The sequence below is a fragment of the Mauremys reevesii genome, linkage group 23, assembly GCF_016161935.1.
Source record: "Mauremys reevesii isolate NIE-2019 linkage group 23, ASM1616193v1, whole genome shotgun sequence".
In the NCBI taxonomy this organism is placed as follows: Eukaryota; Metazoa; Chordata; order Testudines; family Geoemydidae; genus Mauremys; species Mauremys reevesii.
The window spans coordinates 2,238,357-2,308,749 of NC_052645.1; the positions used below are offsets into that span (position 1 = coordinate 2,238,357).

Sequence of the window (70,393 nt, forward strand, 5' to 3'; positions counted from 1 at the left end):
AGACACGCCTGCCAGGAGGGCCCGGGCCCGGTTGCCTGGCCCGCCCCTTGCCCGGAGCTGCAGGTGAGGGACTGAGTGCAGCTCGCTGCAGAGCTCGGAGGCCCAGGCTGGGCCCAGGAGCGCAGGGGACAGGGGAGCTGGGGGTGGCATCAGGGCCGGAGCCGAGACTTGGGTGGAGACGGCTGTTGTGAACTGTCGCCTGGCGGGGAGGGGGAGCCCGGCTTTATTTTTTTTTTTGCCTGCCTCCAGTCTGGGTCCCGATATTTCATCTTTGGAGCATCTGGTCACCCCAGCCTGATGTGAATGAGGATGTTGGACCAAGGGGGCCAGGGACTGGCCTTTGCTAGAGAAACCACTGTCAAGTTTTAAGCCAGTTAGGACAAGTCAGCAAATAAGAACAACCTCAGGTCTCAGTAACTGCTGCAAAGTCCTACAGGGAGCAGTTTCTTGCACTACACCCGTGCAGCTCTGCTCCCCGGCCTTCCGGGCTCCTGCTCTCTCTTAGCTCCGCCCCACTCTGGCCCAGGCAGTTCCAGCCCCCAGGAGGATGGGGACCCCTGGCCTGGTGACTCCCTCACACACTGCCTGGCCTGTCAGTGCGGCTAACTTGGAGCTTTGGCCTCCCATTGCCCCAGGGGACTGGGTTTTTCTCAGTGTCTCAGGTCCTGATTTCCCCATTGGCCCTTCCCCTTCTATTGGGACTGGGAACCAGCCAACCAAACCTCCCACTAAGCTTTAGTAAGGGGCCAACAGTCCCTTACATGAGCCAGCCCTGTGAGGGTCACCACTGTGCAGAGAAAGCAGTACAAGCTGGTCCCATGGTGTAACGGGCAGCACTCCAGACTCTGAATCCTGCAACTGGAGTTCAAATCTCAGTGGACCTTATGTTGGCTTGTGGTAAAGCTCCCCTTAAAGTGCTCAACTCTTGTCTCCAGCTGTCTAAGAGCCAATCTTTCCTCCTGCTGTGTGACTCTGCCCACTGGAGCTAGGTCTTGGGTTGTGATGGCCAAATTGGTTGGGGCTCTAGAACTTGTGACCCTGATTCCTGTGGTTTGACCAGGTGCTGGGATTCTGTTGCTTGCCTACATGAGGCCCACAAGCTTGGCATTTTGCTTGCAGCCATCGTTGCCACTCTTTTGTCCACCTGGCACTCTGAAGGAAGGAGGCCAGGGCCAGGCTTCATAGTCAGGCTAGCAGGAGGGAGGCAGAGTCCCAGGCTGAGCCCAGCACCTCTCCTCCTCTGGGCACCTAGAGCAGAGGCAGCTGGTGCTGACAGCTCCAAGGGAAGGCTTGGGTGCCACAGAGCAAATCGGGAGGGCAGGGGCCAGTGAGGAGGAGAGGACATATGCCTATGTGTGCAAACACAGCAGACGGCCATTGGGCAAAGACACTCGGTCAGCCTGCTCCCTGGCATGGCAAACCTCACTGAAGACGTGTTTAATCCACTTGCTGATCAGGAGGAAAACTCTGTCAAAATCTGTGTAAGCAGGAGAACCCACTTGGCTCCTGAAGGAGCGAGGAAAAGAGCAAGGGGAACAAAATAACTTGGTGACAGAGCAAGCTAAAAGAACGTGAAAGGCAGAGAAAGAAATAAAGGGAGAGAAAAATATTAGAAAAAGAAGGAAAGAAAGGAAGAGCGTGAAAGGCAGAGGGGAAAAAGCAGAAAGCAAGAACATGCAAGCTAGAGAAGGAAAGGAATGAAAAGAACGAATGGAACCACAAGCGTTAGTTGAAGCTGGAATGGAGAGTCAGAGAAAGGACAGACTGACCTGCTAAGCAAGGTTGCACCCCAGATTCTCCATGTTGGGGGAACAGGCCTCCCATCTCAGTCCTGACGCCCTGCTTGGGGGACCATCCATAGGTGCCTATTGGTACCCCCATGCTCTGAGCAGGGGACAAGCCTCCCATACCCTCCTCGGGGACATGGGCCTCCTCATCCCTGACTCTCCTTCCCCGCACGCCTCCTGGGAATGGGGGGAAGGTGGGGGAAGTCAGTGCTGAGCAGCACTGTGGGTGCCTCTCTCTCTGGGGCGAAGGAAGAGATATTTTTTGTACCAGAAGGAAAGAGCAGGGGCGGGGGCGTTAGGAGCCGGGCGCACACCAGAGACAGGAACTGAACACAGCCCAGCGTGAGCCCAGTGCCAGTTGGAGCCGAGACGCCTGCACCTGGAGGACCATCTGCAGAACCTACCTTGATGGTGCTGTCCATCGCCGCTTCTCCCACATGGAGCTTCCCGCCCAGACCTCCCTGGACGAGGTGAGGTGGTGCATTGGCAAAGGGGGCTGTTTGTGCAGGTGTGTGTGTGTGTGTGTGTGTGTGTGTGTGTGTGTGTGTGTGTGTGTGTGTAATATTTTGGGAAGTGAAGGCACAAACTGCTGGGGCTGGTTTCCTGTTGGTGTGAGCTTTATTTTTTCTTTCATCTTCTTGTTTTAGGGCTAGGCTGGGTGGTTTCCCGCGCTGCCGCTGACAAGGGCAGCGCACAAGGGCTCAGGTGCAGAATCGGGAGGGGGAAGGTGCACGGAGGTCACAGGATGAGAATCACATTTAGCCCTTTGCACGGTAATGGTGGTGCACCACGCACTGCCACATCTTTAGTATCACGACTATTTATCTGTACAACAGCAGCACCTTCAGAGACCGGCGAGAATCAAGGCCCCTGTTGGCAGGCGCTGCCCAGACACAGCGAGAGACAGGCCATGCCCCAGAGAGTTTACAGGCTCCACACCCAAAAAGTGGGAGGAGAAACAGAGGCCCAGTATCACACAGCAGCACTGAGAAGAAAACCCAGGAGTCCTGGTTCCTCCCTGCTCTAACTCACTAGACCCCACTCTGCTCCCAGAGTTGGGACAGAACCCAGGAGCCCTGGCTCCCCAAAAAGGGCGGGAGTGGGGTCTAGTGGTTAGAGGAATGGAAGATGGGTGTCAGGACTCCTGGGTTCCAGTCCCAGCGCTGGGTTAGAGGAGTCTCATGTTAGCACAGGTGAGACTGGGAGCCAGGACTCCTGGGTTCTCCCATCCCCAAACCATCTTGCACAGCAGGAGGAGCTGGGCAGGAAGTGGTGATGGGGTTAAAAACTACCAAGAAATGCAAACCCTTGAAGGAGCCTGTGCCAGACAATCCAGCATGAGGGGGGTGAGGATATGTGGCTGGGGGGAGGAAAAGCCTTGGGCTGCACTGGGGGAGCGCAGAGCAGGGGTGACACCCCAGAAACCTGCAGCAAAGGGATGGACAGGTGGGTGGTGGATAGAAGAGGCAGCGAGACTAAAATCTAAAAGGGGAGTGGAGTCTAGTGGTCAGAGCGGGGGCAGGTTTGGTGGTCAGAATTCCTGGTTCTATCTCCAGCCCTGGAGGGGAGGTCCAGTGGTTAGAGGTGTCAGGGGAGAGCCAGGACTCCTGGGTTTCTCCTGGCTCTGACTTCTTGTGCAATCCTCGGCAGTTACCCAACTCACCAGCGTGTGGTAGCGAGGGCTGGGGCCGGTTGTGACACAGCCCAGAGTCCCATACTGCCCTTTGTTACCCAACCCGGGCAGGGTGGGGATGGCCTGGGAGACCCGCTAAGAAAGGCGCTTCTGGTGGGTCTGTGTGGGTCACGCTGCCCCCTGCTGGATAGACCCCCAGGTCAGAACCAGTCTCAGCCCGGATCAGACCCTGGGAGCCCAGCCTCTGTCGCCATGGTCATGTCTATTGGTCTCCTGGAAAGGTCCATTCTCCTGGGTAACTGTCCAGTGGCAGTGAGTTCCACAGGCCTCTGCACACGCTGTGTGGGGCAGGAAGTCCTTGTGTTGGGAGCAGTGGAGTGGAACTGTGTGTGGTTGTGTCTCTGAGCACAGTTGTGAATATTCTGGTGTGTGTGTGATTGTGAGTGTGTCTGGGGTGTGATCGTTTCTCTTTGTGGTTGGGCTAGCATGCCTCTCTGGGTGTGTTGTGTGTGAGTGTTCTTGGATTGTCTGAGTCCCTTTGTGCGCCAATGTGTGTGTGTGTCACTTGCTGCTGGATACAAAATCCTGCAAAGCCACCCCCCCCCCCCCACACACAGAGCAGGGCTCAGCCCCACCAGCAGGGGGCCGCAGGGACACACACGTCTCTCCTGGGCCCGCTTGGACAATTTCCCAACACGACCCGGCACAGTGCTGGTGCTCACACGGGGTGGGCAGTGACCGGCGGGGGCAGATGTGCTGGATTCAGAAGGAAGCACTTTGGGAAAATCAGTCAAGGCCCTTAGCAGAGCTGGGACACAGACCCAGTGACCCTGCACCACCCTGGGAGGGGAGTGGGGTTGAGTGGTCAGAGCAGGGAGGGGGCTGTGCACCAGGACCCCTGGGTTCTATCCCTGGCCCAGGGAGTGGAGGGGGTCTAGAGCAGGGGGACTGGGAGCCAGGACTCCTGGGTTCCATAGGGGAGACTGTTTTTTTCTGTACTTCCCTCCCTAGAGATCCCAGCCCCGCCCCCTAGTGGAGAGTGAGTGGGAGCAGGGAAGTTACTCTCCACATGATTCAACCTCCCTCCACCATGGGCTGTGACATCATGGACCCCTCCTCCCCAAGACAGACAGTAGAGCCCCGCCCCCAGAGAAGGGGGTCCAGTTGCACCCACAACAATCCCACTCATGGTTGCAAAGAAACCCCCACAGCCCCACAAACCACTGCTAGGACAGGATCTGCTGCTTTCTTTTCACCAGGAGCTGCTCCCCGCCAGGCACCACACCCCATTCACACGCCTTGGGTCACTATGCAGCTCAGTAGCAATCACTGCCCCGAAGTGACTCCGGTGCAGGCACCCACAGCACGAACTCCCCACACCGGATTCTGTCCACACGCAGAGAATTCTCTCCGCCGGGCTCCTTCGGTTCCTCTCGCTGCTCCCCGTCCTGCCGCCAGACACTGCTCATCTGCATAGCCCCACCCATGGACACGCGACACCTCCTGTCGTTTCGATCTCGAGTGGATGAGTCGCCTGCAGAGAGTGAACACGTCACCTCACGTCACAGCCCCAGCGCACGTCACAGCCGCCGGGCGGGGATTGTCTGTGAGCCCCGCGCTGGGGGCGGGGCTTCAGGGAGAGACCCAGCCCCATAGACAGCCTGGGGCCGGGAGACATTGGGGGAAGGGATGAGGATGGGGGAGAAGGGGGAGAGAGAGACCCAGCCCCAGACCTGCAGGGACAGGGGATCTTGGGGTCAGGAGGAGAAGGGGATTGGCAGAGACCAGCCCGGGGTGCAGGGGAAATGGGTGAGGGTGGAGGAGACATGTCGGGTGGGTGTGGGGTGTGAAACGTTGGTCCAGGGAAACTGAGTCACCCCAGGACATCATGTGCAGGGGAGCACAGGGGGGAGGAGAGCCCCAGCCCCACAGAGCCCCAGAGGGATATTGGGGGGCAGGGGAGGAGATGGAGGGGGAGAGACCCAGCCCCATAGACCCCTAGAGGCAGCGTGGATATGGGGGTAGGAGAGGGGATGGCAGAGGAGATACCCATCTCCAGACCCCAGAGTCAGGAAATGAGGGAAGAAGGGGGAGGGAGGGATCCAGCCCTATAGACCTGTAGGGCCGGGAGCCATTGGGGCAGGAGGAGAAGGGGGTTACAGAGACCCAGCCCGGGGTGCAGGGGAAATGGGGTGGTTTGGAGGAACTGGGAGGAGAAGAGACACAGGGCAGGACACATGTTGGGACAGGGAAACTGACTCACTCCAAATACATGCGGAGCAGGGCAGGGCGGAGGCAGATCATGCTGGTCCCAGGTAATTTCGGGGTTCTGATTCCCCACTCAGCCGGGGCTCCTCTGGGCTGAGCAGACCTGGAGTGGGACGGTGCAGGGGCTGTGTGTGTGTGTGTGTGTGTGTGTCAGGCTGGGAGCTGCCTGGGCAGAGGGGCTAGAACCAGGGCGGCTCCAGGCACCAACACACCCAGTGCCTGGTTGGGGGCAAGCTGCAGGGGGCTGCTGGTCACCACTAGGGCAGCAGGCATCCCAGCCCCTCCCACTCTACCCCTCGCCCCGCCCCACCTCCCAGAGCCGGGAGAACCCAGGAGTCCTGGCTCCCAGCCCGCACCTCCCCACTCCTCCCAGAGCTGGGGAGAACCCAGGAGTCCTGGCTCTCAGCCCTGCCCCTCCCGTATTTCCATATGGCTCAATCCAACAGCCCCTACCCCTAGTCGGGAGAAAGGAGGCCAAGGGAGAAGCAGGCGGAGGGGGCGCTGGGGCGCGTGGCGCCATGGGGGCGGGGTCTTGGGGGAAGGGGGCGATGCAGGGGCAGGGATTAGAGGAACAAGTGGTGCAGGGGTGGGGTCTTGGGACAATGTGAGGACAGGGCCCCAGGGGAAGGGGCGGGGCAGGGGCGGGGTCCCAGGGAAGGGCGGGCAGGTGCGGGGTCCCAGGGGAAGGCGGTGCTGGGCGGGGTCCCAGGGGAGGGCGGTGCAGGGCGGGGTCCCAGGGGAAGGGGCGGGGCAGGGGCGGGTCCCAGGGAAGGGGCGGTGCAGGGGCGGGGTCCCAGGGGAAGGGGCGGGGTCCCAGGGAAGGGCAGGCGGTCCCAGGGGGAAGGGGCGGGGTGCACAGGCGGGGTCCCAGGGGAAGGGGCGGGGCGGGGTCCCAGGGGAAGGTGGTGCAGGGCGGGGTCCCAGGGAAGGGGCAGGGCGGGGTCCCAGGGGAAGGGGTCCCAGGGGAGGGCGGTGCAGGGGCGGGGTCCCAGGGGAAGGGGGCGGGGCAGGGTCCCAGGGGGAAGGGCGGTGCAGGGCGGGTCCCAGGGGAGGGCGGTGCAGGGCGGGGTCCCAGGGGAAAGGGGGCAGGGGCGGGGTCCCAGGGGAAGGGGGCAGGGCGGGGTCCCAGGGGAAGGGCGGCAGGGGGGTCCCAGGGGAAGGGCGGGTCCCAGGGGAAGGGAGGTGCAGGGCGGGGTCCCAGGGGAAGGGGCAGGGCGGGCGGGGTCCCAGGGGAAGGGGCGTGCAGCGGGGTCCCAGGGGGAAGGGGCAGGGCGGGGTCCCAGGGGGAAGGGTCCCAGGGGAAGGGCGGTGCAGGGGCGGGGTCCCAGGGGAAGGGGGGCAGGGTGGGGTCCCAGGGGAAGGGGGGGCAGGGCGGGGTCCCAGGGGAAGGGGCAGGGGGTCCCAGGGGAAGGGGGCGGCAGGGCGGGGTCCCAGGGGAAGGGAGGCAGGGCGAGGTCCCAGGAAGGGGCGGTGCAGGGGCGGGGTCCCAGGGGAAGGGGCGGTGCAGGGCGGGGTCCCAGGGGAGGGCGGTGCAGGGCGGGGTCCCAGGGGAAGGGGCGGTGCAGGGCGGGGTCCCAGGGGAAGGGGCGGGGCAGGGGCGGGGTCCCAGGGGAGGCGGGGTCTCAGGGGGTGGGGCAGGGGCAGGGTCTGAGGGAGAAAGGGAAGCTCAAGGGTGGGAACTCGGGGAAGGGGCCATGGGGTGGGACCTGGGGAAAGGTGCAGGAGGGGTGTATTGGGGCAATGTGGGAGTGGGGACTGGGGAAGGGGCAGAGCGAGGGTGAGGTATTGGGGAAAAGGGGCAATGCGAGGGTGGTGCCTTGGGAAGGGGTGGGGCGGGGCAGGACTTCAGGAAAGGGGCGGGGATTAGGGGAACAGGCGATGTGAGGGCAGGACCAGCGGGGGGCACAGCGGGGGGGGCTGGGGGGGGCAGGGCTTTGGGGGAAAGGGGTGCAGGGGCAGGGCTTTGGGGCAGGCACAGCGGGGGCAGGGGCGGGGCTTTGGGGCGGGCACAGCGAGGGGCGGGCGGGGCTTTGGGGCAGGCACAGTGGGGAGGGGGCGGGGCTTTGGGGCGGGCAGAGCGGGCTGGGGCGGGGGCTGGGAAGGGACTCATTCCTGGCCAGGGGCGGGTCTGTCAGTGTGACGCTGTCTCTGCAGCGGGTGTTTAGAGCCGGGCCCCGGGGAGGGGCGGGGCCGGGGCAGCGGAGTCGGGGGTGACACGCGGCCGGTGCCTGGCCCGGCGGACCCACCCAGACCCGCTCACACCCAGCCGGGGTTACAAGGGGCCCCGGGAACATCCCGCGGGGCGGACACGTGGATCCAGCCCCCGCACAGAGCCAGACCCGGCCCCGCCCCGCCGGGGGGGGGGAGGCGTTTCGACGGCGGGAACTTCGCCCCCCCTGCGCGCTCCCGCCCCCGCTGCCTTGTGCGGGGGGGTGAAAGGGGCGAAGCGGCGCAGCACGTTCCCGCGCTGGGCAGCATCACACCCTGCACGGGGCGGGGCCGGCTCTCTGGGGCGGGGCGGGATGAGGAGTTGCGTTGCGGGGAGGTGTCAGGTTGACCCAGGACCCGCCTCACCTGGGCTGGGGAGGACGGAGGCGCCCTGGGGCAGGCTGGGAGTTGTAGTTCCTGGCCTGTCTCAGAGCGGAATTGACGGACAGTTGCTCAGACAACGCCCCCTCCCTGTGCACTCTGGGAAGCGTAGTTCTCCCTTTCACACACGCGGCCTCTATTGGAGGAGGGGCCGTAACTCGTCACTTCGCCGCGCCCCTCCCTGATTGGCGGAGAGCACGGGACAGAGACTCGGCGCGTGGGGAGGCCCTGGTTCCCCATGCTTTGCTGCCCTCCGGCGCGCTGCGGCCGTTGGGATTCGAATCCCGTGGGATCCGGGCTGGGGGCACAGGGCAGAGGCAGCAGGAGTGAAAGGCTTCACCCCCAGCTGGGCCTGGGGCAGCAGCGGGGCTCAGCCCCGCCTCCTCCTCCCTCTGTAGGGCCCCAACAGCCCCTTCAAGCCCCCAACCTGCCCCCATGTCCTCCGTCCTCTGTTGTGACCTCACGCCAGCCCCACCCCCATCTGTGGGGATCCTCGGCCCCCAGCATCCCCTCCCACCCTGTCCGATCTGCCCGGCCTTTCCCTTCACCCCTGCCCTCCTCCTCCTCCTCCTCCTCCTCCTCCCCGTCCTCAGTGCCCCGCCCCCAAACTCCTCCTCTAGCCCCACCCCGACATCCTCCTCAGCACCCTGCCCCCTTCCTCCTCCTCCTCCTCCTCCCCCATCCCTGTCCTCAGCGCCTGCCCCTAATTGCATCCAGCCCATTTCCATGGCTGGGCCCCACTTTCCCATCCCCACTGCCCCAGTCCATCCCCAGGGTGTGAGGTTCCTCATCTCCAATCTCTGCTGCCCCAACCTGCCGGGTTCCTCTTTCAGCCACTGTGGAGTCCTCCAACCCGCCCCACCCATCCACTCTGGGCTCTAAATCCCACATTCCCACAATGCCCCTTGGTAACCCCACCCTCCACTATACCTAATCCCCCACGGCCCTTCCCTGGGGTCCTCCTGGACACCCCAACCCACAGTCCGGCCCCCACATACATCCCAGTCCCTCATTCACACGCTGAGCTAGTCCTTCAGGGGCCCCCACGGCCCCCCAAACTCCTCCATCCATGAGCCCCGTGGGCCTGTGGCCGAAGTGGGGAAGCTCCCACTTTGGCTGGGCTGGGTGTGGTGTTAATCATTTCCTGGCTTGTGTGTGCTGAGCTCACAAAGGCTTTTGCGCTCGGGGTGGGGATGGTTTTGGCCGAAGGTGACGTGGTTTGCAGCCCTGTGGATGCTGCGTGGTGTCTGGAATGGGGCGTGTGTTCCCATCATGCCCTTCCTCTGCCTGCAGAGCTGAGGACAGACAGGTCTGAGGAGGTGTCTGCCTCACGTGTCTCCCGCCCCACCCACATGGGTCCTGCCTGCTCAGCACAGCCCATAGCCCCACTGCGCTGCCCTCCAGGCTCCAGGGCTGGAGCAGCCTCCATGTTGCGCTCCCGGCCATGGCCATGGCCCGTGTGCAAACCTGGGAGGGAGGAGGATGCTGCCTGCTTGGGGAAGAGGCAGGCCAGGGCGAGGATTTGGGGTGGGATCCAATGGGGCAGTGAGGGGTGGGGATGGGGGCAGGCCAGGGCGGGATTTGGGGAGGGATCCAATGGGGCAGTGAGGGGTGGGGCTGGGGCAGGGCCAGGGTGAGGATTTGGGAGGGATCCAATGGGGAAGGAGGGGCGGGGCGGGGGTGAGTGTCCCTCCAGGATCTGCCTGTGTGCCAGAGCAGAGGGCAATTATTTGTTTGTCCAGTGTCCCACCAAACATCAGTCGGGCCGTGGGACAAACAAGCAAATATCGGGACAGTCCCGATACAATCAGGACGTCTGGTCACCCTACATCAGGCTCCAAGTTGAGAATCATTTCCCCTTCCCGCTCTGTGGGAGGGGAGACTTTTAAATGCGCTCTCTGTGCGACTGCACATGGCTAAGCAAAGAGAACAAACCCCCAATCCCCCCTGTGCTTTGGGGGCCAGGTTTGTGGTGGGAATTCTGTAGTTAGATAACTTCACACCTGGGCATTGGGATTCTTTACCAGTTTCTCTGGCATTGGAGCAGTTTTAGGCTCAGAGCTGTGATGGCCGAGTGGTTAAGGCGTTGGAGTCGAAATCCAATAGGGTTCCCCTGCGCAGGTTCAAATCCTGCTCACAGCGAGGTCTGTGTTTTAGCCAGTCTCTCACCCAGGCAATACCTCTGTCCAACCCCCTGAGACACTCTCAATTCTCTCCCCACCCCAAGGAAATCCTGTTCTGCTCCTTTCATAGAGATCCCTGGGACACCCCCTCACACTGTGTCCCTGAGGGGTCAGGCAAACTCTCAGCACCTGAATCCTCTGCCACTCACCTGGTGCCCCATAGATTAGCCCAGGTTCTGGCTCCTCTCTCTAGCTTGTGAAAGGAGCTGAGTCAGCAACTCCATGGGAGCTACGGGGCTGCAGAACCAGCAGAGAAAAAATAGGTGCTCAGCGCCCACTGGCAGCCAGCTCCCGCCCCACTACAGGCCTTGCTGACAAGCTCCTCCTCTTCCTTCAGCCCTCCCACCTGCCAGTGATCAGCTGTTCAGTGGGGTGCAGGAGGCACTGGGCAGGAGGGGAGGAGAAGGGACAGTAAGAGGTGGGGAGGGAGAGGAATGGGGCAGGAAGGTGCAGGCCAGGAAGAGATGGGACAGGGTGGGGGCTTGGGGGAAGGGGTGGAGTGAGTGCAGGGCCTGGTACAGAAAGGGGGATTTGTCCTGGGCCCTGCACCCTCTAGGCCGGCCCTGCAGGGAAGCACCAACTCTCACAGTGACAATACAACTGATCAGCATTATGGGGAGGCTGAGGGAGATCTGCACTCACCAGGTCTCTTCTCTCCCCAGGTGAGCCAGACACTGCTCTCCCCTGGCTCTCACTCTAGCAGCTGGACGCCAAGGAGCCATTTCCCCACAGGAAGTGCATTGAGTGACCCTGTGGTGCTGGGGGGCTGGCGCTGCTGCTGCCTGTGGGGCTGGTAGGGGGGCTGATGTCTGCACAGACTCTCAGCTGCCAGGCCGGAGGGGGCACTTGGGACCTTACCAGACTGGCTCAGTGAAGATGGGGAGTTGACAGAGCAATACAGACGCTCTCCAGAGCACGGAGCAGCAGCCGCCCATGCAGCCAGGCAATGAGCATTTCCCACAGCCTGGAGCCGAGGGGGAGGCGGCAGCTGCTGTTCCAGCTCCTCGGGGACAGGCCCTGTCAGCCAACAGCCACTTCTTACTCCCCACAGCTAAGGGCGCCGGGTTCCTCCGGTGGGGGTGTGGAGCAGCCGTTCGTTTTCCTGTCCTTTTTGTGTGCAACTGCCGACAAAAACATCCCAGACAGAGAAGCAACAGGCCAAATGGCTGTCACACAGTTGCTAAAGTAGTTCAGCTGGGAGAGTGTTGGACTGAAGATCTAAAGGTCCCTGGTTCAACCCCAGGCTAAGGTAGGTCCTTTCATCCCCTTTGTGCAGGAGGTGGTTTGTTCTCTGGGAGCACAGCCAGAGGTGGCAGGCTTGTATAACCTTTTGGTGGTGCCTCCCCCCCCCGCTCCCGCCCTGTAAGCTGATATAAAATGAAGCTACAACACGTTGGCACCACAAGATTACAAGGGTCAATTAAAAGTGGAAAGTCAGAAGCAGCACTTGCCTGCTTCAATAGACGGTATTATATTTTGCTGCACAGACTGAGAGGCAAGGAAACAGAGGGGCAGTCAGTGCTCAGGGAGGAGAGAGGTCAGTGATTCACACCCAACAGGGGACACTGTCTTTTTGAGGTGAGTGCAGCTGGCTTGGGACGGTGCTGACGATGGATAGAAAAGAGTCTGGAGTCAATGACAGACGAGACCACAGAAGGGGAAGGGGAATGGCAGCCCCACAGAAGGTCCTGGGTGCTCAGATGCCCCAGTTATTGCACCCTGGCCTGTCACAGAGAGAGAAAAGACCCAGCGGGACCCAGCCCCCCTACAGTGATCCCATGGACAAGAACCTGGCTGGGAGTGGGGTGAAGGTTCCCTCTGGGCAAAGGGGAGCTGAAATCCCTCAGTGTCCTGGAGTTTAAGCAATAGAAGCTTCAAACCCTGCAGGGGTGTGGGCTGAGGTGCATCAGCAGAAGGTTGGGCTGGACGGGGCGGCAGGTTTGTACAATTTTTGGTGGTGCCCAGAATGGGACCAAGTCCTGCCCCCCCACACACACACACCCCTGCCTAAGGCTCTGGGAGGGAGTTTGGGTGTGGGAGGGAGAGGGGCTGGGCTCTGGGAGAGTTTGGGTGCAGGGTCTGGACTCAGTCAGGGGGTTGTGCTGCAGGAGGGTGTGCAGGGGGCAAGCTCTTGGAGGGAGTTTGGGTGCAGGTGTGGGGTCTGGGTTGGGGTTGGGGTGCAGGAGAGGTGAGGGGTGCAGCATTTACCTCGGGCATCTCCCAAAGCAACCTGCACCTCCTCTGGCAGCAGCCCCTGCCGGGAGGGCCAGGGTGTCTCTGTGCATGGCTGCCCGCAGACTTCACCCCGCAGCTCCCATTGCCACAGCTGGCAGAGTTGGCACTCAGGGCGGGCAGCGCACGGAGACCTCCCCACACCAGGGAGGTGCCAGCCGCTCGGGAGTGACGTGCCACATGGAGTGAGGGCGGGCAGGAAACTGCCTTAGTCCCCTTGTGCTGCTGGCGGTGGTGGCAGGGGTCCCTGGGCCCTTTTAAATTGCCCAAGGGTGGCAGGCAGCACTGAGGGGGACTCTCCCAAGGGCCTAACGTTGCTTTGCACACTGATAAATCTTGGAACAGGACAGAAATGAAATGGCAGCAGAACCTAAGGAATTAAAAGCCTCCGGATTCTTGTGTGTGCACTGACTCGAACGGAAACTGTAATTTGACCTGCTTTGTGTCTGCGGCTGGTAAAATATCAAGGCAAAATCATTCCAGTGATTGTGACCCTGGGATTGAGGAGGCTTTGGTCTTATTAAAATGTAACTAGCATGTTACACTTGTGTTTTTAAAGGTGGCTTCCCCAAGCAATCCCAAGTTGTTCTTCCCACAGCTGGCTGATTGGGGCAGCAGGATCTCCCAATCTGGGGGAATCTCTCTGGGCCCCACTGTTAATTCTCCATCCTTTCTCCCCCTAACCATGCCCCCCCCGCCCCCCCTTATCAATGTTTTGGGGCAACCCCACCCGCCCGTTTTGGGATACAGACTCTGTGACAGAGACTTGACTGGGGCTCCTCTCTGCACGGCCCCAGTGGGGAAGGAAAGAGACTGGAGGGAGGGGGAGAAGACGGGCAGAAGGAGTCAAATGGGGCTAAACCAAAACAGAGATTTTCTTTCTGTCAAAATGTCCTGGAGTCTCATGGCTGAAAAGCCACATCTTGAGTTAGGTTTGATGCATCAACCTTTCAATTACCAGGCAAAGGTGTGAATCACAGAGACTGATAACTGCCTGCTTCCCAGCTTTGCCAAAGAAGCACCTGCACTGGTGCAACTGGTTAGCGCAGAGGGGGCTGCTGCTGGGGTTATGAATTCAAGCCTTATTTGGAGCACTGGTTTTTATTACCTGTGTAGTTTCCCCAACTTGCTTTGCTTAATTCACATAGAAAGTGCCCTACTAGGAAAAGGAGAGTAAGTTCTAAAAGGTGGCAGTAGGTGCATAGCTTGGAAACATCCCCCCTGTGCTGCCATTAGTTCCAGTAGATTGTTCATTAGCAGCCTGAATTGATTTCTTTGCTGCTGTGAAAGCTGCCATGAAAAGTCTCTGGTCACCAGAGCTCCCTGCTTCTTCCAGCACATTTCTGGCTCCTTCCCTGCCCCAGTCATGGCTGTAGGAGGGTCCTATATACACTGAGCCTCAAACTTTTCCAAGCCTTTTTAGCGCAGTTGGCAGCGTGTCAGTTGCATAATCTAAAGGTCCTGAGTTCAAGCCTCAGAGAAGGCAGTGGGGTTAGCTCCCTGCTTCAGATTTTCTACAGGAAATCAGAGAAAAGAAACTATAGGAGAGTGGTTTCTAGACACCCTCCCACCCATCTCACACACACACACACACACACACAGACTTTTCTAAGGCATTAACTTTTCCTTCTCTGTGCAGTTTGTATTCTCCATAGAGCAAAATAAAGCAAAAACATGCAAGTCCAAGCCTAATACAGTATGAAACTCAATACAGATCAAATCTCACCTCAGAGATCTTCCAATAAGCTTCTTTCACAGACTAGACTTATTTCTTGTCTGGGCCCAATCTTTTCACCTGGTACAGTCCTTGTTCCAGCTCAGGTGGTAGCTAGGGATGTCTCATGACTGCAGCCACCTTTCTTCTGTTCCACCCCTTATATAGCTTTGGTACAAGGCAGGAATCTTTTGTCTCTCTCCTGGGGAAAAGCCCCAGGTTTAAGATGGATTCCTGTACCAGGTGACATGGTCACATGTCCTGTGAGACCCCCAAGCCTTCATTCTTCCTGGCCTGACTCACAGATGGTGCAGGACAGAGCCATCTCCAGTCAATTGTCCTGGTTAATGGGAGCCATCAAGAGTCCAAACCACTATTAATGGCCCACACTTTGCATCATTACAACAGGACCTCAGAGTTATAGTTCATATTTCTAGTTTCAGATCCAAGAATGATTGAGTCATACAAATAGGATGAACACACACAATAGATAATAAGCTTTGTAATGATACTGTACAAGAGACCTTTGCATGAAGCATGTTCCAGTTACATTATATTCACAGGTTTCAGAGTAGCAGCTGTGTTAGTCTGTATCCAAGAAAGAACAGGAGATTTGTGGCACCTTAGAGAATAACAAATTTATTTTAGCATAGCTTATGGGCTACAGCTCACTTCTTCGGATGCATCTAAAGTGAGCTGTAGCCCATGAAAGCTTATGCTGAAATAAATTTGTTAGTCTCTAAGGTGCCATAAGTACTCCTATTATATTCACACTCATTAGCATAGTTTCATAAAATCATCAACATCACAGCAGGGAAAGGGTTTTACTGTGGCACCTGGGAGCAGTTGAGTTTCATGTTCAGGCTGTGGTATGAGTTCCTCCAGGTTTCTCGTAAGCACACAGGGACCTTAGCAGGTGCTCTTGATACAGGAATGGCCCTGACAAGATAAAGTGATGGGGATTGCATTTTCCTTTTTTAGTTTTTTATTTCCAATGACATTTCTGTTTGTGATTTCGTTTTGCTTTGTATAACTGTGTTTTCTCCTGGATTTGATATTTAACTAAAAAAAGAATAAGGCCTCAGGGCGCTGGATGGAGGAGCAGGCTGGGGCTAGGACTGCTAAGAGAGCGAGAGTAGCAGGTTTTCTGTATTGTTTCCTGCCCTCATTTTCATGACTAGTTTCTCTTCTGCATGAAATGTGTTTTTGTTTATATGTGAGACTGACTAGCTCAGTTGGTAGAGCATCAGACTTTTAATCTGAGGGTCCAGGGTTCAAGTCCCTGGTCAGGTGAAGAAGAAGCCCTTCCCCTCAAAATGGAAGAAAGTGTCTCTCCAGGATGTTATTCGGCATCACCTTTTTTTCCCCAGTACTTGGCTTTTCACTAGGAAGGGCCATGTACTGCCTGGGACTGAAGGGGCAACTTCCTCACATGCCCACTGGCCTCTCAGTCAGGATTAAGAAAGGCCTCTGGGAGCTGCAGCAAACTGCTGCATGACAACTTGGTGAGCAAATGCAGGGCTGCCTGCACAGGGTCATCCTCACCAGAGGTCTGGGTGTTTCCTATTGGTCCCATGGTGTAAGGGCCAGCACTCGGGACTTTGAATCCTGCAATCTGAGTTGAAGTCTCAGTGGGATCTGAGGACAATTCCTGTGCCACAAACCCTGCTGGGTCTTCCAAGGCTCTATCTTGCTCTCTCCAATGCCATGAAAGCCTGTCTTTTGCCCGCTAGCTGTTGTGACTTGAGCACAAGAGGGGATGTTTGATCCAGAAGCCTGGCCATGCCTGGAGTCCTGTAGGTAGGGATGCGAGCTCCATTTCCTCTGAGTCCTGAAGCTGGGCTGCAGCCTGGCCTAGGAGGCAGCCCTATTGGTTGACCTACTGGCCCAAAGTCACTGGGCGGTGTTGTCTTTCCCAGGGATGTTGAAGGGCCTAAGGGAGGACGCCAATACCCCGCCATCAGTCAGGCGGAAGAGAAGGGCTGCAAGAGTGGGCAGGTTGATGAGCTGGGCCTTCTAGCATTCGGTTGGGGATGACGGGGGAACACGAACTGGGAGAAATGGTTGCTGGCCTGTGAGGAATGACTCAGCCAGTGATGTAGTTGGACCTTGTCATTAGCCTACAAAGTTGTGATGCTCAAGACCCATCTGTGAGGAATATCTTCAGCCAGGTATTTCCTGCTCCACGAGTGCTGCTGAGACCGAACACGATGACCTTCCACTTCTTGTGGGGCCATAGGACGTCCCTACCTAGTCAGAAGTGCGGCTTTTCTGTTGTATTAGAAGAGGGGTTGGGCCTGGTGGGCTTTGAAGACTTTTACGGCTCTACTTTTTTGTTTTTCAATTTTCAGTGGGTGGCTGAGCTGGAGGGCAGGTCAGGCCCGAGGGGAATGGTGGGGCAACCACGAAGAACACAACCGACTCTTCCAATATGGCTGTATTTTTTTACCCCACTGGGAAACCTCCTCCCCAGTGTTCTTCTAGTCCCACCTTACATCCTACAGGATTTTCAGTGGGTGGCTAGGTGGAAGGTGCTTGTAGGATGGCTTCATCTGCAACAGTGGCCACCCTTACAGCAGTGGCAGCCACAACAGCAAGGCCCCCCCTTTGGCTCAGTCTGAACAGAGATCAATGTACCACTGGGTGAGACAGGTCAATTTTAAGGAGCTTCCTCTGAAGGTGAGCAACTGTGCCCAGAACTTACTGACAGGAGTTTTAAAGTATTTGCAAATGTGCACGGCCGGCATGTGCAAAGCAAAGGCTTCCGGGCACTGTGTCAGGCTCTGGCACCGCTAGAGACAATGGACCATCTTCAGCCACCAGGTGACCCAGGATCTAAGGCAGGAATGGGGTGAGGAAGCAAGTCAAGCTGAGCAAGGCAGGAAAATTCATCTTGCCTTCATGGGCGCCGCAATGATGCCCTTTGTGTGCCAGGACTGACAAAACATCCCAGACAGAGAAGCAGCAGGCCAAAAAGCAGCAGGGGTATTCTGTCTGCTACCCAAGATCCATAAACCTGGAAATCCTGGATGCCCCATCATTTCAGGCAATGGCACCCTGACAGCAGGATTGTCTGGCTGTGTAGACTCCCTTCTCAGGCCCTACGCTACCAGCACTCCTAGCTATCTTCGAGACACCACTGACTTCCTGAGGAAACTACAGTCCTTTGGTGATCTTCCAGAAAACACCATCCTGGCCACTATGGAGGTGGAAGGCCTCTACACCAACGTTCCACACAAAGATGGACTACAAGCCATCAGGAACAGTATCCCCAATAATGTCACAGCAAACCTGGTGGCTGAACTTTGTGACTTTGTCCTCATCCATAACTATTCCAGATTTGGGGACAATGTATACCTTCAAGTCAGGGGCACTGCTATGGGTACCCGCATGGCCCCACAGTATGCCAACATTTTGTGGCTGACTTAGAACAACGCTTCCTCAGCTCTCATCCTCTAATGCCCCTACTCTACTTGCGCTACACTGATGACATCTTCATCATCTGGACCCATGGAAACGAAAACCCCTGAGGAATTCCACCATGATTTCAACAATTTCCATCCCACCATCAACCTCAGCCTGGACCAGTCCACACAAGAGATCCACTTCCTGGACACTACAGTGCTAATAAGCGATGGTCACATAAACACCACCCTATACCGGAAACATACTGACCGCTATACTTACCTACATGCCTCCAGCTTTCACCCAGACCACATCACACAGTCCATTGTCTACAGCCAAGCTCTAAGATACAACCACATATATGCTCCAAACCCTCAGAGAGACAAACACCTACAAGATCTCTATCAAGCGTTCTTACAACTGCAGTACCCACCAGCTGAAGTGAAGAAACAGATTGACAGAGCCAGAAGAGTACCCAGAAGTCACCTACTACAGGACAGGCCCAACAAAGAAAGGAACAGAACCCCACTAGCCATCACCTTCAGCCCCAACTGAAACCTCTCCAGCGCATCATCAAGGATCTACAACCTATCCTGAAGGACGATCCTCTCTCTCACAGATCTTGGGAGACAGGCCAGTCCTTGCTTACAGACAGCCCCCCAACCTGAAGCAAATACTTACCAGCAATGACACAACAAAAACACTAACCCAGGAACCTATCCTTGCAACAAAGCCTGTTGCCAACTCTGTCCACATATCTATTCAGGGACACCATCATAGGACCTAATCACATCAGCCACACTATCAGAGGCTCATTCACCTGCATATCTACCAATGTGATATATGCCATCATGTGCCAGCAATGCCCCTCTGCCATGTACATTGGCCAAACCAGACAGTCTCCACGTAAAATAATAAATGGACACAAATCACATGTCAAGAATTATAACATTCAAGAACCAGTCAGAGAACACTTCAATCTCCTGGTCACTGATTACAGACCTAAAAGTCGCAATATTACAACAAAAAACCTTCAACAACAGACTCCAATGAGAGACTGATGAATTGGAATTAATTTGCAAAGTGGACACCATTAAATTAGGCTTGAATAAAGACTGGGAGTGGATGGGTTATTACACAAAGTCAAACTATTTCCCCATGTTTATTTGTCCCCCTACTGTTACTCACACCTTCCTGTCAACTGTTGGAAATGGGCCATCCTGATTATCACTACAAAAGGTTTTTTTCTCCTGCTGCTAATAGCTCACCTTAACTGCTCATTCTTGTTAGAGTGTGTATGGCAACACCCATTTTTTTCATGTTCTCTGTGTATATATATATATCTTACTGCTTTATTTCCACTGCATGCATCCGATTAAATGGGTTTTAGCCCAGCAAAGCTTATGCTCAAATAAATTTGTTAGTCTCTAAGGTGCCACAAGTACTCCTTGTTCTTTTTGCAGATAAATTAATGGAGATTAAGTCCATGAATGGCTATTAGCCAGGATGGGTAAGGAATGGTATCCCTAGCCTCTGTTTGTCAGAGGGTGGAGATGGATGGTAGGAGAGAAATCACTTGATCATTACCTGTTCAGTCCCTCTGGGGCACCTGGCATTGGCCACTGTTGGCAGATAGGATGTGGGGTTGATGGACCTTGGTCTGACCCAGTGTGGCCATTCTTATGTTCTTATGAAGGAGGGGCAAAACCCTGTGACAGAGTTTCTGTAGTGTAGTGGTTATCATGTTTGCCTAACACGCAAAAGGTCCCTGGTTTGAAACCAGACAGAAACACAATGGCTTAATTTTCCCAGCTCCTACTGGCCTATCTCTGCTGTTGTAAGAGCAGGAGTGATTTCTATGCGCAGAAGGTCTGTTATACTTCCCCTGCTCCCACTTTTGTCTCCTCTCCCTCTCTGAATGCCTGTGAAGTGGCTTTTCCCCTCCCGCTCCCTCCTGGAATGCTGGTGGGATGAATGGGCTGGTTGAAGAGCAGAAGAGCTCCCAGGTAGACAAGGTGTCTGGGACTCTAATTAGGCAGCACTCACACACCCAGAGCATGGACACTGCCCAAGGTGGAGTGTGACCAACCAGATGCAGCCAAGTCATCTCTAGTCGCAGGCCATGAGGTGCAGGCCCTTAAAAGGGGGAGGGGCCCTGTGCTCAGGAGAGCACTCACAAGCTTGTACCTCCAGTGAATGCCCTTTGCCCGGACCGCCTGGCCAGTGGTTCTCCGCGTTGTATTTCATTGTGCCTCAGGGAGAGTTACCTTCATCGCACCATCCATAGCTGTGCTGTGGGACACTTACCTTGCAGAATCCTGACATCTCCAGTGCTGTGCCTGTCCAGGGAGCGTGAGTATGCGAGTGTGAGTGTGACACCCTCTCCCCCTTCTTCTTTTGAGCTTAGCTGTCATTATAACAAATGTGCTGCTTTCTGCCAAACTCTGGTGGGTCATTAGTCCTCCCTACGCTGACTAGCTGGCCCAATTTCGGGTAACACCTGTGATAAACCCCAACCCCTGCATGGCAGAGGGTGGTGAAATGAGCTGAGGAAATAGCCTTGGCATCAGCAGGGGAAAGCTAGAGGATCTTGGCCAGTCACCTTTTGAAGCCTTGTGGCTTGGTGTCCTCTGAACTTGGAGATTGGCCTATGGCGGCCGGCTCTTCCTGCTGCCTCCTCTGTGTGACTTGCCAAAGGAGGGAGTGAGGCGGGAATGGGGCAAAAAAGGAAAGTCGAGCTGAGGAAGGCAGGGCAGAAGCTAAGCGCCTCAGTTCGGCTAAGTGGGGTTAGTAGAGCGCCACCATTCGTTCTGCAAAGCCTGGGGAGGTGCGGTTGGCTGCTGGGAGGCAGAATCCTGTGCCTGCCTCTTGGCTTCCCAGAGATGGCTACTTGCAGCCCAGGAGAAGGATGGTTCTGGGTGAAAGGAAGACAAGCAAAGCTCTGGGAGGAAATTTGGGTGCGGGGTGCGGGCTCTGTGCTGGGGGAGGGGGTTGGAGTGCAGGAGGGGTGGCACTTACCCCGGCCAGTGCAGCTCCCAAAGTGCCTGGTACACACAACCCTCTGGCAGCAGCTCCTAGGTGGGCAGGGGCAGGGGGTCTCTGTGTGCCGCTGCCTGCAGGCACTGCCCCCAGAGCTCCCATTGGCTGCAGTTCCTGGCCAATGGGCGCCATGGAGTTGGTACCCGGGCAGGGGCAGTGAATGGAGACACTCCCACACCAGGGGATGCTGGGACATGCCAACCACTTCTGGGAGTGGCACGGAGGGACGGAGGCAGAGTGGGCAGGGAGCCACCTCAGTGCTGCTGGCACATCTCTGCACACCCATGGGGGGAGGGGAGCAGAGGTCGTCCATGTGCTGCCTGGGGTAGGGGCAGAGCACAGAGCTGCCTCCCCTCCCGGGTCTATTACAGGAGTGGGTGGGTGGGGTCTTTTGGCCTGCAAGGTGCAGCAGGTTGGACTAGATGATCACATTGGTCCCTTCTGACCTTAAAGGCTCTGAGTCTAAAAGGGAGAGGGAAGTAAAGGATTTTTTTTTTAAAATAAACCAAACATTGTAATACCAGGATAACTCCAACAGCTCATTGTATAGTCCTGCCCCTTTCTTCCTCCATTGTGTGTTGAATGACCTGCAGCACATGGATTTTGTCATTCCATTGATAAACTGATACAATGTGACTGAAATTAAACCAATTCCCAAGAGAGAAAACATCACATCCCTGCATTGGCTGGGAATCGAGCCCAAGTCAGCTGCTTGGAAGGCAGCTATGCTCGCTACTATACCACCAATGCATCTAAGAAAAGCAATACTTATACTTGCCCAATGAGGCTAGAGCAGCATTGAGAAGATTTTCTGCCTGTTAAAATGTACTGGATTCTCATCACTAAAAAAAAACCACCTCCATCTTCACTTGGGTTTGAACCATCAGCCTTTCAATTAGCCACCAAAGTTGTTAATCACAGGGTATGTCTACACTATGGGATTATTCCGATTTTACAGAAAGTGTTTTTTGGAAACAGATTGTATAAAGTCGAGTGCACGGAGCCCCAGTAAGCACATTAATTCGGCCGTGTGTGTCCATGTACTGAGGCTGGCGTTGATTTCCGGAGCGTTGCACTATGGGTAGCTATGCTATAGCTATCCCATAGATCCCGCAGTCTCTCCTGCCTATTGGAATTCTGGGTTGAGATCCCAACGCCTGATGGGGCAAAAACAGTGTCGTGGGTGATTCTGGGTAAATGTTGTCACTCAATCCTCCCTCCGTGAAAGCAACGGCAGACAATCATTTCACACCCTTTTCCCTGGATTGCCCGGGCAGACGCCATAGCACGGCAACCATGGAGCCCATTCAGCCTCTTTTCACTGTCACCGTATCTCTACTGGATGGTGCTGACAGACGTGGTACTGCAGTGCTACACAGCAGCATCCCCTTGCCTTTTGCAAGTTAGCAGAGACGGTTACCAGCCATACTGTCCTGTCTGCTGCCTTGCAAGTTGACAATAACAGTTCCCAGTTATACTGTACCGTCTGCTGCTGTCATGGGTGCTCCTGGCCGGCCTTGGTGAGGTCAGCTGGGGTCACAGGGACAAAAATGGGAATGACTCCCCAGGTCATTCCCTTCCTTAAGTATTGTCTAATGGGAGAGTCAGTCCTGTCTGGACTATCGGGCAAACCTACTAAAGAACCAGAGAGTAAATGGTCATTCCCATTTTGCCCAGGTGCCCCCGGGCGACCTCACAGAGGCCAGCCAGGAGCACTCACGGGACAACGATGACGGATAACAGTCCTACTGTACCGTCTGCCGGCCGGAATGGAAGGGAAGGGGATGCTGCTGTGTAGCGCTGCAGCACCACATCTGCCAGCAGCATCCAGTCGACATAAATCAAAAAATGATTTTTCCCCTTTGCTTTCATGGGGGTGGTGATGACATATACCCTGAACCACCCGTGACAATGTTTTTGACCCTTCAGGCTTTGGGAACTCAGCCAAGAATTCAAATGGTTTTCGGTGAGTGCGAGAACTGTGGGATAGCTACACTTGTCAGTCGCCCCTCCCTCCGTGAGCGTCCATTTCATTCTTTGGCTTTCTGGTACGCTTGTCTCAGCTCCTTAAGTTTCAGCACTGTGTTGAGTCTCTGTTGCGGCCTCTATCTATCATGGCCTTGGAGATTTTTTTTAAATGTTTTGGCATTTTGTCTTTTGGAACGGAGTTCTGATAGAACAGATTCATCTCCCCATACAAAGATCAGCTTCAGTATCTCCCCTACAGTCAATGCTGGAGCTCTTTTTTGATTCTGGGACTGCATGGTCACCTGTGTTGATCGCGCCCACGCTGGGCAAACAGGAAATGAAATTCAAAAGTTCATGGGGCTTTTTCTGTTTACCTGGCCAGTGCATCCGAGTTCAGATTGCTGTCCAGAGCGGTCACAATGGTGCACTGTGGGATAGCACCCGGAGGCCAATACCGTCGAATTGTGGCCACATTAACCCTAATCCGACATGGCAATGCCGATTTCAGCGCTACTCCCCTCGTCGGGGAGGAGTACAGATACCGGTATTAAGAGACCTTTATATCGATATAAAGGGCTTTGTTGTGTGGATGGGTGCAGGGTTAATGCGATTTAACGCTGCTAAATTCGATATAAACTCGTAGTGTTGACCAGGCCAGAGAGAGTAGCAGGTTTCCCCTATTGTTTCCCACTCTTGTTTTCTTGACTAGTTTCTCCTCTGCACCAACTTGCTGTTTTTCTTTGTGAGCCTGGCTAGCTCAGTGGGCAGAGCATCAAACTTTTAATCTGAGGGTCCAGGTTTCAAGTCCCTGGTCAGGTGATAAACTACTCCCCAAGATCTTACACTGTCTTGCTGGAGTCCTCTTTGATGTTACTTTTTCTCTTCAGGATTTTCCCTTTCCTCAGAAGGGCCTTTTTGTGTGTGGTTTGAAGGGGCAACTTCCTGACAGCCCCTCTGTCCTTGCAGCCTGGAGGAATAAAGGCCTCTGGGCATAGAGCATGTTCCTTCCCTGCGCACACACACACACACACATACAAACAAACAGAATATCCCTAAGGAATTAGAATCACCTGCTGCCTTCCCCAGTCCTGCTGGATCCCCAAATGAAGATGCTCTTCAGCCTAAACCCATGTCCCCTCTTTTCCCAGTGCCCCTCAGACCCAACCCTCAGTCCCTCCTATGCTCACTGCTCCTCACTCCCAACCAGAGCCTGCTCCTCTTCACCCTTCTCCTCTGTCCCAACCCACAGGCCCCTTCTCCTCATGCTGCTCCTCAATCCCAATCCACAGCTCCCTCCTTCCCTCCAGCAGCAGGTGCTTCAGACCCCCTCAGGAAGATTTTCTTGCAAGGTTTCGTGTATGAGTCTGCATGTGAATTTTACAGTATGTTGGAAATAGGTCGGGTTGCTGGCCGAAATGATCACTTGTGGCTGGTGTTGGATTCCCAGTCTCCATGTTACAGGGGCAGGAGAAATAAAGGGTTGTTATCCTTGTTGTGTGAATCGAGGGCAGCACAACTGTGCTTGGCAGACCCCGATTGAGGGACTCACCCTCAATTCAATAGCACTTGCTAGGCAGGGGACAGGGGTTCCAAAGCCAAGTGGGCTGGGGTCTGGGTCCCAATACTAAAATGTAGGTGTCAGACCAACGTTAGGACAGGGTGGCTGTGGAGGGATGAGTGAGTCCCTAGACAACATAGTGAGTACGGAGCCTTCTTATTTTCCCCCCTTTTCCACCCAGGATGGCAGGTGAACTCTACAGAGGCACCTCTGGGCTTGCACTGACTAAGGACAACAGCTGTGAGTGGGGTGCAGAGCGGGGATGGCTCATGTTAAAGGACTTTTGGTTGCTGGACTTACGAACCGTAGGGAGAAGGACACTGTCCAGCTTATCTGGGGGGTGGGTCTTTCCCTCGTGGTTTATGTTTATGTGTTGGGGCTGCTGACATGACTTCTGCTAACCCTGGGCTTACATTGCAGTGTAGACATACCCTGAGAGGGCATCTAGACTGTGACAAAATCCCGCTGGCCTGGATGGTCTGATTTGGGCTCCTATGGGCTCAGATTGTGGAGCTAAAAACTACAGCGTAGACATTTGGGTTCAGACTGGAGCCCAGGCTTGAGCCCTCACCCCTCGTGGGGTCTCGGAGGCTGGGCTGAAGCCCAAGTGTCTACACTGTCATTTTATAACCCTGCAGCACAAGCCCCACAAGCCTGAATCAACTGACCAAGGGTTTGAGAATAGTGACTTGGGTGTGTTAATGGCAGTGTAGACATAATGCTAGGCTATGTCCGCACTGCGATGAAACACCCACGGGTGTCCCGCGCCAGTTCAGGATCCCAGGCAAGGGTCATGAGGTGGTAAATTTGCAGCATAGACATCTCGGCTCAGGGTCAATACTGGGCTCTGGGAGACCTCAAGGTTGGGAGGGAGTTTAGCAAGCAAACAAGGTAAAATGGCAGTGGAGTATTACCCTGGACTCAATGGCATTTCTCCATTGGTCTGTCTGCTTTGGGGCAGGGACAATAACACGTCCTGCTGCATTTGTTATTTCAAAGGGCGGTTTAGGATTTTCATTCTCACACACGTTGCACAAAGCAGGACTCAACCCTCGGTGCAAACTAAATGAGCTGCCCACAGTTTCTGCCAGCCACAATGAGCCATTCCGTGTGAGAGCCCAGACCTGCCCCTGTCCCAGAGGAAGCAGGATCATCTGTGACAGGCTGGAACACTGACCTATCAGCTCTTAACTCCCAAACTTTCAGTAAGTCTGTTATCAGTGCCTGTGAGTATAATTTAAACAACTATACTGGGCTGGACCAAAGAGCTCTCTGTTTTGTCCTCCCACCATAGCCAATACCAGGTTGCCCGAGAGTTAGTCAATAAGGCACCACTGGGAATTGAACCCAGGATCTCCTGTTTACAAGACAGGTGCTTTAGCCAGCTAAGCCATGGTGCCTGCCTGTGGCAACAGCACCGTGTCTGCCCACACCTGACTCCCTGCCATCCCCACTGGGGCCTGACAAGCTTTGCTTGTGTTGGATTCTGCAAAGCAGAGGAGCAGGTGAGGTTTTCCTTGCAAGCTGTGTGTGTGTGTGTGTGTGTGTGTGTGTGTGTGAATCTTTGGCCAGGTCTGCACTACAAGGTTACTTCAGCATCATTATATTGCTCAGCTGTGTGAAAAACACACAACGCTCCCTCGGTCGGCAGCTTGTGGCTGGTGCACACACTGCAATGCCATGTCTGGTGACAAAACTGCCCTGTTTTGGTGACAAAATAAAACCACCTCGACGAGAGGCCTAGTGCTTTTTGCAGCAAACTTAAAGTGACAAATGTCAGTGTAAATGCTGCTGTTCATTATATCACCATAACTGGCCTCCACCAGTATCCCACCATGCCTGCCGTGAACTCACCTGCCCTGCATTCCTGCTACAGAGCCATGGGCCCCTCCCCTTTCATAGCTCCAGAAAGTTCTGACAGCTGAGCCACTATCTAACCGGGATTAGCTTGATAGAACTGCATTGCCAGCCTAAGCCATGTAATTACACCAACCTAATTTTGTAGTGTAGACCTGTCCAAAGAATCACACACACATTGGGGAGCAAAACTTCATCTGCTCCTCTGCTTTATAGAATACAAACACGAACAACACTTGTCAGGGCCCAGTGGGGATTGGCAGAGAGTCAGGTGTTGGCCATCTTTATCCCAGGAGAGATGGACTCTAAGGGTACGTCTCCATTGCAATGTAAGCCCAGGTGTGGCACGCTGTGCTCAGAGCAGCACCTGGAAGACCCATATTCACCACTCTCATATAATGATGAGATGGTTTGTTCAAAGTCTGCCTGGTGACGTATCATTTCAAAAGTCTTGATCTGTTGAACATTAATATCGTGTTGGATTGTGTGTGCTCGCATTGGTTGGGAAGTTATGAAGTTTTGCTCTGTGTGTGTTACTGAGATATGTTATGAGGTTGGGAAATGCCCCCCACCAGCCTTTCAGGTGTGACAAGGAAGGAGCCAGACTCGCTGCTGGCCCATTGAAGGGATCCACACTCCCAAGGACTAGCCCAGGAACCGTGTACAATGCAGACTTCTCCGAGATAGCACAGCGACAATGGACACTGCTTGACTCACATGGTAACAAAGGAGCTTCCTAGCAAGTTGGAAGAAACTATGAAAGAGGGGAAGAGACATCATGACTTGGCCTCTCTCCCCCACAACTCAGCAGCTGGAAACACACCTGGAGGACAAAGACTGAACTGATTCAGAAATCAGAAGAGAATAATAACAATAATACTTGCAAACCAAAGTCCCCAAACAGACTAGTATTCGTTTTTCAGCAGAAAATTTTCAGTTTGGGGAATTTTGTTTTCTCAGTCAGACCTTGCCAAGGGAAGCAGGGAGAAAATGTTTGAGTTGCCTCCTTCAGAACAGCTTGGCCTAGACACTAGCTCTGGTTCACTGCTCTGGCCTTGCTCGGGTTGAGGGTATTTTAATAATTTGGGCAGGTCCCAGGGTGTTTGGGGGAGAAGATGAGGATGTTACCTCTTGAGATAAAAACTAAGAAATACAGCACTAGAGAATTTCTTTTTTAAAGAAATCTGGGATTTAGACATTTTATTTAAAGCAAGGGAGTTCTGAGTTTCCGAGAAGGTTTTTGTTTGCAAGGAGCAAGATCGTTTGAGCTGTCATTGTACCAAAGGGGGAGATGGTTGTCTACAAAGGAGGGGTGAAAACTAAATGCATCTGATGAGGATGGGATTTGAACCCATGCGTGCAGAGCACAATGGATTAGCAGTCCATCACCTTAACCACTCGGCCACCTCATCTGAGCTGTTAAAAAGGGACAGGAGGAGAAATCTAAGGCCAGCAGAGCTAGGGACAATAAGGAGTTTTTAAATACTACGCAGAAGCAGGGGCTGAATGAGCTCCCCCCTCACATCTAGTGAGGAGCTGGGGGAAAGACTTCAGGAACAGAGCGTGTTTGCACAGACACACCTACTCTGCCTAGGTATGCAGCATGATGGGGCTGCTTTCCCAAAATGACCAGTTTCGGCTGGTGGTGGGTTACAAATCACTTTAGGATTCAATGGAATGAAATGTTATTATCCTTCCTGCATGAGTGAAGGGCAGCAGAACATACCTAGACTGTCCTGAGGGTGGGGTGGGTGGGTGAGGAATAGCTTTTATTGGACTTCATAGAAGTGATTGAGAACATCACCCTAAACCAGTGGTCCCCAAACATTTCACTCTGTGCCCTCTTAGCCATGGCTGTGGCCCTTTGGAAGCCGCAGTCAAGAACTGAGGCTGGGAGTGGGGCTGTGGCTTGCTGGGGAGAGGGGTGCAGACAGGGGTAAGGGGGTTGAGGCTGAGCTGGGAGCCAGAGCCCCAGGCTGACGTTGGGGTTGGGGAAGAGCTGGGGCAGAGTGGGGCTGAGTGCTGCTCCCTCCATGGGGGCTGGCTCAGGCCCTGAGGTGCCCCCATGAATGTTCCTCTGTGTCCCCCTAGGAGTCATGCCCCACATTTTGGGAACCACTGAACCCTACTCGCTAAGCAGGGGCTAGTGATGCCAAAGCCCAGGGAAAGGGAGAACAAGTGTGGGGCCCCCAGCACTGGAGCCATGTGAAGGGGCTGCAGGAGAGGGGCAATGGCTGGTGGCATAGGGAGTTAAGGGCAAAGGGGGCACAGGAGGGGGCAGGAGGTAGGGGTGAAGGAGGTGCAAGGGGTGGGAGTGCAGGAGCTAGCGGTAAAGGGGGAGTGGGGATCGTCCAGGGGCAATGGGGAAGTGCCAAAGTACAAGCTTTGCCCAGGGCACCATTTTCCCTAATGCTGGTCTGAGCAAACAATTGGAAATGACCCTTCAGTGAGACCAGAACCATCGTGTAGAAAAGCCCCTTTGTTAAGTGGTGGTGGCTGAGGGCTTAGGGAGATGGGTTAGAAAATAACAGGTGTCTTTCTGTGGAGGTTTGATTCTTGCCTGTTAGGCAAGGCTGGTGTGTGGTGTCTCCATGGCTGTACTTTCAGTGTCTGATCTGCCACAGGGAGCCAAGTCTAGACATATTCAGAGGCTCTATGCCAGCGTTTCTCAAATTTCCTTTCACTGCAACCCCCTTCTGCCCCAAAAAAACTTACTCCATGGCCCTGGAAAGAGGGACCAGGCCCCTCCACACTGGGCAGAGGCAGGGGAGACAAAGCCTGAGCCCTGCCCCAGTTAGGGGAGGGCAAAACCAGAGCTTGAAGGATTCAGCCCTGGGTGGTGGGGCTCAGAAATTTGGCTTCAGCCCCAGGCCCCAACAAGTCTAACGCCAGCCCTGGCAACCCCATTAAAACAGGGTTATGACCCACTTTGGGGGCCTGACCCACAGCTTGAGAACCACTGCTCTATGCTGATGGGAGAGAGTTTTCCTGTGGGTGTAGTTAATCCACTTTGCAAGAGGTGGCAGCTATGTCACTGGGAGAAGCTATATCGGTGGGTGTGCAAGCTGTGGTGTTTGCCACATTTAAGAAGTTTAATCAAACCCCATTTTTAAAACCACCTGTGGTCTGGGAATGGCAAAGGAGCTCGATGAATCAGGGTCTGTCCTTCAAAGTCCTGAAAATCACGATTCCCTACTCAGGTCATTGTGGGGGTATAGCTCAGCGGTAGAGTGCTTGACTGCAGCTCAAGTGGTCAGATTAGATGCTCTAATCGTCTCTTCTGGCCATAAAGGCGACTAATTTCTGAAAAGCTGAGTGTAGCATTGGGAGCAGCATCTGATGTTTTCCTGTCTAGCCGGCTTGCTGCCTAGAACGAACGCTCCTTGAGTGGGGTGATCCACAGGGAGTAGCTCAAACCTCCAAAGGGCCTGGCCAGGGGCAGGACATTAGCACAGCAAGGGAGGGATGTGGCAGTGACATCACAAAGGCCTTTTGCAGGACCTCAGACTATTGGTCCAAGGTGGTGGGGAGGTGGTGACCTCACAGAGAGATGCTGACATCAGCCAGGCAGGACAGGGGCGAGGGGCCAGGGAAACCTCAGAGACCCTGTGGCTTTGCTTCAGCAAGTCTCCTTCTCCAGGTCTCTCTTTGAGGACTGGGGGAGTATTCGGGTTCACGTACCTGATTGCCAGGAGGAACCTCTTTCGAGTTTTCTCCTCCCCTTTGCCTGATTTTACTAGAAAACAGCCGACCCTGTTTAGAAGGTAAGAGCCTCCTCGAGGTTTGAAACCTGTTCAGTCTGATCCATCTGGTGACCGTTGAATTATAGGCATGGAAACCACGAGCTTAAGGAGGCAGAATTTTATTCTGCACCTGGGATTTTGTCCCTTAGAATCACTGGGGTCATTGGGGTTTGTCCTTTTTGTTTCACCTTTTCCTCCATCCATCCCTCCCTCCTTTCTCTTTGTCTCTTGCTTCTTTTGTCCTTTCTCCTGTTCCCCTCCCAAGACCAGGAGGTGTGTGTGTGTGTGTGTGTGTGTGTGTGTGTGTGTGTTATGGGGGAGCAGTGTGGTTTTTCCCCGTGTAGCCAGCACCAGACCTGGCACCACCCCCAGCTCTGCCCCTTTCCTGCCACTGCGATCCCATCTCACCTCCTGACCCTGGCTGGGCGCCCCCGGCTCCTCGTAGCAGGGGGCTGTGCAGGGGGGTCTCCTTGCAACCATGAGTGGGTGTCTGGTGGGTGCCGTCACCTCCGCCAGAGACCCCCAAGAAACTCACTAGCTTCCTCCACATGAGGGGAGGGGCTCCTACTTTCTGTCTTGGGGGGGAGATTCCGTGATGTCAGAGCCTATGGTGAGAGTGGTTCGAATCACGAGTCTGGAGTGGCAGGGCAACCCCCTCCCCCAGTCAGATTCTGCTAGGGGGCTGGGCTGGGATCTGTAGGGAGGAAGACACAGGAAAAAGCAGCCGCCACTATTGAACCCAGGAGTCCTGGCTCCCAGTCCCCCTGCTATGACCTCTAGACCCACCTCTGCTCCCAGAGTCAGGGATAGAACCCAGAGGTCCCTGGCGCCTGGTGCCCAGCCCCCTCCCTGCTCTGACCACTAGACCCCACTCCCCTTTTAGGCTCGCTGCCTCTTCTATCCACCCAGGCCACCTGTCCATCCCTTTGCTGCAGGTTTCTGGGATGTCACCCCTGCTCTGCGCTCCCCCAGTGCAGCCCAAGGCCTTTCCTCCCCCCAACCACACATCCTCTCCCCCCTCGTGCTGGATCATCTGCTTGGCCCCCAACCGCCTCTCGAGGTGCGCTGTGCGGCGTGGCTGGGGATTGTGCAATGGCCCAGCACCAGGCAACGCAGAACGTAAACCACAGGCCCTGCCCTGCCCCACCCCACAAGAGCTGCCCTCCAGGTGCATCGGAGCCCAGCGCCCTGCACCTGTGCCCTCCTGCCCCACAAGGGGTGAGCTGCAGTCCCCACCATGCTCTGCAGAGGCGAGAAGGGTCAAGCCAACCAGCCCATTTAGGATGGGGGAATCAACACCCTTTTTTCTGCACAGCCACTGACCATCAGCAGGATTCCTCCTCCCTCCTGTGCCTCAGTGCAACTAAATCTCCACACCTAGACAGCCGGTCCATCCGCTGCACCCCAATCCCCCATGCCTGAGCCTCCCTGCCAAAGCCCTGCACCTGGCTCCAGAGAATTAAGTCTCACATCTCACTGGGAACTCGACTTCTTGTGCCCAGAGAGTCTCAACCCCCCTCAGTAGATGACCTGAGTCTGAGAAACACAGTGTCCGTCTTCTCTAAAGAAGTACGTGGAGAAATTATATGTGACCATGTGGCCTAATGGATAAGGCATCTGAGCCTGGATCAGGCAATTGAGGGTTCATGTCCCTTCGTGGTTGTGCTTGTCCAGTTTTACCTTTGGGCTGAAAGTCCTGCTCCCTTCGGGGCTGGAACCTCTTCTTGGCCGCTCAGGCCAATGCTCTGGCTTCAGCTAGAGCCCCAGGAAGGAGTTGGGGGTTGGGTGTCACAAAGGCTGGGGCATGAACCCCAGGTGCTTCCAGTCTCGCCTTTGCCCTTCCTGACTTGCCAAAGAAAATGGGCGGCTGCCCGAGCTAGAGTGTGGAGCAGTTTCCCTCTTCCAAGTGTGCGCCTGTCCCTGTGCTGGAGGGTACTTGCTACATAGCACCTTGGGAGCCTGGGTGTTTCTCTGCTTCTCGCCAGCTGGGGAAAAGCCTCTTGGGGAAAAATCTCCTGCCCCACTGCAAAAGTGAGCACGGAGAGTGGGAACGGTAAGAGGCCCCACCGGGGGGGGGGCTGGCCCTGCTTTCCTACCATCTTCTGATGTTGGCCACAGAGCATCAGCAGCCGCCCCACATGCTGGTCTGTGGGTGGCCTTCAGTGGGTGTTTGGCATAGCAGGGAGCAGGCTGGCTGGGGGTCTTTGTCGCTGTCTGCTGGCCACGCATAGGCATGGTCCTGCCCTCCTCTGAACAGCCAGAGTGAGTCTGTGCTTAGAAAGCAGAGACACAGGAGACTGGAGACAAGAGGGTGAGAAAGATTGAGAAAGGGCCTATGCAGACAGCCCACACCACAGGGACGCTGCCTGGTTAAGGGATGTGGAGGCAATTGAAATGTGCTTGGGAGGGTGGTGATGAGGGATTAAAAAAATGTTGGACTCAGTGAAAGATGAGACCAAATGAGGGAAGCTGAATGGCAGCTCCATGGAGGGTCATTGTGATCAAACACCCCACCCATGGGCACCTCGAACTGTGCTAGACACAGAGAAAAGGCAAAGAGGGATCCAGCCGCTGAGTGATCCCCTTCTGGGAGAAGAGCCCCTGGATAATTAGGAGGTGGGTTGGGAATGGAGTGGAAGGTCCCTCAGGACGAGGCGAGAGAAAGGCCTCAGAGCTAGGGGCACTAGGCAATACGAGTGAAAGGGCTTCACGCCCTCCAGCAGCAACAGCTGAGGGCTGCAGGTTCGGACTGAGATCCCTGGGGAATGTCTCCATCCCCATCTGGTGTTGGTTTAGATTTAAACAATGATGCAGCCTCTGCTCCTGAGCAAAAGCACCGGAACCTCGGTAGAAGTGGGGGAGCCCCGAGGCCCTGCCCTTCTCCATGGCCCCAACTCTCCTCTTCCCCTGGAGGCCCTGCCCCCAAGCCAGGACAGACGCTGAAGCCGGGCCACGGTAAAAGCCACCTAGGGAGCCCAAGCCACTATGGGGAGCTCCAAACCCTCCACCTGCCCTGGCTTAGGGGCCGGGTGCCGAAGAGCCTGTGGTCATCAGCTGAGGCAGCCAGGAATGCAGCTATGAGACAGCCCAAAGGAGGGAAGGCATCTCTAGCTGGACTCTCAGGTTCAATAGCATGGGGCCATCTGGACCAAAGATCTCCCTTGAGTAGGCATTAGTAACCAAGCAGGAGGGACAAGAGAGACCTTTGTGCGATGAGGATGCTGAGCAGTAGGGTCTCCAGGGCTTCGTTCCAATACGACGCAGATCCAGCAGATCCTACCAAGCTCTGAACTGGGACTGTGAGAGTCAGAGTCCCGAGGGCCGACCATCACCCCATGGGACCAGCTGGCTATGGGTTTTCTGCAGAACACCTGTGACCACTAGTATTCACAGGGCAGACTTGTCCACTGCGCTCCTTGTTTCTCTCCAGCTGTTCCCTCCCTCGAGACCCTGTCTCCTCCCCCATCTCTAGTTCTCGTCTCTGCTCTTACCCCACCCCCTTTGTTTTCTCAGGGTCCTAGCCCCACATTGCTGTGCTGGCCACGATCCCGTTTACCCTTCCAGATCGGCTGGGCCAGGAGCACATTCCCAGGTGGTTCTCCCCTAGGCAGAGAGCAGTGATGTCTGGTGTGTCCTCACGGGAAACCAGCTCCCAGAAACAGAGCCAGGAGCTGGTCCCAGCGCATCCCCCATCCGCTGCGAGGAGAGAAAATCACCCCCAGCCCAAGGCCCAGCTGCAAAGCGCTTGCTGAATTACAGGCTGTCTTGGAAGCCCCCTGCACTGTGCTGGGCCCACAAATCCATCTCCCCAGCCACAGGGGGACGTCAGTGTCATCAAACTCAGAGCCGTGGGGAAGGGAGCAGGCGGGGTTAAACCTGTGGTGCTTATGGCCACCACACGCATTGGCCTCCCCTCAGGCAGGGGACTCACAGGCCCTGGATCCCCTGCACCCTACAGCCTGGATCTCTGACACCCCCAGACCCAGCTGGGGAGCTGCTGTTGCAGCCCCTCTGGGGAAGCAGTGGGAGCCACACTCGCCAGTGGCAATAGTTCAGAGGTGGCCACAGACTCTGAGACTCAGGCAGATGGGGGCTTGGCTCTGTATCTCCCCCAGCAGGAAGAACAGAGGCTCAGGGGGGCACAAGAAGGGGCCAAGGTGACAAACAGGAACAGGGGAGATTTTCTTCTTGCTGCAATTCATCAAAATCTCATCCCTGAAAAGCTCCAGGAGGGGGAAGCTCAGCCCACCAACCCCTCAGTGAGCTACATAGATACAGGGCCATCCTTACCCATACGCAAACTACGCAGCTGTGTAGGGCGCCAGGAAATGTGAGGCACCAAATTGCCCCAAATTTCCTGGTGCCCTACGCAGCTGCGTACTGCTCCAGCGGCCAGCCCGATCCCCGGCTGGCTGAGCCGGCCAGGAAAGCTGCCCCTGCCTCTGCTCTGCCTCTTCCCACAGCCCCCACCCCTGGTCTGCCCCAACCCCCCTCTTCCCACCCCTGCTCGACCCCATCCCCCCCGCACTCCCCCCCTGCCCCTGAGCTACACCCCGGTGCACTGCAGGAGGGATCAGGTGCACCCGGCACTCACCGGGCCGTGGGAAGTGAAACGCCCTGGCCCCAGCCTGCTCTGCTCCACCAGCTCCCAGCCGCGCCACTGGTGAGGGCTGGGGGCGGTTTTCCCCCCCACCCCCAAGTGCCAAGGCGAGGAGCAGAGTGCAGCAGGCTGGGGCCGGATCACTCCACTTCCCGCCGCCCCGTGAGTGTGGGGTCAGGCCTGCCCTGCAATTACCGGGCAGCGGGAAGTGGAGTGACCTGGCCCCAGCCTGCTCCGCTCAGCCAGCTCGGCCTGCGGGACAGGGGTGCGGGTTAGGGCACCAAAATGTCTCGGGACAACCCTGAATAGATCATTTTCCCACAGGGACCGATGGCTGTTAGAATAGAGATATTCAGGCTGCCTGCACAGGCCTAGACTTTCAGAACTGCGGTGTCAGAGCTGGGAAGGGGGACACTGGGGAACAGACTCTGTCGGTCTATAGAGATAAGCCCGACTGGTGTGAAGGGCTTTGGAATCTGCTTGCTGGGAAACTAACCCCAGTAAACATCCCTTTGTCTGCGCTTCCGACTTCTGGTCTTTTGCGGCTTGCTGCCTGCGTGACAAGAGCCAGGGAAGTGGGCGGGGGAAGGGAAAGCCTCTAACAATGGCTCCTTGCTCCTCTCCCTCCAGGCTCAGGGGTCAAGGATGGGCAGGACTCCAGGCTCTGCTTGAGGGATCCTGGCACAGAGGCTGGTGGGGGAGAAAAGATGGTAGATTCTCACCTGTGCTCTGGAGAGGAGGTAATAAGTGAAGGGGCATTTTTGACTCCTCCTCAGTGTCCCCAGGGCTGGAATTCTACATTCCACAGGGCCAAATGAGGGGGTGACACTACTTGGTTAATGAAAACCAGTGCTCCAGGTGCAGCTTGAACTCACAACCTCAGCATAGCTCCTCTCAGCACTGCCCTATAAGTACTGTGCGCTAACCAATTGCACCACTGGAGCACCTGTTAACTATGCTTATCTGAGACCCCCTAGGTTGATACAGGCAAGGAGTGACCCCAAAACATTCTCGATGGAGCTGAGAGCAGGTAGCGACAAGTGTTGTACTCGGTGGGGTGGATTCTTCTTAAGGGTTCCAGGCCCCATTTGACCCTTTTGTTCTTCCCTGTGTAATAACAGAGCTGGTTAAGACTCAATGGAGAGTCTTGCTGCAGCCCAACAGATCTGAAATCACTGATAAGCAGCTCTAAGCATTAGTCCTGCTTTGGGACAGTGTCTCTCATGCAAGAAACTGCCCAGTCTGCGCTAGCAGTGAGGCTCCCTCACTAACAGCTGAAATCAGGGAGAGCTGTGTGAAGTGCAGGGCCCCAGGGGTGCCTGAACAGGGGGGAACAACACCCCAGGGCTTTTAAAAATGGGAGGGCTCTGCCTTGCCACCTTGTAATGACCGTAAGGGCGAGTGATGGGGGGAGGGGTGGAGAGCAGTGAGCGGGAGGAGGGGTCTGGGGGGAAGAGGCAGCGTAAGACGGGGTCCTTGGGAATAAGGGGTGGGGCAGGGGCGTGGCCTCGAGTGGAAGGGGTGGGGCTACTGTTTGGGCTCTGGTGGCTGCTACTTTTAGGCAGGGCAAGTGCGGGGGGCAAGTGGGGCAATTTGCCCCACAAGCCCTGGCCAAGAATCCCTTCCCTGGCTAGAGGCGCCTTTTTAATTTTTACTCACCCGGCAGCAGTCCGGGTCTTTGGCAGCACTTCAGCGGTGGGTCCTTCAGTTCTGCCGAAGACGCAGAGCGAGTGAAGGACCCGCTGCCACTGAAGACTCGGACGCCACCCAGTGAGTACAAGCGCCACAGCGGGTGGCACCTTTTATGTCTGCTCCTCGCTTTGCTGCAGGCCCTCGAATCCTCTGGGCGGCCCTGCTTTTAGGGAGCCTGTTCTGCTCCTGGTGGGACCACAAGGTGTCAAATGGTGCCTGGAACCATTAAGAAGGATCCACCCCACCGAGTACAACACTTGTCGCTACCTGCTCTCAACTCCACTGAGACTGTTTTGGGGTCACTCCTTGCCTGTATCAGCCTAGGGGGTCTCAGAATTGTAATTAACAGGTGCTCTAATGGTGCAATTGGTTAGTGCGCAGTACTTACAGGGCAGTGCTGAGAGGAGCTATGCTGAGGTTGTGAGGTTTAAACCTCACCTGGAGCACTGGTTTTCATTGACCACATGGCATCACCCCCTCATTTGGCCCTGTGGAATGTAGAATTCTAGCCCTGGGGACCCTGAGGCAGGGGAATAGTCAAAAACACCCCCTTCTCTTATTACCTCCTCTCCAGAGCACAGGTCAGAACCTGCAATCCTTTCTGCCCCCCTCCCTCCTGCAGCCCCTGTGCCAGGATCCGTCAAGCAGAGCCTGGAGTCCTGCCCCTGGCGTCTGTACTATTGACACAGACTAAGTGACAGGGACAAAACACTCAAATCCCGCCTGGTGCAGGGAGCCAGGTTTGCTCTTCAAATTCTGTCGTTGGTACATTTCCAGGCCTGGGAATGTCCCACAACAGCATTGAATGGGAAGCTGCCTGCAGAACAGTGACACTGCACAGAGCTCCTGTGGAGGAGGGGTGGGAATTAGTAACAGTTTGAGGATCGTTTGGGAAATGAGCCTTTGCTGACAAGGTTTGTTTCTGTTCATATTTCACCTTCAGGTGTTATGTTGAGGGATCTTTAGTATATTTTTGGGAGGTTAATAACTATCTCCTCAACTTTATTTACTCAACTTGAAAATTGATGTCACTTGATTTTTGCATCTCCCTGTGAAAATACAACTGACGTGTGGCTTTCTACAGGGGGTCATGATGTTATAGTTGGGGAATTCAGTCTCTGTACTTCTGGGGGTGTTGCTTTTTTAACAGCTGCCTCACGGCCAGGCACACCGGGCTGTTAGCTGCACCCACGGTCCTTGCCAGGGGCCCCTGCTGAACCCTGGGCTGCACTGCCGTGCTGGGGTGACTCTGCAGGTGGAGAAGCTGCTGTGAAGCAATGGACAGCAGGTGCAGGAAGGAGACAAGGTCACTATTCACATTCTGAACTGCACAGTTTTCACTCCCAGCCCTACCGGTGCCCCTCAGTTCCAACCCGCAGCCCCCTGGGCTCCCCGCTGAGCTCCCCAGTCACTGAGCGGCTGGTGTTCCTCACTCCCGACCTGCAGCCCCTGCTATCCCAGTCCTGACCCCCAGACTCACAGCTCTGATGGTGCCCCTCACTCCCGACCTGCAGCCCCTGCTATCCCAGTCCTGACCTCCAGACTCACAGCTCTGCTGGTGCCCCTCACTCCCGACCCGCAGCCCCTCGGCTTCCCCCAGCCCTACCGGTGCCCCTCACTCCCGACTCGCAGGCCCCTGGGCTCCCTCCAGCTCTGATGGTGCCCCTCACTCCCGACTCGCAGGCCCCTGGGCTCCCTCCAGCTCTGACGGTGCCCCTCACTCCTGACACGCAGCCCTTGCTATCCCAGTCCTGACCTCCAGACTCACAGCTGATTGCTTTGAGAGACTGGTAGTGAGTTGGGTGTGGTGGCTGGAGAACAGACAAAGTGGTTACTGGTTTATGATTTTCTGTTTGCTCCTTTCGGGTAAGGGAAATAGGGAAAGAAAAATAAGCAAACTAATGAAGAGCAGAAGAAGCTGGAACTGCACAGGTTGCAAGTTGCTGCCCAGAAAGGCTGAACACTGGGCGCTGGGAAAGTCTCTGTTAACTAAGAAGCCCCCTGAGCTGAGTGCATCCCAGTTTCAGTGAACTGCAGAGGGGGTGTCTCAGCACAAGAAAGGAGGAAAATGACCACCAGTGAGGCAGCTACTTAACTAGAGCTGGCCAGACTGGAAGCAGAAGAGAAGGCAAAGGACCGGGAGTTTCAATGGAAGCTCAAAGAAGCAGAGGCACCTGTGCACAGAAGGGCTATGGAAGCAGAGGCAGCCAGGGAGGGAGCTGCTCACACAAGAGCCCTGGAGTTAAGAGACAGAGAAATAGAGGCCCAAACTGAGGCCCAGAAGCATGGACTGGCTGTTATGGAGGGGAAGAGACAAAACCCTCCAGCAGCTGGCTCCACTTCCCCAAAAATCCACAAATGGGAGTGACTATGTCCACAGTATGATGAATCCAGTGATATTGCTGAATATTTCATCACCTTTGAGAGACTCTGCACCTCTGTGAAATCCCTGGTGCTCAAAAAATGGTCACATTGGTAGCCAAATTGACTGGAAGAGCTATGGACATATTGAATGAGATGCCTATTGATGATGCTACAAACTATGGTAAATGTAAGGAACTAGTTTTAAAACAGTTTCAGATGACACCTGAAACCTACAGGGTTAAATTCAGGAGTCTTAAGAGGGGATCTGGATTCAGTAATGTGGCTTATGTAAATGAAATGAGAGATTTGTTAGATACGTGGGTGAGGGGAAAAGACATTACAAGCTTTGAAGGAATGTGTGATTTGGGCCAAGGGCAGGCATGGTTGCAGTGCACCCTTCCTTGCCAACACCTCAAACACATGCCTGAATTTAAAACCTTCTCCAAAGAGGCAGAACAATCTGCATCAGAGCACTTACGAGGGTACACAAAGGAATTGGGAAATGTAATAGACACTAAACAAGTTAAATTGTGTGAACAAAACCTGTCCGCCGTAGATTTGCTGTTAATCTGGGGGTCTTTTGCTACGTCATCAAGACCAAGGAGTTAATACTAGTGGTAAACCCTTTAAAGATGTGGGACATACCTGATTTGTGGGGGAAAAAAACTTTTGTACATGCTAGGGATGGTGACAAGACAGTCCCACAAGAATTGTTTCTTTTCAACTCATACCTGTAAATAGGCTGGAAGCTTGGCACAGCAGCAAAAGCATAACAGGCCTACGCTGCTGTGGGGGGGGGGAAACCGAGGCACATTGGTGGCTAAATGCCAAGACACCTACACGTTAACAGATATTGCTGTCTGCACTCTCTTAGCAATACCACACCCCAACATGTTTTCAGGCAGCCGGGGACCAGGAACCCCATACCTTGCTAGACCACCCATGTAGGACATCATACATTTAAAGGTACTGAAAGGGGGTGTGACCAGAGACAAGCAGGGATTTTAGGTGTCCCGTCTCCACCATGGACAGTGTCCAAGCGTCTGGCAGTAAGTTCAGGAGGAGGGTGTGACATTGCGCACACCCCCCCACCCAGGCCCGCCCTTCAGCATTCCTGGGGAAAGACCAACATGGCCAACATGACTTTGGGCCAGTAGGTCAACCAAGGGGGCTGTCTCCTGGGTTTACTCGGAGTTCTGCAGCTGGGCTGCAGCCAGGCACGGGAGGCCGCCCTCTTGGTTGACCTACTGGCCCAAAGCCACTTTGGCGGCATTGGTCTTTCCCCAGGAATGCTGAAGCACAGGCCTGAGGGAGGGAGACTCAATCCCCCTCCCTATTGGTCAGGGCGGAAGAGGCGGCTGTGAGAGCGGCCAGGTTCCTGAGCTGGGCCTGCCAGCGTTTGGGGAGGGTGGAGCTGACTGGGGCATGGTGCTGGCAAAATGCCTCAGGGCGCTGGCGGGAGGAGCAGGCCAGGGCCAGGGCTGGGGAGAGAGAGAGAGAGAGAGAGACCAGCAGGTTTTCCCTATTGTTTCCTGCTCCCTTTTTCTTCCATAGTTTCTCCTCTGCATGAACTTTCTCACTTTCACTGTGAGCCTGGCTAGCTCAGTTGACCAAGTGTCAGACTTTTAATTTGAGAGTCAAGAATTCAAGTCCCTGGTCAGACACTCAACTATTCCCCAAGGTCTCAAAAAGCTCTGTCTCTGGAGTCCTTCTCGATGTTACTTCTTCTCTTCAGGATTTTGCCTTTCCTAAGAAGGGGTTTTGTGTGTGGGATTGAAGGGGCAACTTCCTGACACCCCCTCTGTCCTCGCAGGCTGGAGGGATAAAGGCCTCTGGGCAGGGGCAGCCCTGGACTAGCTGCCAGCACCTGGCGCCCCAGGCGAACCCCGCAATTGTCACCCCCCACCCCTGAACCCCAAGGGCAGAGCTAGGCTGAGGTTTTTTGGTAAACTGGGAAACATTTTGCCCCTTTTTTCCTTTTAATGTTTTTAAGCCTTTTTTTTTAAACAGAGGCTTAATTATTCGGTTTGTCCATCTGTCCATGTTTCTTTCTCCATCTTTCTGGTTCTGGCTGCCCCTTACTACAGCCATAACTTTGGTCTTGAACTTTATAGAGTAGTGAGGTACTTTAAGGGTTAAATGCTAAATCCCAAACCCAAACACACTAGTTACCTGTGTCTGGCAAAAGGTGTCCGGCAGTTTTGCCACTTTGAATGATTCAAATGGATTTTCAGTGGCATTATAAAAAAAACCCAACAAAGCAGAACCAAACCAATTCACCTTGAACCTTCAAAACAAGAGTTTTACAAACCATGAGTGTCAGTTTAGGTCCTTAAAACCTTACATCATCACACACAAAGTTCTCTGTTGCCTAACGTCCCTTGCAGTGCGAGTACTCTTTTTTACACAACTGTACCCTGATTACACGGACATCTTGTACAATGAGAGACAGCCAGAGGCAGGCAAGTTAAGTGCCAATAGAAACCCCTGACATTCCTTTAGTGATTTTGATTACATTACCCAGTGTTCTAATAATTTTGATGAGATTATCTCTCGGCCTGCTGCCTGCAGCCGTCCATTATAGACCATTTCTGTGGGCAAAGGGCCCATTTCCTGCCTCTGCCTCCTTAAGCTCGTGTTTTCCATGCCTAGAATTCAACAGTCACCAGATGGATCAGACTGAACAGGTTTCAAACCTCGAGGAGGCTCTTACCTTCTAAAGAGGGACGGCTGTTTACTAGTAAAATCAGGAAAAGGGAAGGAGAAAACTCAAAAGAGCTTCCTCCTGGCGCTCACGTCCGTGAACCCGAATACTCTCTCAGTCCTCAAGGAAAGACCTGGAGAAGGAGACTTGCTGAAGCAAAGCCACAGGGGTCTCTGAGGTTTCCCTGGCCCCTCGCCCCTGTCCTGCCTGGCTGATGTCAGCATCTCTCTGTGAGGTCACCACCTCCCCACCACCTTTGACCAATAGTCTGAGGTCCTGCAAAAGGCCTTTGTGATGTCACTGCCACACCCCTCTCTTGCTGTGCTAATGTCCTGCCCCTGGCCAGGCACTTTGGAGGTTTGAGCTACTCCCTGTGGATCACCCCACTCAAGGAGCGTTCGTTCTAGGCAGCAAGCCGGCTAGACAGGAAAACATCAGACGCTGCTCCCAATGCTGCACTCAGTTTTTCAGAAATTAGTCAACTTTATGGCCAGAAGAGACCATTAGAGCATCTAATCTGACCCCCTGCATATCACAGGCCTCCTGTATGACACAATAGCTACTTTTGGAGAAAACACATTCCAGAAAGGGATCTAGTCTTCATTAAATGACATCAGGAGATGGAGAATCCACCACTTTCCTTGGTAGCTTGTTCCTGTGGTGATTCATCCTCGCTGTAGAATAAATGTGTCTTATTTGTAATATGAATTTGTCTCTTTTCACCTTCCAGCCATTGGGTCTTGTTATGCCTTTCTCTGCTCGATTAAAGAGCCCTTTCATATCCAATATTTTCTCTCCATTAAGGCCCTTAAACACTTCAATGAAGTCACCTTTCAATCTTCTTTTGATAAGCGAAACAGGTTGAGCTCGTTCAATAGCTCCCTAGAAGGCATTTTTCTCCAACCCTCAGAACACTTCGTGGCTCTTTGGTCATCAGACTTGTGAACTGCAGCTGGATGTGGTTCTTGTTCTTCTGCACAGCACAGCTCCTGGAGAAGAGGGATCTGCAAATGTACATTCATATGATGCTTTTGTTTAATTGATGAAAACATAAACTAGACACTTAGAGGATTGGAACTGATTTCAGCCGATGGACAGCTTTGCTAGGTTTTTATGCATTTGGACAGCGAAATGTTGAGTGTTTACATTCATATCAAGCACCCCCGTATAGTGGAGCTCCTGAACATAATGGAGAATGGAAATGAAAATGTTTTCCTTTTTTTTTAAAAAAAGAAAGAGGGTTATAAGAGAACACGCAGGTTTGAACTGAGGACTACTTAAACTGCAGTTAAGCACTCTAACACTGAGCAATATCCCCATGACACTAAGAGAACAGAATCGTGATCTCCAGCACTTTGAAGGACAAACCCTGCTTCATCGAGCTCCTTTGCCATTCCCAGACCACAGGTGGTTTTAAAAATGGGGTTTGATTAAACTTCTTAAATGTGGTAAACACCACAGCTTGCACACCCACCGATATAGCTTCTCCCACTGACATAGCTGCCACCTCTTGGGGAAGTGGATTAAATACACCCACAGGAAAATTCTCTCCCTTTAGCATAGAGCAGTGGTTCTCAAACTGTGAGTCAGGAACTCAAAGTGGGTCATAACCCTGTTTTAATGGGTTTGCCGGGGCTGGCATTAGACTTGTTGGGGCCAGGAGCTGAAGCCAAAAGTCTGAGCCCCACCACTCAGGGCTGAATCTCTCAAGCTCTGGTTTTGCCCTCCCCCAACTGGATAAGAGGGCACAGTGTGAAATGTTCGGGGACCACTCTTTTAGGATGACTTTCTCAATCACTTCTATGAAGTCCAATAAAAGCTATTCCTCACCCACCCACCCCTCCATCAGGACCGACTAGGTATGTTCTGCTGCCCTTCACTCATGCAGGAAGGATAATAACATTTCATTCCACTCAATCCTAAAGTGATTTGTAACCCGCCACCAGCCAAAACTGGTCATTTTGGGAAAGTGGTCCCATCATGCTGCATAGCTAGGCAGAGTAGGTGTGTCTGTGCAAACACAGTCTGTTCCTGAAGTCTTTCCCCCAGCTCCTCACTAGATGTGAGGGGGGAGCTCATTCAGCCCCTGCTTCCGCTTAGTATTGAAAAACTCCTTATTGTCCCTATCTCTGCTGGCCTTAGATTTCCCCTCCTGTCTTTTACTTAACAGTTCTGATGAGGTGGCTGAGTGCTTAAGGTGATGACCTGCTAATCCATTGTGCTCTGCATGCATGGGTTGGAATCCCATTCTCATCAGATGCATTTAGTCTTCGCCCCTCCTTTATAGACAAGTATCTCCCCCTTTGGTACAATGACAGATCAAACAATGTTGTTTCTTGCAAACAAAAACCTTCTCAGAAACTCAGAACTCTCTTGCTTTAAATAAAATGTCTAAATCCCAGATTTCTTAAAAAAAATTCTCTAGTGCTGTATTTCTTAGTTTTTATCTCAAAAGGGAACATCCTCATCATCTCCCCCAAACACTCTGGGACCTGCCCAAATTATTAAAATACCCTCAACCTGAGCAAGGCCAGAGCAGTGAACCAGAGCTAGTGTCTAGGCCAAGCTGCTCTGAAGGAGGCAACTCAAACATTTTCTCCTGCTTCCCTTGGCAAGGTTTGACTGAGAAAACAAAATTCCCCAAACTGAAAAACCAATACTAGTCTGTATGGGGACTTCGGTTTGCAAGTATTATTGTTATTATTCTCTTCTGATTTCTGAATCAGTTCAGTTCAGTCTTTGTCCTCCAGGTGTGTTTCCACCTGCTGAGTTGTGGGGGAGAGAGGCCAAGTCATGATGTCTCTTCCCCTCTTTCATAGCTTCTTCCAACTTGCTAGGAAGCTCCTTTGCTACGATGTGACTCAAGCAGTGTCCATTGTCGCTGCGCTATCTCGGAGATGTCTGCATTGTACACGGTTCCTGGGATAGTCCTTGGGAGTGTGGATCCCTTCAATGGGCCAGCAGCGAGTCTGGCTCCTCCCTTGTCACACCTGAAAGGCTGGTGGGGGGCATTTCCCAACCTCATAACATATCTCAGTAACACACACAGAGCAAAACTTCATAACTTCCCAACCAATGCGAGCACACACAATCCAACACGATATTAATGTTCAACAGATCAAGACTTTTGAAATGACACGTCACCAGGCAGACTTTGTACAAACCATCTCATCATTATATGAGAGTGGTGAATATGGGGCATCCAGGTGCTGCTCTGAGCACAGCGTGCCACACCTGGGCTTACATTGCAGTGGAGACGTACCTTAGAGTCCATCTCTCCTGGGATAAAGATGGCAGCAAGGCTGGCCTGGGTCATCTGTCTTGGGCTCCTGGAGCTAAAGCTGAGGGGCTAAAATCTGTGGTGCAGATATTTGTGTTCACACTGAAGCCTGGGTTCAGAAACCCTCACCCTTCGTGGGGCCTCAGAGGTTGGGCTCAAGCCTGTTTGTCTGCACTGTAATTTTATAGTCTTGCAGCCCGAGCCCCATAAGCCTGAGTCAGCTGAGCCGGGCTTTGGGACAGGTGCCCTGGGTGTGTTAATCACAGTGTAGACATAACACTAGGCTACGTCTCCAGTACAATGAAACACCCATGACTGGCCCGGGTCACATTAATCAGGGTCATGCAGCTTGGTCTGGAGTAAAGTTGCAGTGTCCGTGTCTGGGCTCAGGCTCAGTCCCCTGCTCTAGGAGCCCAGAAGGGTGGGAGGGAGTTTAGCGAGTGGAAATGGTGAAACCGCATTGAGGGGACTGGACCACTGACCTACCAGCTCTTAACACCCAAACCTTCAGTAACTCTATTATCAGTGCCTGTGAGTGTAATTTAAACCATAAGAAAAAACACACTGGGCCAGACCAAAGATCCAGCTAGCTCTGAATTTTGTCTTCTGACAGTAGCCAATGCCAGGTGCCCCAAAAGCCACTTAACAAAGCACCACTGGGAGTTGAACCCAGAATCTCCTGTTTACAAAGTGGGTGCTGTAATCAGCTGAGCCACAGTGCCTGCTGTTACTTAAAGCATCGTGTCTGCCCACACCTGACTCTCTGCCAATCCCCACTGAGCCCTGACAAGCTTTGCTCGTGTTTGGATTCTGTAAAGCAGAGGAGCAGGGGAAGGTTTACTCCCAAGGTGTGTGAGTGATTCTTTGCACAGGTCTACGCTACAAAATTAGATCGGTGTAACTCCATTACTTAGAGGTGTAAAAAATGTACCCCCCCCCCAAGCAATGCAGTTATATCAACCTAATCCTGGTGTAGATAGTGGCTCAGCTGTCAGAACTTTCTGGAGCGATGAAAGGGGAGGGGCCCAGCCTCTGTAGCAGGAATGCAGGGCAGGCGAGTTCACGGCAGGCATTGTGGGTTACTGGAGGCAGCCACTTATGGTGATATAATGAACAACAGCATTTACACTGACAATTTGTCGCTTGAAGTTTGCTGCAAAAAGCTCTAGGCCTCTCATCGAGGTTGGGATTGAGGGGCACTGGGAATAGGAGGGGCTGTGGGTTGGGACACAGGAGAAGAGGGCCGACTGAGGGAGTGTTGTGTGTTTTTCACACAACTGAGCAATATAATTCTGCTGAAATAACTTTGTAGTGCAGACCTGGCCAAAGATTCACACACACACAGCTTGCAAGGAAAACCTCACCTGCTTCTCTGCTTTGCAGAATCCAAACACATGGAAAGTTTGTCAGTCCCCACTGGGGATGGCAGAGAGTCAGGTGTGGGCAGAGATTATCCCTATCCACAGGCAGGTACCATGGCTTAGCTGTCTAAAGCACCTGTTTTGTAAACAGGAGATCCTGGGTTCAATTCCCAATAGTGCCTTGTTGAGTACCTCTTGGAGCACCTGGTATTGGCTACTGTCAGAGGACACAACAGAGAGCTAGATGGACCTTTGGTCCAGTCCAGTATGGTTTAAATTACGCTCACAGGCACTGATAATAGAGTTGATGAAAGTTCAGGAGTTAAGACCTGATAGGTCAGTGTTCCAGCCTGTCACAGATGACCCCCCCCTCCCTCTGGGACAGGGGCAGGTCTGGGCTCTCACACCAAATGGCTCATTCTGGCTGCCAGAATCCATGGGCGGCTCATTTAGTTTACACCCAGGATTGAGTCCTGCTTTGTGCACCATGTGTGAGAATGAAAATCCTAAACCGCCCTTTGAAATAACGAATGCAGCAGGACGTGTTATTGTCCCTGCCCCAAAGCAGACAGACCAATGGAGAAATGCCATTGAGTCCAGGGTAATACTTCACCATTTCCACTCGCTAAACTCCCTCCCAATCTTCTGGGCTCCTAGAGCAGGGGACTGAGCCTGAGCTGAGACACGGACACTGCAACTTTACAGCCCAAGCTGCCTGACCCTGATTAATGTGACAGGGGCCAGCCGTGGGTGCTTCCTTATGTCTACACTGTGATTAAAACACCCAGGGCACCTGTCCCAAAGCCCAGGTCAGCTGACCCAGGCTTATGGGGCTTGGGCTGCAAGACTAAAATTGCAGTGCTGACATATAGGCACTAGATTTGCCTTTTTCCAATCATCCAAGACCTCCCCCAATCACCATGAGTTTTCAAAGAGAATGATCAATGGCTCTGCAGTCACATCTGCCAACTCCCTCCGGCCCCTCAGATGCATTAGATCCAGAACCAAGGACTTGGTCATGTCCAGCTTTTCTAAATAGTCCTTAATTTGTTCTTTCACCACTGAGGGCTGCCCTCCTCCCCATACTATGCTGCCCGTGTCTGTGAAGACCGAGGCAAAAAGCATTGAGCACTTCCGCTTATCCACATCATCTGTCCCTAGGTTGCCTGCCCCATTCAATAAGGGTCCCACACTTTCCTGACCACCTTCTTTTGCTAACACACCTACGTAGAAATTGACTTTGAAGCTAATCAAAAGAAGTTCCATTTGAAATACAAATCATTCAAATCGATACTGGGTCAGTTTTCTCCTCTATTCTATTTCTCACACATTCCTCACCCCAACCTTTGGAGTGAGGTTTTACAGCCGGACATTTTAGGCCAAGGGGGGTAAATTACATCAAAGAAGCTTTTCAGGATTAGCCCCCATTTCCTACATTACTAACAAAAAGAAAAACAAGACAAGTTTTATTTCTCCAGTATAATTCAGTTGATCACACAATTAAGTCTCTTCTCCGTTAAAGAGTAACTTCATGTGTAATTTCATTTTCATTGGTAATAATAAATCCTCAACAATTAAAGAATGTTCTCATATATGGCAGTTTTCCTTTAATCCCCCTTTCCACCAGTGAACCCTTGAGTACAGTTGTGGTTAGGGATTAGATCGGGGTGGGCAAATTTTTTGGCCCGAGGGCCACATCTGGGTATGGAAATTGTATGGGGCCATGAATGCTCACGAAATGGGGGGCTGGGGTATGGGAGGGGGTGAGGGCTCTGCCTGGGGCAGTGGGCTCTGGGGTGGAGCCAGAAATGAGTTCAGGGTGTGGGAGAGGGCTCCAGGCTTGGACCGGGGATTGGGGTGGGGCGAGGGATGAGAGGTTGGGGGTGGAGGAGGGTGCTCCAGGCTGGGACTGAGGGGTTAGGAGAGTGGGAGGCTGGGGCAAGGGAGGGGGTCAGTCTCCGGTTGATGCTTACCTCAAACAGCTCCTGGAGGCAGCAGCACGTCCCCGCCTGGCTCCTACACGGAGGCATGGCCAGGCAGCTCCCAGTGGATGCAGTTCCCGGACAATGGGAACTGTGGAGGTGGTGCTTGGGGTGGGGGCAGTGTGTGGAGCCCCCTGGCTGCCCTTATGTGTAGGAGCTGGAGGGGGGACATGCCAGTGCTCCCAGGAGCCGCACCGAGCCACAGCACATGCGGAGCGGGGCAAGCCCCCGACCCGCTCCCCGGCTGGAGTGTCGGAATGTGGCAAGCCCTAGCGCCTGCTCCCCAGTGGCTGGATTAAAATGTCTGAAGGGCCAGATGCGGCCCCCTGGCCGTAGTTTGCCCACCCCTGGATTAGATACAGTCCTGGATCAGAATCTCTGTAAAATAACAGAGATGAGGTTCCTATTAAAAATGCAGCCATCTCACATACGACACTGATTTCGTCCTACACACAGTTCCATCACCCACAAATGGTGAGTTCAACAAAAACACCACTTCTGTTTCCTCCACATCTACATCATTATGGACAGTGTCATGGGGTTGATACATCCTGTCACAGGGTGTGTGGCAATGTACGGAAGAAGGCAGGGATTTGGGGGCGGGGCGGAGAAATCTGTCCCCTGGGTCAAGACAGCTTGTCTTCAGGTGGTGACTCCATCCAGTGGTGGGCGCAGTGTGGGGAAGAGGGACCTGGGACCACCCCACTCCACCAGGTCCTGACCCAGGGCCTTGAGGATCCAATACTCCTGTGTCCAGGGTTGATCTCTCACTGCAACAGTCCCGCTCCCTGAGTCACTTCCCTGCCTTACGTCCAGAGTCGGTAATGTCCCGGCATCCAGCGTCGCATCCTTGGCGGTCAACTGGGTGTCTGCAGGGGCCTCAGGGTGGCTGGATGGTGCAGCCTGGGGGTCCAGCAGCTTCCTGTCAGGAGCCCACAACATAGGCTGGTTCTCCTCCTCAGTCCACCCAGGCTGAGCTGAGCTGCTCCCTTTTATACTCCGGCGCATGCCCAGAGAGGGGGAGGGGGTGTGGCCTCTTCAGCCCACAGGGCGCAGTTAACCCTAGCAGTGCCAGTTCAAGGTTGATACACCTCATCACAGACAGCATTTCCCAAATGTTGGGATTAGCTAGGAGATCTCTTCAGGAGTAACCTCCTGCAGGGACTGGGTCACAAATACCTTGGGAACCAAATACCTGGGCATTTTGCCTAGTTCCAAATCACTTGCTGTGGAATTCTATCCCTGGATCATCTGACATAATATTGACTTAAACAATTGAACTACCCTGTGACCATGTGCACTTACTTCCATCAGTTGCACCATTTGGGGTCTCCTGCTGTTCACCTTTTCAGAGTGCAGATTTAAATACACAACTGTTTCTCTGATAATATGTCCAGCAGCTTGCAGTATTCTGTCCTGTTGACTGAACTGCATTTGAATTTTCTCCATGTCACCACGCACGGATAGGGGAAAATCCCTTCCACCCCAGGGACCACCTGTTCCAAACCCCCCAGAGTGAACACACCCACCCACAGGAAAAGTACAATGGATATAACAAAGGAAGATATTTATTTACAGAGGGATGAGAGGAGAAAAACAACAAGGTGAAATATAGAGGGAGCAGTAGAACAGGGTTGCATTTAAACCCAGATCCCACGGGCCCAGTGGGAGCACAGTCTGACAGGGCAGACACTGAGCAATGTGTCTGCGCACAGAGTTCACGAGTCCTGAGCAAAGTTCCAGTCCAGTGGTGAGTCTTGGGTGCTCCTGGTCATCTTCGGTGCCAGTGAACTCTCCCCAGCAAACCCCTCCGGTGCCCTCTTCTGCCGCTCTCTGCAAAGCCCCAGAGAGCGACCCCCCTCCCCACTTAACTAGCTACAGCCTCCCTCCTTGTTCCCAATGCAGAGTCACCAGCCCCAGTACTCACAGCCCCATGCAGCTCTGGGAAGCCATGATACAGGGTCCGGCTCCGGCCTGTCCTTCTTCGGCGATTCCCCCCCTGGCACAGTGCACCTCCTGGCTCCTGTCCTGGGCTGTCCCCGACTGGGCCTGTCCTTCTCAGGCTTTACGCAGGTTTTTCCCCTTCCTTTTCCAGGGCCTGAAGACTGCCTTTCTCCTCCCTCCTTCTGGGAAAAAGATTTATAGGGGCCATGCTCTCTATACCCCAAAGGGGTTACACAAATAAGATGCAAATATTCAACAGCGAGGATGATTCACCACAGGGACAAGCTACCAAGGAATGTCATTTAATGAAGACTAGCTGCCTTTCTGGAATGTGTTTGCCCCAAAAGTAGCTCTTGTGTCATACAGGAGGCATTTGATATGTAGGGGGTCAGACTAGATGCTCTAATGGTCTCTTCTGGCCATAAAGTCGACTAATTTCTGAAAAAGCTGAGTGTAGCATTGGGAGCAGCGTCTGATGTTTTCCTGTCTAGCCAGATTGCCAGGGGCGGCTCTAGAAATTCCGCTGCCCCAAGCAGGGCGGCGCGCTGCACCGCTCGCGCCGCCCTTCCCCGGTCCCACGGCCGGGGCAGAAGTGCCTGAGGACGGTCTCGTGGTCCCACGGCTCCGGTGGAGCATCAGCAGGCATGACTGCGGAAGGTCCGCCAGAGCCAAATACCGCCCTGCCAGGACAATGCCGCCCCACACGCCTGCTTGGCGCGCTGGGGTCTGGAGCCGGCCCTGCGGCTTGCTGCCTAGAACGAACGCTCCTTGAATGGGGTGATCCACAGGGAGTAGCTCAAACCTCCAGAGTGCCTGGCCAGGGGCAGGACATTAGCCCAGCAAGGGAGGGGTGTGGCAGTGACATCACAAAGGCCTTTTGCAGGACCTCAGACTATTGGCCAAAGGTGGTGGGGAGGTGGTGACCTCACAGAGAGATGCTGACATCAGCCAGGCAGGGCAGGGGCGAGGGGCCAGGGGAACCTCAGAGACCCCTGTGGCTTTGCTTCAGCCAGTCTCCTTCTCCAGGTCTCTCTTTGAGGACAGAGAGAGTATTCGGGTTCACGGACGTGAGCACCAGGAGGAAGCTCTTTCGAGTTTTCTCCTTCCCTTTTCCTGATTTTACTAGAAAACAGCCGTCCCTGTTTAGAAGGTAAGAGCCTCCTCGAGGTTTGAAACCTGTTCAGTCTGATCCATCTGGTGACCATTGAATTCTAGGCAAGGAAAACACGAGCTTAAGGAGGCAGAATTTTATTGCGCACCTGGGATTTTGTCCCTTAGAATCACAGGGGTCATTAGGGTTTGTCCTTTTTTTTCACCTTTTCCTCCATCCATCCCTTCCTCCTTTCTCTTTGTCTCTTGCTTCTTTTGTCCTTTCTCCTGTTCCCCTCCCAACAGCAGGAGCAGTGTGTGTGTGTGTGTGTGTGTGTTGCGGGGGAGTGCTCGGCAGCTCGCACTGTGGGAGGTCCACCCAAAAATGTGAGGCTGAAATAGTGCTCGGGCAGTGATCCCCACCAGTGACCCAGGCCATCCTTTGGGATCTCTGGTGAGAACCCTCAGCCTCCCGTCCTGTGTCTCTACCCTGATTGGCTGAGCAGGGGGTTATTGACAGGGAGGAGACTCAGGTCCTTGTTGTTCTCTTTTAAGCCCAAGTAAATAAGTCAGAACCAGTCATATGTTTGATGAATTTTGCTACTTCTCTGCATTAATTGTCTCTGAGCAGTTCATGATTCTCTCTAACATTGCAGTTCTCCTCAAATACTTGCTGAATAATTACTGTGCACTGTTGTTGGTCTGGAGCTCATCCGAGAGCACTTTATTCAGGTCATTCAATGTCTGAAATTCAAGATCTGATGGTTAGTTTGAAAATCAGGGCTCTTGGGTCCTATTCCCAACTCTGCCACTGGCTGGCTGTGTGACCTAAGACAAGTCAATTCTCCTTTCTCAGCCTTAGCTTCTCCCTCTTTCAAGTAGGGATAATAATGATCCGCTCCTGCCTGCCTCACGGTGGGTGGAGGATGGGGATCCATCGGAGAGTGTCACTAGGAGTATCAGAGGGGCCGTGTTAGTCTGGATCTGTAAAAGCAGCAAAGAGTCCTGTGGCACCTTATAGACTAACAGACGTATTGGAGCATGAGCGACTGCACATGGCTAAGCAAAGAGAACAAACCCCAAATCCCCCCTATGCTTTGGGAGCCAGGTTTATGTGGGAATTCTGTAGTTCAGATGACTTCAAGCCTGGACATTGTGATTCTTTACCAGTTTCTCTGGCATTGGGACAGTTTTGTGCTGATGGCCGAGTGGTTAAGGTGTTGGAGTCGAAATCCAATAGGGTTCCCCGCAGGGTCAAATTCTGCTCACAGCTAGGCCTGTGTTTTAGCCAGTCCTCACCCGGGCAATACCTCTGTACAACCCCTGAGACACTCTCACCCTCTCCCCACCCCAAGTAAATCCTGTTCTGCTCCTTTCATAGAGATCCCTGGGACACCACCTCACAGTGTGTCCCTGAGGGGTCAGGCAAACTCTTAGCACCTGAAGCCTCTGCCACTCACCTGGTGCCCCATAGATCAGCCATAGCCCTGGTTCTGCTCCTCTCTCTAGTGTGTGAAAGGAGCCAAGTCAGCGACTCCATGGGAGCTACGGGGCTGCAGAACCAACAGAGCAAAAATAGGTGCTCAGCGCCCACTGGCAGCCAGCTCCCCCACCCCACTACAGGCCTTGCTGACAAGCTCCTCCTCTTCCCCTTCAGCACCTCCCACCTGCCAGTGATCAGCTGTTCACTGGGGTGCAGGAGGTGCTGAGTGGGGAGCGGGAGGAGCAGGGACGGCAGGAGGTGGGAGAGGGAGAGGACTGGGGCAGGAAGGTGCAAGCCAGGAAGAGATGGGACAGGGGTGGGGGCTTGGGGGAAGGGGTGGAGTGGGGACAGGGCCTGGGGTTGAAAGGGGATTTGTCCTGGGCCCTGCACCCCTCTAGGGCCGGCCCTGCAGGGAAGCACCAACTCTCACAGTGACAATACAACTGACCAGCATTGCGGGGGAGGCTGAGGGAGATCTGCACTCACCAGGTCTCTTCTCTCCCCCAGGGTGAGCCAGACACTGCTCTCTCCTGGCTCTCACTCTAGCAGCTGGATGCCAAGGAGCCATTTCCCCACAGGAAGTGCATTGAGTGCCCCTGTGGTGCTGGGGGGCTGGCGCTGCTGCTGCCTGTGGGGCTGGCAGGGGGGCTGATGTCTGCACAGACTCTCAGCTGCCAGGCCGGAGGGGGCACTTGGGACCTTACCAGACTGGCTCAGTGAAGACGGGGGGTTGGCAGAGCAATACAGACGCTCTCCAGAGCACGGAGCAGCAGCTGCCCATGCAGCCAGGCAATGAGCATTTCCCACAGCCTGGAGCCGAGGGGGAGGCGGCAGCTGCTGTTCCAGCTCCTCGGGGACAGGCCCTGTCAGCCAACGGCCACTTCTTACTCCCCACAGCTAAGGGTGCCAGGTTCCTCCGGTGGGGGTGTGGAGCAGCCGTTCGTTTTCCTGTCCTTTTTGTGTGCAACATCTGACAAAAACATCCCAGACAGAGAAGCAACAGGCGAAAATGCTATTTTGGAGGTACCAAAGTAGCTCAGTTGGGAGAGCATTAGACTGAAGATCTAAAGGTCCCTGGTTCAATCCCAGGCTTTGGCAGGTCCTTTCCTCTCTCTTTGTGCAGGGGTGGCTTGTTTTCTGGGAGCACAGCAGTGCCTGCACCCAAGGTGAGTCCCTGAGCTTGGGCTCTGCAGTAGGAAAACATAGAAGGGGCTTCTGCCCCTAGTTGGCCCACCTGACCTTTAACAAGGAGAGATGGGAGCTGTCTTTCCCAACACAGCAGGAAGAGAGTGAGGCAGGGGGACCCTCAGGAATGGTGCCAGAGGGGCTGCTGGGCAGTGACAGGCAGGGATTGGGGATGGAAGCTCCTCTGTGCAGCTGAGCAAGGGCAGTACCAGGGAAGGGGCATCTGTAAAAGTGACCCAGCAACACCTCTCCTCCTCTGGGCATCTGGAGCAGAGGCAGCTGGTGCTGACAGCTCCAAGTGAAGGGTTAAAAGCCACAGAGCAACTGAGGTCAGCGCTAGAGGAGGGCAGGACCATGCCTACGTGTGGCCTTCAGACAGGCACAAAAACACCCAGCCAGGCTGCTCCCTGCCATGCCAAACACCCACTGAAGGTCACCAGCATGTGGGGCGGCTGCTGATGCTCTGTGGCCAACATCAGAAGACGGTAGGAAAGCAGGGCCAGCCCCCCCGGTGGGGCCTCTTACCGTTCCCACTCCAGGTGCTCACTTTGGCAGTGGGGCAGGAGATTTTACCCCAAGAGGCTTTTCCCCAGGTGGTGAGAAGCAGAGAAACACCCAGGCTCCCAAGGTGCTATGTAGCAACCCCCCTCAAACACAGGGACAGGCGCACACTTGGAAGAGGGAAACTGCTCCACACGCTAGCCTGGGCAGCCACCCATTTTCTTTGGCAAGTCAGGAAGGGCAAAGGTGAGACTGGAAGCACCTGGGGCTCATGCCCCAGCCTTTGTGACGCCCACCCCCCAACTCCTTCCCGGGGCTCTAGCTGAAGCCAGAGCATTGGCCTGAGCGGCCAAGAAGAGGTTCCAGCCCTGAAGGGAGCAGGACTTGCAGCACAAAGTGAGCACAACCACGAGGGGACTCAAATCCTGAATCATCCGATCCACAGGGAGATGCCTTATCCTTTAGGCCACATGATGAGGGGGTCTAAACACTTCTTTGGAAAAGCCGGACACTGTGTTTCTCAGGTCATCTGCTGTGGGGGCCGAGACTCTCTGGGCACAAGAAGTTAAGTTCCCAGCGACACGTGAGACTTAACTGTATGGGGCCAGGTGCAGGGCTTTGGCAGGAAGGCTCGGGCATTGGGGATTGAGGTGCAGCGGATGGACCGGCTGTCTAGGCACAGAGATTTAGTCTCCCTGAGGAGGAGGAGGAATCCTTCTGACAGGCAGTGGCTGTGCAGAAAAAGAGGAGGGGTTCCTGGGACTTTTTTTGTCTCTCTTTTGCCTGCGTGCTCACTCTTGCCTGCACACTGGGATAATCACTGTTGTGGTGAATGGTGAAGCTCTTTCCTAACAAGCCCAGGTAGCTCAGGTGGTAGAGCATGAGGCTCTTAATCTGAGGGGCCAGGGTTCAAGCCCCTGTCTGGGCGCTCAGCTTTTAAGTTGCCTTGTGTGCCAGGAGCCAAACTCTGTTCACAGCCACACAGGGATTCCCAGAAGCTGTGGCCATTTCCTGGAAAGGTTCCTTTCCTTAGCAAGCAGGAGAGAGGCTGCAGGTGCAGATAGTGCAGTCTCTGGCTGCCAGGAAGCGCTGTGGGGCCAGGTGCTGAGAAAGCCCAGAGGGGGAGCAGCAGAGATGAGGGGAAGAGAGACAGAGAAGCAATGAGAACAGAGCACAAGTGTAAAGGGGGCATCTGGTCTGGCTATTGTGGCAAACTTCCCTGGTTTATACATGACCCTGGTGGAATTGGCCTGTGGAAGGATCTGAGTCCCCACCCCCTTACCCAGAGGCTGCCTGACCTCAAGGACTGTTAGGATACAGAGATTCAGGCCTGTCTGCAGAGGCCTGTACTTTAAGAATTTAGGTGTATTTTTATCACTTAGCTAGTTATAAAGATATAAAAGAGAGAATAAAAAATCACTGTCTGTCTGTGTAATGGCCTTCTCTTACTGTGACAGTCTGAGGCCTGGTTCTTCGGCTGAGCAGCAAAGGCAGCCATAAGCTGGGAAGTGTCTGGTCACATTCACACATTCCCAACTAGTCACATTGAAATAAGGTGCTATTGGGCTGTGAGGAATACAATCCTGTCCTGATATTCCATCACCTCCAGAGAAAGGGAAACTTAGTTTGGTAGCATCCTGTCTGGCAAGAACTCACTTATCAATAGACACAGCTGGAAAACCCTGTCTATTGTGACTCAGCAAGGTCACAAGGCATATCTGTAGTTGTGAAATCCTCCCTTCTGTATTGTTTTGTATGTTTATTTGCATAGTCTCTGTCTGGTTCTGTGATTGTTTCTTTCCTGCTGTGAGAGGAAAACATCAGACGCTGCTCCCAATGCTACACTCAAGTTTTTCAGAAATTAGTCGACTTTATGGCCAGAAGAGATAGATATATGTATAGATGTATAGTTGTGAAATCCTCCCTTCTGTATTGTTTTGTATGTTTATTTGCATGGTCTCTGTCTGGTTCTGTGATTGTTTCTGTCTGCTGTATAATTAATTTTGTTGGGTGTGACCAGTGAAGGAGGTGGAATATAACCATGTTACAGTATATCAGGACAGGTTAGTCTAGAGAAGGAGTGAGGGTACCAGGCAGTGTGGCGGTCGGGGCCACGTGGTGAGTGCCCCGCTGAAGCGCTGGCCGCCCCCCTTCTCTCTCCCTCCGCTCCCTCCCCTTCCCCCCGGCTAGACCGGGTGCGCACTGTGCAGCACAGGGACTCCACTGGCTCTGGCCGCCATGGAGGGTTTTTTGTTTTGTTTTTCCCCTGCTTTGCCGGCCGCGCTGTTGGTTTTCCCCACCCCTGCTTTGTTGCTCCAGCCCCCCCCATTTTTGTGTTGTCCCCCCCAACTTTGCCGCTCCAGCTGCGCCGTATCCGCCTCCCCACACCCCTGCTTTGCCGCTCCAGCCGTGCCGTTTTTTTCCCCCGCTGTTTTGTTGCTTGGGGCAGCAAAAAAGCCAGAGCTGGCCCTGCCCACACCTGACTCCCTGCCATCTCTACCGGGACCTGACAAGCTTTGCTTGTGTTTGGATTCTGCAAAGCAGAGGAGCAGGTGAGGTTTTCCTTGCAAGCTCTGTGTGTGTGTGTGTGTGTGTGTGTGTGTGTGTGTGTGTGTGTGTGTGTGTGTGTGTGTGTGTGTGTGTGTGAGAGAGAGAGAGAGAGAGAGTCAATCTTTGGCCAGGTCTGCACTACAAAGTTGTTTCAGCAGAATTATATTGCTCAGGTGTGTGAAAAACACACTAAGCTCCCTCAGTCAGCAGCTTGTGGCTGGTGTACACACTGCAATGCCACGTCTGGTGACAAAACTGCCCTGTTTTGCTGACAAAATAAAATGACTTTGATGAGAGGTCTAGAGCTTTTTGCAGCAAACTTAAAGTGACAGAGTAAATGCTGCTGTTCATTATATCACCATAACTGGCCTCCTCCAGTATCCCACAATGCCTGCCGTGAACTCGCCTGCCCTGCATTCCTGCTACAGAGCCATGGCCCCTCCCCTTTCATAGCTCCGGGAAGTTCTCACAGCTGAGCCTGCTGCTCTGCTCCGGCAGCCAGGAGCAAATCACTGCCATGGATGCTGCTCTCTCCCGCCCTGCGAACACAGAGCAGGGTGGCGGGAACTTCCATACATTGGGGGGGGCACTGGCATCCGAACTGTGACGCCACCATGACATCCCTTCCCTCGAGGAGGCTCTTACCTTCTAAACAAGGACGGCTGTTTTCTTGTAAAATCACTGAAAGGGAAGGAGAAAACTCGAAAGAGGTTCCTCCTGGCGCTCACGTACGTGAACCCGAATACTCTCTCAGTCCTCAAAGAGAGACCTGGAGAAGGAGACTTGCTGAAGCAAAGCCACAGGGTCTCTGAGGTTTCCCTGGCCCCTCGCCCCTGTCCTGCCTGGCTGATGTCAGCATCTCTCTGTGAGGTCACCACCTCCCCACCACCTTTGGCCAATAGTCTGAGGTCCTGCAAAAAGCCTTTGTGATGTCACTGCCACACCCCTCCCTTGCTGTGCTAGTGTCCTGCACCTGCCCAGGCACTTTGGAGGTTTGAGCTACTCCCTGTGGATCACCCCACTCAAGGAGCGTTCGTTCTAGGAAGCAAGCCGGCTAGACAGGAAAACATCAGATGCTGCTCCCAATGCTACACTCAAGTTTTTCAGAAATTAGTCGACTTTATGGCCAGAAGAGACCATTAGAGCATCTAATCTGACCCCCTGCATATCACAGGCCTCCTGTATGACACAAGAGCTACTTTTGGGGGCAACACATTCCAGAAAGGCATCTAGTCTTCATTGATTGACATCAAGAGATGGAGAATCCACCACTTTCCTTGGTAGCTTGTTCCTGTGGTGAATCATCCTCTCCGTTGAATATTTGTGCCTTAGTTGTAATATGAATTTGTCTCTTTTCACCTTCCAGCCATTGGGTCTTGTTATGCCTTTCTCTGCTCGATTAAAGAGCCCTTTAATACCCAATATTTTCTCTCCATTAAGGCACTTCAACACTTCCATGAAGTCACCTTTCAATCTTCTTTTGATAAGCTAAACAGGTTGAGCTCATTCAATAGCTCACTAGAAGGCATTTTTCTCCAGCCCTCAGAACATTTGGTGGCTCTTTGCTGCCCCAGCTCCAATTTCACAACATATTTTTCAAATGAGGACACCAAAACTGGAGGCAGCATTACAGTATCAGTCTCACTGATGCCGTGTCACTTCCTGTGACGTTATTGACATAATCTATAACTGTATAGATCATTGTTGCGACCACTGTTCTATATTTTCAGCCAATATGGTAGAAAGGTTGTTGTGTAAGGGGTCTATGGAGAGGTTCTGATTGGCTGATTATAATGATGCTATCTCTAGATGTGTATCATTTTTGTAGTTGATGTTATGAATATTGGCTCTATGCTGCCCATATTTCAAACTTGTGCTATGCTTCCGGGGAACACCCCAGACAAGTTGGTGTCAGTTCTGTCTAGCCTGTTTGATGGCTCATTAAGGACCATCAGCTGTACAATCGACCCATTGAGAGAAGGCAGATATGCCTTGTGCCTCAGCAAGGTCTGCAGGGACCTGCCTATGGACAGAACTTTAAGGTTTTTCTATGCCAGGTGCTGTATAGAGTGTCCTTGGGACAAAGACTACATGGCAAGAGACTATAAAAGGCTGATGCCTCGCCTTCATCTTGTCTTCAGTCCTGCTTCATACCTCTGGATGGACTTTGCTACAAACTGAAGCTCTCTACAAAGGACTGAATGACCCCTTATTTTTTCTCTGGCCTAGCAAGAATGAATTGAATGTTGTGACTTTCTGGAAAGTGCAGCGAAATTAAATGTGGGGAATTCAGTCTCTGTGTTTGTGAGCTGATGTTTTCCTCTCACAGGTCAGTGCCTGCATTGAAATACCCAGAGGGATCTAAGGGCTGGTGTACGCTGGGCACTGAACTGGCAGAGCGACGTCTCTCAGGGTGTGACCCCCCCAACCCATATAGTTAAGGTGACCTAAGCCCTGGTTAGATAGTGTTGGGTCTGAACTTTTGATGAACTGAAACTTAACTCAGACTTGATGTCTCTGTCTGAAACTTTTAATCAAAGCTCTGACCTGTGAACTACTCATGACAGCCCCCTCCCCTTAAGTAGCCATCTCCCCTTTGTTTTTTCTAATTTACATTTTAACCTGTTTTATCCTGTAGAATCTTGATTGATTATGCATGACCATTATAATCTGATAATCACTTTGTTTACTTCTGTGTATAAATATTAATGCTCAACCCTAATAAACTTGCCACACTTACTCCGAAGCTTTTCTGTAAGCTAAGGATGGTGTGAGCCCGTTGATCAACGAATTGTTGTCTGGTCTCTGACAGACTTGTGAGCTCATACCAACTCCGCACGAACTCGGGTGCTGGAGAGGTGAGTAAGGACTTGCTTTTTACCTAACAATTTGGGGGCTTGTCCGGGATTCCTTCTGGTGCGGTGCCTCTGTCCAGTGGCCAGACCACTCATATACGAATTGGCAGGCGCCATGGGAGATTTCTCCCAGCCAATTCAATATTGAGGGGTCGTGTACTGGACAGCAGGATAAACGCCAGTTGGAGGGCTCCTGTCAGACACCATGGGTCAAGGGACTAGCGTGCCTCTTGAGAGTCCGCTGGGGATTGTAAATAAGTTATGGAATGAAGGAAACTCCCAGTACAGACAGGAATGTCTAGGAGGAAGTTGTACACACTGTGTGTAAGGAATTGGACTGGGTATACCATGTATTGGCCGACCCGAGATGAGGTGGTTTTCAGATGGCTCTTTCAACAGGCTGCCTTAAGAGGAGTAAGGAGCCAGATCGAAAAAGACCATCCGGGACAGTTATGTTACTGGTTTTGTTGGGACACAGCAGCAGAGCTGTGGAAATCTTTAAAAATTATGGCAGTCAGGTATTCTTCCGAGAGTGAACCCCCTCCATGCTATTTCGATGAAGGGTGTAAATCACGGCGTGTTTTAACTCGTCAGTTGGTCCCCACTGCACCTGCCCCTATTCCTCAGCGAGGGGACTCTCTCCAGGGCGCAGAGGGGAATCTGCAGGACTCCAAATTGGAATCTCTGCAGAGTGATAAGGAGGAAATGGAGGGGCACACCTCGGGAGGAGTAATTACTAGGCAAAAGATCAAGCAGATGCAGCAGGATGCATACTACTCTTATTTCGTTTTTTGTGAATCAGTCAGTACCCCCTGTAAGGGATTATTTCTTAAAGTTTCGCCCTGGTTGGGGAGGTGAGTCAGTCACTTCAGTGTTGGACGTAGCTGATTTTGCATGGGAAGAAAAAGGAAGAATATAAGTTGATGGCTTTAGCTTTTCGCGGTGGTATTCGAGGCAGAAGCCGTGGCCGTGGCAGGGGATTTCAGGGTGCTCGGGGAAGAGGGTCCTGGCAACCCCAGCCACCAGGAAATTGTTTTCAGTGCGGACAGCCCGGTCACTTTAAACGTGAATGCCCCTGGGGACGCCCAGAGGGTCCGGTCGCATCCGCAGATACTTACACCAGGGACGAATACACCCCTGCACCACCAGCCCAGCCCGTTCCTCAGGCCTGGATCAACTACGGGCAACAGCAGCAGCTGCAGCAAGCTCAGCCTTCTCAATGACGGTACCCCGGGGGCGAAGGCAAACAATGTGATGGTCTTATTTCCTTAATGTCTTTAGCCGGCTCCTTCCTCACTTTCTCCCCTCCCAGCAAAGAGCCTCGTCTAACCCTTTCAGTCCAGGGACTGCCTGTCTCTTTCCTCATTGATACTGGAGCTACTTTCTCTCTTTTAAATCATGCCCCCTCTCCCTGGCTATCCTCTGAGGTTAAAACTGCAACTGGGGTGGAAGGCAACCCACAGTCTCTGGGACTCACTTTGCCTCTAAATGTTATTTATGCTGATAAATGTTTTTCTCACCGTTTTCTTTTTTCCCCAGCTTGTCCGATCCCTTTGATGGGCCGGGATTTACTCTGTAAGCTTGAGGCTACTTTAACCTGCACTCCTGAAGGGGTAGGATTATTGATGACAGTGTTAGGAGATTTGGCCCCAGCTCAGGGTAATTGGGAACCCCCCCCCCTCTCTCCCCTGACCTCACTGACTTGCCTTCAACCCTCTGGGGAATTTCTGACACTGATGTTGGCCTACTCCTTTCGGCAGAGCCAGTAAGGATTCAAGTGAAGCCCTCCTTAGCCCCCGTCAGTCCCCAATACCCCTGTCGCTGGAAGCCCGGAAGGCATCCGCCCATTGTCGAGGGATTCATTGCACAAAAGCTAGTCCGCCCTCAGCGCACTCCTGTAATACCCCTATACTGCCTGTCAAAAGCCTCCTAAAAGGACGGAGACACTATAAGTTGGCGCTGTGTACAGGAACTACCGGATAGTAATAACTATGTCGTCCCTCTTCAAGCAGTAGTTCCTGATCCAGCTACAATCATCAACCAAATCCCCTGGGATGCTGAGTGGTTCACTGTTATTGACTTAAAATCAGCCTTTTTCAGCATTCCTGTGCACCCAGACTCTCAATATCTCTTTGGTTTCACCTGGGAGGGACAAAGTTATGTCTGGCAATGACTTCCTCAAGGCTACAGAGACAGCCCCACGATTTTCAGCCAATGCCTCCGCCACGACTTGGAAGGCTTCACCAGTCCGCAGGGATCCACGTTAGTCCTATACGTAGATGACATCCTACTAGGTAACCGCAAAGAAGCCGCCCTCCGCATCGATGGTAAGGCACTTTTATTATACCTACACACCAGAGGCCACAAGGTAGACCCTAACAAGATTCAGTGGGTCTCACAGAAGGTCCGATATCTGGGCTTCCTGTTAACCCCAGAGGGGAGACAAATGGACCCAGTCCGCATAAAGACTATCCAAAACTGCCCTCTGCCAAACACCAAGAAACAACTTCGAGGTTTCTTAGGATTAATTGGCTTCTGTCGCCCCTGGTTGACGTCCTGCGGGGAGTTAAGCGAACCGCTCCACCGACTCACTGCTAACCTTGCTCCTGACCCTTTGCAGTGGTCCCCAGACACGATCCAAGCCTTTCAGTTACTCAAGGACAGTGTGGCCTCCTCCATGTCTCTCCGCCCCCCCAATTACAGCAAACCCTTTCACCTTTTTGTCCACGAGAGGGGCGGAATTGCTAGTGGCGTCCTTACCCAGCTGAGCGGGCCCCACCATTTTCCGCTTGCTTTTACTCCCAGCAGATCGACCCTGTCGCTCAGGGAACCCCATCCTGCACCCGGACTCTGGCAGCAGCTGCCCTGCTGATCACAAAGGCAAAGAGCCTGACCCTGGGTCATTTTACCACGGTCTGGACCTCTCATGCCTTGTCAGCCCTTCTGCGTAAGGGCACGACCCAAGTCTTTTCGGCCCATCGTCAGCAGCAGCTAATGGCCGAACTCTTAGAAGACACTAACCTAATTTTTGAAAGGTGTGGGCCCCTTAATCCAGCTACCTTGCTTCCTGACCTGCCAGTCCTCCAGGATCAGCACGACTGTGTGGAAGTAGTTCATAGCATCTTACAGATAAGGAACAACCTGTTTGACGTGCCACTGGACAACCCTGATTGCATCCTCTTCTCGGACGGAAGCTCCTTCTATGTTGATGGCAAGCGTTTCACCGGTTATGCAGTCACCTCTGAATGGGACATTCAAGAGGCCGCCTCACTGCCAGGCAACTGGGGAGCCCAAGCCGCCGAACTCTACGCCCTGGCCCGAGCTTGCCAGTTGGCTGCTGGTAAGACCGTTACCATTTTTACTGATAGCAAGTATGCTTTTACCCCGTACCAGTACCCGCTGCTGAACTACAGTCGTGGTCAAAGGGACCTGGCTTATGCCGGATGGCCGAGCCTGCCTCCCTCGCTCCACATACCCCGTGGCAGTTCACTGGCACCATGATAAGGGGGGTCACTACGGCACGCACGCCCTTGTGGACACCATCGCTCGCTTTTGGTATGCTCCAGGCATTCAACCCTACTGCCTGTCAATAGTGAAAGCATGCAGCACATGTCAGCGTAATGGGCCTGCTCCGCCTCTTAACAAAATTAAGGGTGAAAGACCTCTGCCTGCTGCTCCATTTCAACATCTTCAAATTGACTTTGCAGATATGCCAAAGGCTTTTGGGAAAAAGCACCTCCTTGTTTTGGTTTGCCCTCTGACTTCATGGGTCGAAGCTTTTCCTACTGCTAATTGTACTGCTGCCACAGTGGCGAAGATCCTCCTTAGAGACATTGTACCCCGTTTTGGCATCCCTCTCATACTTGATTCAGATCGCGGACCCCACTTTACTGGTAATGTCCTTGGCCATTTAGAACAAGGACTGGGCATTTCACACTCCTTTCATACACCCTACCACCCCCAGTCTAGCGGGAAAGTTGAGCGTATGAATAGGGAGCTTAAGCTTACATTGGCTAAATACTGTCAGGAAACAGGGTTAAAGTGGCCTCAGGTACTTCCCTTGGTCCTGTTTCACCTTCGTACTCGCCCAACCCGTGTATTGGGATTATCCCCCTTTGAACTGCTCTATGGACACCCCCCTTTCAAAGGCGGGGCACTACCACGTGCTGATGTTTCACTATTGGGAGGGGAAAGCCTCGCAGATCCACCCGTTCCAACCAGGGGACTTGTCTGGGCCAAAAGTTCGTTCGTGGCGAGGTTTACTGGACCCCACCAGGTTCTTTAACAACCCAGACTGCAGTGTTCCTGGAGGAGCACCTGGATTTGGGAAATGTCCCAGCTGCGCCAGTTAGCTTTGCAAAACCGAATGACTTTAGACATAATGTTAGCAGCCCAAGAAGGAACTTGCGCCTCATACATGAAGAATGCTGTGTTTTTGTAAACGACACCTACCCTGACACTTTTCAACGTACCAAACATCTAAGGGAAATGGCTAAGAACTACTCCTCTAGCCAGCCACCTTATGATTGGTGGGGAGCCTTATGGAATTGGCTGCCTGGATTTGGGTGGGTTAAAAAACTCTTGGTGGGTATTGTTGGGGCCATAGTAATCCTTATAATACTGTGTTGCTGTATTCAGTGTGTCCCTCCTCATAAACTCATGTGGGTCAGTTTATTCTTTTTCTACTTCAGCCAAAGGCCTTACTCTCTTCGAGTTGGCCCAGGCTGAAATTGCCAAGCGGACCTTGGATCCTTAAAATGGGGTGTAGCTTTTGGTAAATAGTTATCCCAAAGCTACAAATGGAGGAATGTTGGGTCTGAACTTTTGATGAACTGAAACATAACTCAGACTTGATGTCTTTGTCTGAAACTTTTAATCAAAGCTCTGACCTGCGAACTACTCATGACACCCCCCTCCCCTTAAGTAGCCATCTCCCCTTTGTTTTTTCTAATTCACATTTTAACCTGTTTTATCCTGTAGAATCTTGATTGATTATGCATGACCATTATAATCTGTTAATCACTTTGTTTACTTCTGTGTATAAATATTAATGCTCAACCCTAATAAACTTGCCACACTTACTCCGAAGCTTTGCTCTTAAGCTAAGGATGGTGTGAGCCCGTTGATCAACGAATTGTTGTCTGGTTTCTGACAGACTTGTGAGCCCCATACCAACTCCGCACGAACTCGGGTGCTGGAGAGGTGAGTAAGGACTTGCTTTTTACCTAACAATACTGCTAAATAAAAGGAAGAATTGTTCTGCCCATGGAGCTCTTACAGGGATGGGAAAACACCTCCAGTCACTGTCTACTCCAAAGTGCTATAGCAGTGCCACAGCAGCCTTTTAAGTGTAGACAGAGTGAAAGTAGATCTGGTTCCACTTTGCACTCTGGATGCTCAGGCACTAAGACTAGAGTAATAATAACAACAGTGCAGTGCCTGCATAGTTGGCAGGATTTGAACTTGTGCAGGGTGACCCCAATAGATGCCTAACCCATTCCCTTAATGACTTGGCTACTTGATATAGAGCTGTTCTATTACATGATGATTCTGTTCTCACTGAATTGTCACTTCAAATTGCTCAGACCAGCTTCCCCAGCACACTCACGGCTGTGCCTTAGAGTACTTGTGTCCTTGGGTGAACTGCGAGAATTCCTGCCCATTTCCTTCCAGCTGGAGCAGGATGAGAGTGTGTTTGTGTGAATGACATTGCTGAAGATTGTTGTTCATTCCCCACTCTGACAATTCAGACAGTCCCTTTCCTAGTCAAATCTCCAGCACATCGTTCCAATAGCTGGGGGCAGGATTTCTCTGGGGCACTGAAATTTTTTCAGGGGGCTGGTGCATGAACTCAGCCTTGCATTCCACCCTTGATGTTTCATGGACTAACAACAGCAGCAGAAAGAAAGAGCCGAGCCAATATCTCCTGGCAGGGATGCAGGTGCCATGATCCCGCTGTCTGACTATCGCCAGTGCAGGAGTGAAGGGTTCACTGAAATCAAATGCCCTGGCTCAGACCAGAGACACAGGAAGATTTTGCTGTTCATGGATCTGTGCAAAGGAAATTGTGTCTCTGTGTGAAATTGAGGCAGGAAATGAAACATCCACATGGTGGCCCAATGCTCTAGGGAATGTGGGAGAAGGACTCGGGCTGAGAAATGATTTAACAGGGGTTTGTATTTATTGCCCTGATTAAAATCTATGGCTAAAAGGCAGCCACTGTTGTTAGTATTTGTACCTGTGTAGGACACCCCAGTGGGTGTCAAGTCCATTGTCTTCACAGGGGCAGTCAATTATTTTATCAAGGTACAAATTTCTTGGCCAAGGTATAGTCAAGGTCTAGACTCCAGAGAAAACAATACACTGCTGATAAGAGGAATTACATAAAAAGATTTTGCAGCCACCATGGGCATAACTATGATGTGTCGTGTTTCACTCTCCTTTCCCTTTGGTGCCACCTCCTTTCCCTTTGGCCTTGTAGTTGACCAAGGGCAAAGCTGAACATCTCCTCAGACACCAGGGAGTGTTTATGTCCATTCCTGTGAGCTACACAGGGGTTTGATGTTGCTGCTTTCAGTCCTCTGGCTCTGCCGGGATAAGGAACAATTCAGGCTGTCACTGAACTGAAGGAGGAAGATCAGTTTTTGACAGGGAGAGGGACGCCTCCTCTTAAAGGTGTTTGTCTGGCTGGCAGTCCTGGTTCCCAGGTCTCGCCCATGCGGCTCCAGCAGTTTTGGGACTGGGTCACTCCCTTGGCCCCACCTGCTGCCCCCAGGCGCTTTCCCCCCCGCCCAGGGGCCCCGTCAGTGCAGCGGAGCGGAGCCGCGTCTGCCAGCTCGCTCCAGTGGCTGCCGGCCCTCCCCATGGCAGGGCAGGGTGGGGCTGTGCCTCCGCGCTGCCCCTGTCCCGAGCCCCTGCAGCCAATGGGACACTGTGGGGGTGATGCCTGGGGGCAGCAGCACATGGAGGCCCCCCAGCCTGCCCCACCTTGGAGCCCCAGGGAAGCGCCACACTTCTGACCCCCTCCCAGAGCCTGCACCCCGGTCCACACATGCCTGCCCCCAACTCCCTCCCACAGCCTGTGCCCTCTCCCTCCACACACCCCCTCCCGCCTGCCCCAATCTCCCTCCCAGAGCCTGCACCCCCACCCTCCTCCTGTTCCCCTACCCCTGCCCCAGCCCAGAGCCTGAACCCAGCACCCAAACTCCCAGAGCCATGACAAGGAATTTTTGTGCCCAAGGCAAGGGCCGGCTCCAGGCTCTTTGGCGGCAGGTCCCTGAGTCCCTGTTGGAGGAAAGGACCTGCCACTGAATTGCCACCGCCGCTTCATTCATCCTTCGGTGGCAATTTGGCAGCGGTCCCTGAGTCCTCTCGGAGAGAAGGACCCACTGCCGAATTGCTGCCGAAGAAGTGGCAGCGGTAGAGCTGCCGCCGAAGCGCCGCTGATCGTGGTAGAGCTGCGCCCCTCCACTTTGCACGCCCGAGGCAAGTGCCTCACTCGCCTCGCCCATGTTACAGCGCTGCAAACTCCATCCCAGAGCCTGCACCCCAGAACCCCTCCCCCACCCAAACTCCCTCCCAGAGACCCGCCGCTCACCCCTTCTGCACCCAAACTCCCAGAGCCTGCACCCCAGAACCCCTCCCCCACCCAAACTCCCTCCCAGAGACCAGCCTCTCACCCCTTCTGCACCCAAACTCCCCCCAGAGCCTGCACCCCTCCTGCACCCCAGCCCCCAGCCCAGAGCCTGCACCCTAGACCTCCTCTCTCCACCCAAACTCCCTCCCAGAGCCTTAGGCAGGTGGGGGAATGGAGTTTTGGGGGGCAGGTTCTGGGCAGTATGAGTGACATTATTGGCCCACTGGGAGGACTGGAGGACTGGCCCTGGCCCTAAGGTAAATGGAGGTTGAGACCCTGCTTTAAGGGATTGGAGCAATGCTGGAGAGACTGACGGGCAGGGAGCTGGGGAGCTGTGTGTGCCCCAAGGAGAGTTGTTGTTGTGCTCTGGTGACACAGAGCGGGGGTGGGGAGTTTGTAAGCTGTGGTGTTTGTACAGAGATAAAGTTTACTAACCCCCACATTAAAAACTGTTCCTGCTCTGGGCTATACATGACACTCCTTGTTGAGAGTATAGCTCAGTGGGTGAATGTTTCCCTACAGCATAATGGGTTCCTAGTTCCAATCCAAGTGATTCCCTTAAAAAGCTTTTTCAAATGAAAATCGATTTCCAGACCCATCTCCAGTATGTTCAGGAGTTTGCTGAAGGCAGGGAGTGGCGGGGTTGAAATGAATTGAAACTCTCAGCATTTTCCTGTGCAAATGAATAAAGACCTAGCAGAGCTGTCCAGCAGCTGAAATCAGTTCCAGTCCTCGGCGTCTCTAAAGCCTGGTCTACACTAGGCGTTTAAACCGGTTTTAGGAGCATAAAACCGATTTAACGCCACACCCGTCCACACTAGGAGGCACCTTATATCAATTTTAATGGCTCTTTAAATCGGTTTCTGTACTCCTCCCCGACAAGAGGAGTAGCGCTAATATCGGGATTAACATATCGGAATAGGATTAGTGTGGCCACAAATCGACGGTATTGGCCTCCGGGCGGTATCCCACAGTGCACCACTGTGACTGCTCTGGACAGCACTCTGAACTATGATGCACTGGCCAGGTAGACAGGAAAAGCCCCACGAACTTTTGAAATTCATTTCCTGCTTCCCCAGCGTGGAGAGCTCATCAGCACAGGTGACCACGCACAGCTCATCTGCACAGGTAACAATGCAGTCTCCTGAGAATCGAAAAAGAGCCCCAGCATGGACTGCACGGGAGGTACTGGATCTGATCGCTATATGGGGAGAGGATTCAGTGCTAACAGAACTGCGTTCCAAAAGACGAAATGAAAAAGTATTTGAAAGAATTTCTAAGGCTATGACGGATAAAGGCCACAGCAGGGACTCACTGCAGTGCAGAGTGAAAGTTAAGGAGCTCAGACAAGCCTACCAGAAAACCAAAGAAGCAAACGGTAGGTCCGGGGCAGGTCGAAAAACATGCCGCTTCTATGCTGAGCTGCATGCAATTTTAGGGGGCTGCGCCACAAGTACCCCACCCCTGACCGTGGATTCTGAGGTGGGGGTCGTAATCTCTGCCATGTCTGAGGACTTTGCGGACGGGGAAGATGAAGATGAAGAAGAGGAGGACGACCTAGCAGAGAGCACACAGCACTCCATGAGCCCCAGCAGCCAGGAGCTTTTTCTCACCCTGACGGAATTACCCTCCTCCCAGCCCTCCCAAGCAACTATCCCAGACAATGACGCCATGGAAGGGACCTCTGGTGAGTGAACCTTTGCAAATAGCAAACATTGTTTTTTAAGCAAGCGTTTTTTAATGATTGATTTGCCCTGAGGACTTGGGACGCATTCGCAGACAGTATAGTTACTTAGAAAAGTTTGTTAACATGTCCGGGGATTGAACGGAAATCCTCCGGGGCATCTCGATGAAGCGCTCCTGGAGGTACTCCAGAAGCCTTTGCAGAAGGTTTCTGGGCAAGGCAGCCTTGTTCCGCCCACCATGGTAGGACACTTTACCATGCCATGCATGTAGCAAGTAATCAGGTATCATTGCATGGCAAAGCATAGCAGTGTATGGTCCCGGTGACTGCTGGCATTCAAGAAGCATCCGTTCTTTATCTCGCTGTGTGATCCTCAGCAAAGTGATATCGTTCAGGATAACCTGGTTAAAAATCAGGAATTTAAGTAAGGGGGATGGCCATTTTCCTACTGGGTTCATGGACTGCAGCAGCTTAAAAAAAAAACTTCCCGCCCCTTCCCCACGCGGGGGGTGGGGCGGTGTGAAAGGCCGATGATATTTTTCGTGTTTGGTCGGCGGGGATCTTCCCCACGCTACCACCCACGCAGTGGGTGGGGGGGTGGGAAGGGTGTTGATTAGCAGGAGCTAGCATGGTATTAGCCATGCATTGGGGGGAGGGGTAAATCACTACAGAAGCCGAAAGACAGTGGCTTACCATGGCCGCATGCAAGCTGAATTCTGATGCCTGGACCTGTGTCTGTGAGATCTGTAACTCCAGAGCTGCAGGCACTCAGTATTAAGATGAAAATGCGACCTTGTAGGGAAATCACATGTGCTATGTAAGGTGAATAGTGCTGTTCACTGTGAAAGAGTATAACCATTGTTCTGTAAAATGTATCTTTTAAAATATTTCTCTCCCTCATGCAGCTGCAAATTTTTCAAGTGTCCCTCCTCCATCCCAAAGGCTAGCACAGATAAGGCAGAGGAAAAAGAAGATGCGAGATGAAATGTTCTCAGATATTATGGAAGTTACACGCAAGGAAAGAGCTCATCTGAATGAGTGGAAGGACGTGGTATCAAATTACAGGAAAGATGCCAGTGAACGTGAGGACAGGAAAGACACCGGAGATGAGAGGTGGCGGCAGGAAGACCAGCAGGAAAATCAGCGGTGGCGGCAGGAAGATCAGTGGTGGCAGGATGCAACTCTGGGGCTGCTGCATGATCAAACTGACATGCTCCAGCGTCTGGTGGAGCTTCAGGAACAGCAGCAGGATCACAGAGTGCCACTGCAGCCCCTGTATAACCACCCTCAACCCTCACCATGTTCCACATCCTCCTCACCCAGACGTGTAAGAACGCGTGGGGGGAGGCTCCGTGCACCCGCCCACTCCACCCCCGTGGACAGCCCAACCAGAAGGCTGTCATTACTGTGAAATTTTTAAATGGCCTTCTCCATCCCTCCTATCCTCCTCCCAAACCACACCCTTACTTCTCTCTCTTTATAATGAATTAATAAAGAATTCCTGATT

General features: G+C 53.4%; 6 non-coding genes across 6 annotated transcripts; 4 read left to right on the plus strand and 2 right to left on the minus strand.

The window, feature by feature from the left end:
* Positions 1–10,337: 10,337 nt before the first annotated feature.
* Positions 10,338–10,419, plus strand: TRNAS-CGA. The gene has a single exon. It is a non-coding gene; the product is annotated as a tRNA-Ser (tRNA).
* Positions 10,420–15,626: 5,207 nt separating this feature from the next.
* TRNAK-UUU lies at positions 15,627–15,699 on the plus strand. The gene has a single exon. It is a non-coding gene; the product is annotated as a tRNA-Lys (tRNA).
* Positions 15,700–25,702: 10,003 nt separating this feature from the next.
* Positions 25,703–25,776, minus strand: TRNAT-UGU. Its single transcript has one exon. It is a non-coding gene; the product is annotated as a tRNA-Thr (tRNA).
* A 1,787-nt stretch (positions 25,777–27,563) lies between these two features.
* On the minus strand, positions 27,564–27,645 carry TRNAS-GCU. The gene has a single exon. It is a non-coding gene; the product is annotated as a tRNA-Ser (tRNA).
* Positions 27,646–53,500: 25,855 nt separating this feature from the next.
* On the plus strand, positions 53,501–53,573 carry TRNAF-GAA. The gene has a single exon. It is a non-coding gene; the product is annotated as a tRNA-Phe (tRNA).
* A 1,443-nt stretch (positions 53,574–55,016) lies between these two features.
* TRNAK-CUU lies at positions 55,017–55,089 on the plus strand. The gene has a single exon. It is a non-coding gene; the product is annotated as a tRNA-Lys (tRNA).
* Positions 55,090–70,393: the final 15,304 nt, after the last annotated feature.